We start from the raw sequence: 72089 nt of genomic DNA, 5'->3' as shown, positions 1-72089 counted from the left end.
CATGTGCACATCTTGTGCACGTTTTCGTACTGTGATGTCACAGTAAGAGGGATTTCTTCCAGAAGCATTTCTGTACTTGATTACTATGCAGGATTGACTGTTTTTGGATTGATAATGACCCAAACCCGCCATAATAGTGTTGAAACATGGGAAATAATACGGGACCTTTAATGGAAGCTTGCGGCTCGTGTTTTTCACGACAGATTGATCACCTGAGATCACTGACTTCAGCAGCAATCAATGTCAATCAAAAATGCTCACCAGCTCCCCAGCGCAATGACAATTTTAGCGTGAACAGTTTCGAGGTATAGTCTGAAAATTAGGGAAGCAAATTAATTTACTATCTTGCCAGGATTGCGATGAAAACATTGATGTCAGTCTCATATCCCTTTGCTAAATGTAGCGTTTCATCTAGCGAGCATTAATTAACCGAGCATTAAGACTGAAAGGCTTGACAATAATGCCACTCTGAAGGTGCTAGTCAGTCAGCGGAGACTCCCAGAAGTGAATTCTCACAACAAACATTTCATTTTTAAACCTTATTTTTCTTTGTTGTTGTTGTCCAGAACAAGCAAATATTAGAATTTAATTAGCGCTGAAAAGACTAAAGTCTTTGACAGGACCACATTACCCATATCACACTGCTCCCTGCCTCTGTACTACGCTGAGCCAGCCGGTTCCTGGCTATAGCTTCATATTAACTCTACTAGTATCAGTCTTTTCATCTCATTCTTTAAGAAGGCGCATTTCCCAATTCATCAAAGAATTCCTAAAAGACATAAGAGCTCCAAAATAAATCCCAAGGAATAGTGATAAAAGTGATTAAAAAGTCAGAATCCCTTTTTTTGAATATGATGTGTAAGCCCAGGACTTTGTCTTCCCCTGTCCCTGCGCAGCTGAGGAGGAGCTGGAGTGCGTGGACATGGAGGGGCCTGTGGTTTGCTGGGAGAGCCTCGGCCTGCCGGACTTGGACTGCGATGAGAAGCCTGGGTGGATCTCCAGCAGCAGCCTTGCAGGAGAACTGATCCAGCCGAGCCCACAGGAGGTCTGAAGGCATCATGAACGCAAAGAAGCCGCACCGCAGCGTGGAGCGTTCAGGAGAACCCGGAAAAGTGACTGAATGACAGACAGCAAGAGAGAAATATCACTGAGGAAGGTGGAGGAACAGCGATGGAGTAGTCAGAGACACTGCATGTTACGGTGAAGAGGACACCAACGTTCGGATGGAATGAGGCGAGAAGAAAAGACTGAGAGAAACGGAAAGAGCTAAAAACTCTAAAGGAAGCGCCGCTCAAAGACAGAAACTGCGTCCCACTGGAGCGAAGACTCTAATGAAAGAACAAAAACTCTTTAGATGGCTTATTTATTTTTGTTGTAGTAGTAAACTATCATTTCATATGAATGTATCTGTTTTAAAGGAAAAGTTTGTCTTTTATATTATTTATGCCTTTTGGATGATAAATACTTTTTTATTTTTCGCGGTTTTGTCCCTCTGTGTTGCACCGAAATGTGCAGATTAGCAATTGTCTGTGTAAAGTTTTGTAATAATATAAAGAGAAGATATGGAAGAGTAAACAACAACAACCTACTTTCATCTGATCTGCTGGAGGAGTGCAGTAGTTACACTGAAGCAACATTTTCAAGGGTGAGCAGCCCCTTCCCAGATGATGCTTATTTGACCAGATTATATTTATTTAAATCCGTGACCACAAACCTAATTTCTGCTATTTCTGGGGAAATAAGGGATGAATTACCTGACAGAGTTGCTAACATGTGATCCGGTACAGTTTCAGTGTCTTTTCGTAAAGAACAAAAGGTTATTGTTTGTTGCAGCCCCCCCGATGTGAGAGTATGCCGGCGATAGCTCATTCATGAAATAGTTGTAAAAGTCTCCTCTCAGATTTCATCCAAACCCATTTCTGATGGCTTAAACCCTCCTTCGGTTTCAAAATAATCTCCACGATGTTCTGGCTGATTGGAGTTGATGGGATTGCAGAGGCCGGATGACAGAGCTGATTGTGCTTCACTGAGGATGACTGTGGTGCCGGCTTTACATTGCCTGGTGCCTGACTTCCTGCGTTTGTGCCAGAGACAGCTGCCAGCCTTCAGGCTCCGGCTCGCCTGGCATCTCTCCTCCCACTGATTATATATGGGTTATTCCTGGCACTCAGATTTACTTGCCTGCTGCCGAGTTGTGGCATAATCTCATCCGGCTGCTATTTATAGTCCCGATGCAGACCAGCGGCATTCGTTCAGTCAGCTTTAACTCGGTGCTTTTCCAGGGATAGCCTGTCTGAGTTTCCCAGAGTAAAAAAAAACCTTGGATGTTTTAGATGTGGCCTGGCTTGGTTTTGGTTTCTGAAGTTCAAAGAAGTATCCATGAAGTCTCATGGAAGTTTCCCTTCATTTTAAGAATCAGTTTCTATACGTAGTAGCCCCTTTTATTGTCCATGATTATTGCCCTGCTGCCATGAGGAGGAGAAAGGCACAGAACAATGTGTAGGACATGAAGCTGGAAACGAAAGAGAAGAAGTGAGAGAGAGAGAGAGGGGGGGGGGGGGGGGGGTGTGCTGACAGATGAAGGCTGGGCTGATGAGGAGCAGATAAGGGCAGGGCTGTCACTAAATGAGCTGCTTCTCCATCGCCCACGTCCATCAGTCGACGCTCTCCCTCCTCCCCGCCCGGCCGCGCCCCGCCCTGCCCTGCACCCTCCACCCACGCGGCTACACCCCTTCATTAAGAAGCCCATGGGAACAAGAAATCTCATTGTCTGCCCTGGAATTTCTGCCTCTTGCTGCAGAGCCGACCTGTTAACGCTAGCCCCTGTCCCCTCGGCCCACCATTCTTCCTCGCTCCACTTTCTGGCACTCCCTGGCTGAATATGTTGAATCGGGCAGTGTGTCGTCAACTCGCCTTGACTCGGGCCCCCGGACGGTTTCAACCTTGAGATGTCCCAAACTACAAGTGAAGTGCGTTGTGGTCAGATGCATTCCGTCAGGTCCCTGCACATGATGAGCTCGTGTGACTGGATCATTTATTCGCTCCCTCAGGCGTACCGGCTGTTTTTCGTTATCAGGCTCATGTCCTGTTGCAGGAAAATGGTGGCTGATGCAACCACAACACTTGTTGACGGCACCTGTTGGATATAATCAGGGAGAAAACAACACTATTTCGTCTCTACACACAGCTGCTTCCATTTAACTTGTTCTCGTTTCTCCTCCTCAACGCGACAGGATTACGCTTTCAGAATGAAATGTCTGAGCCAAGAGAAATTCTCAGAGGCACATTTCCTGAACCATAAAGCAGCTATGCGGTTATTTTTAATTCACCATCCTCTCTAGGGTATCAGTGCAAAGGCGTGAGTGCGGTAACGCTGTGTAGAGACGAATCATGTTGGAGAATCGTTGTTATGCGCAAGGATTTCAGTCGAGACATCTGAAATACAGAATCCTTCTCAAACATCAGGGATGGGAGGACGTGGCCTGTGGGGGGGGGGATGTGTTGCCAAATTCGACCTTACCAGGTCTTCATCAGGGCATTCATAGTATTCAAAACCTCAATACAAACAAGACTGGTAAAATATTTGAAGTGGAAACCACGAACGAAGGTCTGTATGTCAATATGTGTATGTTTAAAGGCTAAAAAGAGCACAGGAGACACCAATCAGTGCTTCATTGATCACAGTGTTTCAGCGGGTGCTTAAAGATCAAAACATCAACAGATAAAAAGTGCTTTTCTCATTGAACTTCCTTTGCATGTCGCCTGCTTGTTTTTGCATTTGTTTGACTGACCTGTGTTCAAGTTGAAAGAAATGTGTTTGAGAAATGTTTTTTTTTTTTTTATTCAGAAAATGTAAGATTACATCCAGAGAATGCTTTTATTTGTGGGATGAATCTGAAGGGATCAGGATAAAGGACATGGTAAAGATGGTCATCATCATCATCGTCATCATCATCTGTCCTCCTCCACATCCAGTCGGGTGTAGTAGAAAGTAGCTCCTTCATCTGTATCGTACAGAGCCTGGCAGGTGTACATCCCCTCTGCATCCTTGGTGATCTGCTCTATGAGCAAGGCAGAGGTGTTGGCCGGCACCTGCAGACGACCCAGGCTGCTGGACTGGGACTGGATCCTTGGGCCCTGTCCGTAATTGTAAGCCACGGCTACGTTGTTATCGGTTCCTGGTTTGGTGAAGCCCCAGATGAAGACAACAGGCATCGTGGAGCCGCAGCCCAAGGTGACTGCACCCCCCGCTGCCGCTTTGGCATGGGAACGAATGTATTCCACCTCCTCGGACTCATGTATCACCAGACCTGTAACACGAGTCAGCGAGTCCAGTTACTGTTGCCATGCCAGAAGAACGCGTTTGTGTTTTACGCTACGCATCAAAAAAAGAAGAGGTGATTTTTGACAAGATCAGCATTGAATGAGGTTTATGAGAAAGTGTCTTCAGAAAGGTTATACAAGACCTCACAGCTTGTTTGGAATTGACTGCATCAGCGCTTAAGGTTGGACAACGCATAATTTAACACTCAGTTTATCTGGCTCAGACCTGTTTGATCCAAATTCTACCGCCCTCCCTCTGGCTGGTCTTAACAATTTGACATAAGGACGGCAGTTTGTGATGAAGTGCCTGCACGCCCCAACTCGTCTCCTACTCAACATCATCGCTGATAAAGTTAGTTGTAGTGCAACGAGTCATTACCTTGGGGGGCAGGAACCAGCCAGCACCAAAGTGAGCAGAAATAAGGAATTATCATCTGTCTCTCTGCTGCAGAGCGTCAACTGGAAATCAAAAAGGCTATTTCAAATCCACAGCAGTGGCGAAAGTGTGTTTCCTCTCTGGCCCACAGTGCTGCTCACACTGAGACTGACTGAGTAAGGCTGGATTCACTTTCAATTATTCAGCAGTGCTCCATTTGACCCGTGAGTGGAAGGTGCCGGGTGCCAGGAGGAGGCCTCTGCCTCCTATATTTTCCCCTGAACCAGTGGAGATTGAATTTATAGTGATTCTATCAACTCCAATGTGGGGGAAAAAACCTGGGCCTAGCAGGGTTGGAAAACCGCCACACAGCCTCCCGAGCAAACACCTGCATGCATGTTGATATTTGCCCTATCAGAGGCATGCAGCCTAAATGAAATGACTGGTTTAGTTATGCATCAATGGACAGCATTGTGTTGTCTTCAAGCTTAGACAAGTTGAAAGTATGGAAGAAGTGCACATAATATAATACAAATAAAATCTGTGTGGGCTTTGGCTTAACTCTTGCCTGAGTGTGTCTAAAAGTTGAGGTGCAGATTTCATCATTACGCATCATTAACTGACTGATGTTTGGGCCTGATAGTGGCAGCAAGAGAAGCTGAAGACGAGCGCTGCTGCCCTGCAAGCAGCCCAAGGCTCTAATTGTGAATCATTTAGTGTTCAGCTCTTTGTGGGAAAGAGAAGGAGTATATTTAGAAGGCTGCTGGAATACAGACAAATGCAATAAAAACATAAAGCAATGCGGTTTCTGAGGGCAATTTGGACTGGCAGATGAAGTCCAAAGGTGCATCAGAGAAGCTCTGACAAGATAGGAAACAGATTGCGTCGCAATGTTTCTGATCAAATTAGAGTATTTTCTATTTACCACATCAGAAGTGTTAGTATGAATCAGGCCTAAATTAAATTGTCTTAAATAAGCAATGTAATTAACATTTGACTTAATATTCTATGTAAATCTAGTGCATCCACGTGCTGATGCAGCAAAGCAGCCGGTGTGCAGCTGCTGCACCAGGGCGTGTCCGAGCCGGAACAAAAGAGCGGTGTGTGATCGCTCATGAAGGGATCAGTAAGTCTTACGATGCCGGTGTCAGAACTGGCTGAATTCTTTGCTGGTTAACTACATCCTTTTTCTAAATACTGCAGCATGTACACAAGGCGCCGGCCACACATCCTGGCTGCCTGGCTGTTTGCAACTTTTAAAAAAGAAAAGAAAAAGAACTGGACAGAAGAATTCAGGCAACTGGAAAATGTGAGTCGTTGGAAAAACAAAATGTTTTGCATGGTGGTCGATACGGGGTCGATTCAATGACAGAAATAAAAGCTTTCAGGTGCAGCGCCCCATCGAGCAGATCCGGTACAGATGAGAGAGCAGAATCCGACCCAGCTATCTGGGACTGTATGGGAGTCTGGGTAAAACGTTGCTGCCCACCCCAGCATGCGTCATATGCCCAGACTGAAAAGTTGGCAACGCTACATGTTATGTGAGCGTAAAGCCAGCAGAAAACAGGTGGGTTCCTGTAAACGCGACCCGTGATTAGATCAGTCATCACGACTGGCGTCATTGAAACTAAAACGAGCCCGCTCATTTCAGGACCACCTGTATCGGAATGTGCTGCTACTCAGTCGCTGGATGAGAGAACCAGTCCAGTGAGGATGTACGGCGCGCTTCCACTTACAAACTAAACAGATGCAGAACCTTTTTGATTTCCTTTTGCTCTCACAGGGCAGCCACTGCGTCTTATTTATTGTTTATTATTTGCAGGAATCATTGCCCTCTGCGCTTTGATGTTCTCAAACTTCAGTCCTTCCTATCTGGACTTTGCTGCAGTTTGGAGGTTTCTTCATCCTACTCCTCCTCCTCTTCCTCCATGCTTTTTCTTATGTTGACTGTCGAGTCAGGGACCACACATCGAGGAGGTGGAGCAAAGCTGTTCTAGTGTTCTTGCAGACAGGCTAACATATATTAGCCAGGCTACCATATATTTCTGCCCTATCATCATTTATCTGCCAAGCAGGCAGAACGGAGGTAAGCAAATCTGTGCAGCCGGTTAAACAGAGGCAGGCTGACCCCCCTTGACCTCTGTTTTCCTCCCACCTCACTCATCTCATCTCCTCAGAACTGGCCGTTCCCGGCCTCCTCTCCTGAGGAGTCCCTACTGAGCCTCCACTTGAGTCACAGAGCAGAGCGGCAGATGACTGGCCTTGGGACAAGGACGGCTGAAAGCCCCCCCCCCCCCCCCCTTTCTCAACCTAGACAGTAAATTGCAAAGAAAAATCCAGGAGAAGAAATGGAGAAAGACGAACAAATGAACTGACACTGGGCAGAAGGAACAACAGAGACTAAAGACAAGATAAGACACTAATAGACAAGGTTAAACAGGGTTTCAATGTTAAAATGAAATGTTGTGTTCCTGACTGACTGGATCCAATCTGGATAAAATGTGGTGGTGAAGTAGAGGCCCCCACCCTACATGACTGTGTCAAATTTCATAAATATTGGTCAATAATCAACTGAGATGTTGAGGAACAAATCTTGAAGCTCCATTGACTGTAATGTTAATAAAAGTTTCAAAGTGATACAGAATCCAGGATCAATACTGGACCGTCACCAAAATGTAATCTTCTCTTCCTGGTAACATTCCTAACATTTTCTGAAAATGTAATCCCCATCCGTCCAGAACTTTTTGAGTTATCTTGCTAACAGACGGACGGATGGACAGACAGACAAACAAACGCCTGTGATTCCATATTCTCCACTTGGCCTCGGCGGAGCTAAAAAATATTGTGATTTCTACGTGTTTTCTGACTGGATTACACCTTTACCAAAATTTAAGATGTTCAGATTTAGATGTGTAATCAGGAAAGTCTTAATCTCAATATCTTTCCTTTAAATTATTTCTCAAAGCTTTTTTTGTTCCGATGGACAATCTATGATAAAAAGAAAAAAACCTGAAATGTCAAACTATCTGAAGTGATATAAAGTACTACACAAACAAAAAAAGAGTCATGGAATGATGGGTATCCCCACGGCATGAAAATATTACCAGTATAATATTTGTTTCTAAATGATAAGATAGATTTTAGTTGGTAAAAACAGAGACGCTGTTCTTTGTAATACTTGTCATGAGCCTTTGTAATAAAGGAGACGACTGCTTTCTTCCATAGATACGGATATTGCCAATATATTTCATGATCACTTGCACAAACGTTAGATGGTAACAAGTACGTATGTTTCCTGTTCCTGTCCATGGCATCTTTTTTTCCTCCATTGTACTCACGCCGGCCCGGGTGTGTTCATCCTGAGACCGGTGGAGGGATCCAGCCTTATTTCAACGTGTTTACCACACACACTCCTGTGAAGAGATGATTTTTATTTGCTGTGTTAGGAGTGTGATGCTGAAAACAGATTGAGACTCAGGGATGAACTTTCCATCAGTGAGGTTGGTTATGTAGCCCGTTGAATGACAGATGGCTCGCTTCACCGCTCATGAAGCAGAAAGCAGGTCCTGCTGATCTGGAAAGAGCCAGATGGGGGGATTTATCTAGAAGCACCACAGAGGCCCTTTGCAAACAGCATATGAAAAGGCTTTGGTGTCAAATGTAGTGCAGAGTATTTATGTACTAAATGCATGTATTCAGGAAGTATTTATGCGACAGCCACAACCTCCGTAACCACTTCCACAAGTCCATCTCATCTGGACCAGCCTGCTCCTGCAACAGCCTTTATCCCCGCGGGACCCTCACACTGCTCCTGGTTCAGCTGTTTAGTGTACAGTAGCTCATACCCACAATCCTCTCTGAGCAGGTGGCCGTTCACAGACCTCTTTGTTTTACCGAGGCAGCTGAGAGCAGAGACCAAGAAGAGGAAGCATTAAGCTTCGGGGTTCCGTCACTTCCGTCTTTGCTTTAGAAGAGGAAGAAAGGAAGAACAACAACAACAACTTTATGAATCCCTTTGGGTTTATATATATAAACACATATAGGCCAGAGACAAGAGGAAGTCAAGTCTGTGGGGTCAGATTACATAACTTATTGTCATCGTTCTTTAAACTGTTTATACTGCAGCAGTTGGGGAACACTTTTGCATTATTATCTAATGTATCACCAGATGTGCAGCAATAAATCTTCAGAGTCTCTGAACAGAAGCGAAACACTGACACGCGTAAATGTTGAGATGTTTACCTAAAATTAGCTTCAAAAATGCTCCACACATGACAGTGAAATTACTATTTTGTTTCCACTGGTGTGATGGAGTTGTCAAACATGGTTTAATTCCTTAGTCTGTAAAATAAAAAAAAAGCCTGCGTGTAATTTATGAGTGCACAGAGCAAACGGAGCTGTGGGCACTCGCTGATTCCAGCCTGGGAGAAATCACAGCAGAGTTTCTGAGCATCATCGAAAACTTCTCAAATACCCTGCGTTCTAAACGCTCAAATTCACGGGATGACGTCGCACTAATGCTCGTTTGAAGCGTGAATCAGCTTATAGCTTTGAAAAAAGTATTTGTCAGAAGAGCCGCTGGTGGTTTCTGTATCATCAAGCTGTATCATTTCAACAGATTGTCAGGATGCAAATGTTATCTTCCTTAATTTGATCTGTCAATGGTGTAATTTGTTTTAGATTAATTGTTAGTTTGCATCGGCGGTGTAAAATCTTTTTTTTTTTTTTTTTTTTCTAATGTTACGTTGCATCAATTGAGTTATTGAATATTTGTTTTATTTTTATTTGTATTGTTAAATTTGTATTGTTAATTGTGGATGATTTATGTACGAAAGACTTTCAACGGAAACAAGACCGCAATGGCTTTTTTGAAATGCTCCTCTTAGACAGGATATTTGACTTTATTTGTACTGTAATACATGCTACTGTGTGACTGTACTTGTACTCTAACATTCCATCTAATAAATATATTCATTCATTCATGTAAGAATAATAAATGAACACTGGGCTGTAGAAAAACACACTGATTTTCACCAAACCCATCTGACAGAACTGTGAAAGTGACAACTTGCGTTTATTGTCTTATTTGCCATTGGCGTGATCGTTGGATCGTTGAATAGCTTAACACGCTCTGAAGTTGTCGCGGCTCAGAGGCAAGTCTGGCTAAACTGGAAAAGATGCGTCGTTCATTCTATAACGGTAATACGTGAAAGAGATTATATATGAGATCATGGCTCATTGTTCAATCAGATCTAAAATCTTTAACCTCCCCCACACACCTGGCTCAAACTTGACAACGACCCTTTTTGTGGAGCATTTTCAGTTTTCATGTGCATTAATGGACTTTTCACCATTTGATTTGTTAATTCACTCACAGTCCTGCACAAAGAGACTTGTTATGTGTGTCTCATGTCTGTGCATGTTGGTCTAATATGAAACTACCGGTGAGTGTGAAATAAACTCTGATTAACTTTAGCGTGGTTAGACGTGACTGATAAAGAAGAGTAAAAACAGAATACTATTGTATTATTATTATTATTATTATTATTATTAATTATTTTATTTTATATTTAGCAGCAATGATTAATGCTATTCCAAGACAGATATCACAAGTTTTTGTATTTTATTATATTATGCTTCTATTTGATAACTAGATATAATAAAAAATAGGTTATTTTGTTTCACACAAGAGTTTACTGCATAAAGAACTGACGTCATCTTACTTTTATTTTGAAAATAACCCAAAAATGAAGAATAAAAGGAAATCTCATGAGATGTGGATTATGTTTGGGTAAATTTCATCAATCCAGAATTGTGGACAACACGTGAACTCAGGAAATCATTTCCACAAGTCCGTATTCATTGCATAATGTCAAATCACTCATGTTGAAAGCAGCAACCAATATGGATAATTCTCCATTCACTCATACAGTAACCAAGTAAACAAAGAAACAATGTTGAACACAGACTGTCCACAGTGCATGTCCACTGGATTGGTTGTGACAGGCTGTATGGCATATCTGGCAGGTTGCCTCATTTGCTGCACGGTTTTTGTACGGTAAAGACATTAAAGCATTATAATTTCCTTTTTTTTAAAAGTAAAACTTGAACCCCACAGTCCCTTCTCCATCTGGAAATACTAGAGAGCTTGTCTGAAAGATAAAAACGATATGAATCGCTGCTGGCAACTCAGATGTCCAGTCTGGGATCAATTACAGAGACAGGATTCAGAGGAGGGGAGCACAGATTTCAATTTGTGGGCATGTAGAACACACACCCACCCACACACACACACACACTAAACAAACTAGCGACCTGTCGCTTGTGCGCACAGCTCCCAGTGCCTGCTTATGGTGGATTGGCTGAGACCGCATACTGAAATGTTGCTGCCCCACTCACACACTGCATTTAACAAGCGCCCGATGGCGGACCCAGGTGACGCTGCTCTCAGCCAGCTGCTCTGTCATGTGGGTTGGGGAAATATTTTTTAGTTGTTGCCAGAATCGATAGAACATTCTGGTTGTCTCTTTTACCTCTCTGTCTGGATTTAAAGCCCAAGAAAATCCATTAAAAACCTGTTAATTGTTACATTTTGAAAATAATGATTTTCTTGGCTGATTTTTACTGTCTAAGTTTGTCAAGCTTTAGAACTTGCATGGGCCGGTGTCATGAAAACATCTGCTTGGCAGTTTCACTGAATTGCATTGTGGGATGGGGGGGGGGGGGGGGGGGTTGTAATGAAATGAATATGAATGACACAGAGTAAAAACAGACCAGGAGGGGAGGAACGTGGGAGAAAGACAAAAGGATTTAATAGCATCCAGACGGTTACTAGCTCTCGCTGTTTCAAAGGGAGACTCTCCATATGTCTGGCAGTGACTACACTCACTGTGTTTGGTGGAGACCTGAGCAGAGCTTTATAACAGGTCAAAGCAACACCTCCAAATCACCATAACCTTTTAAGGGTCAAGCTTCGACTTGCACATAGTGCAGGACTTCACCTCATGTGGTCCCAATAAACCAAATAGACACGGCCTGCTCTACGTCTCCTGTTACTGTCACAAAAGTAAATACTCGCCGATGCAAACGGACGGATGTTACACATTATTGTACAATTTAGATCAGCAGGCCTCTTAAATGTGCTCCGGTGTGACATTAGTCTGACTAGTCTGAGTGAAGAAGAAGTGAAAGACAATTTATTTTTGTAATTACTTCATAAGAAGCCAAATCACTGGTATGAATCACCCATCTGTTTGTGTTAATGGTTCAGGGAATATTGGAATTTTTGCTTTGACTTTTTAGTTTAAATGACCTAAGACTACCGGTAAATCAGATACTTTATATTTTTACCGAGCAGTGATTTAGCAGTGAGATTTATTCACAAAAGAAAACCAGCTCGGATCCAAGGCTAAACTATTTTGATGCCAACCTGCCACCGAAATTGAAGTCTATACAGAAAATAAACAATTTAGAATTTTCCATCTGTTGACAGACATCTGGAGTCAGATGTGAATCTCCTTCCCCAGTGTTTCCCCAGTTTTTCTTCCCCTCTGTGAGTCAGAACTATGTTGTATGTATCTGACAGTGAACCGTGGCCGTAATAGTATTCTTTAAAGTCTACTGCCATCTACTGTCTGTTGTGGTTTTCTACAATGCTGCAGGTTTTTTGATGGGCTGTAGAAAAAGGTTTTGTGGTTGTTGTTTTTTAAAGATACCTTATTCTATTATTTTTACACTCTATATACGTTGCACACACATACAGGCCGAAGCACACAAGGATGTGCAACATATGGAGAGATATCACCCTAAGCAGTTTTTTGGGGTTTGGTGCCTTGTTCAACGGAACCTTGGCAGTAATCAGGAGGTGAATTGACACCTTTCCAGCTGCCAGTTCACACTCCATACTGTGATCAGATTCTGGGTTTGAACCAGCCACCCTCTGGTTCCCATGCAGAGTCCCCGTGGACTGAGCTGCTGCAACGAAAGAAAGAAACAAAGAAAGAAACAAAGAAATAACTCTTTTTTGTCATACTGTATGTTGCACACAAGTCCAAACAATATGAAATGAAATGAAATACTTTTTTATATCTACACGAGCACCAGAAGATGAGCCTGTGTGAAAAACATGTGATCAACGTGGACTTCTGCTGAGTCAGAGTCAGTTGTTGCTATGCTGTTCCTGCGGTTTATGGCTTTACCTGTTTTTCTGGATCGTGGAGACAATCATTTTATTTTATGGTCACCTGTCAAGCTTTGTTATTGTTTCCAGCTCAACATTGCCTTAATTCCCCTCCTACATGGACCTAAGCCAAAAAACAAGTTGTCTATTTACCAAGGAGAACTGGTTTGTTCACTGCAGAAAACTGGTCTGGCCATATGGGTATTGCGGTGTGTCAATATCCTGGCTGGATCATAGCACAAACAAGACTACAGCGTTCCGAAAGGAATCAGAGGCTGGCCTCTCCCTGGTACTCCGCAGTAACACCATGTGAGCAGTTTCTAATTCGACAGAACGACGCTCCTGATGCTACACTGGTGGTTCAAGCTTGCGGTCCGATTTCTTATTGATCACAATCCAGTTGCCCTGGCTCTACTTCCTCCTCTCCTGAGTCCTCTGTCCTCTGTATGCTGGCTGCCCTCCATCCATAACCTGCATGGAGTTTAAACTGAGGGCAGAAGGAAAACATGATTGTTGCTGACTTTGCCCATCTGGGAAACCACCTGTTGGAGATACCGTGTGTCCCCCCCCCCTCCCCCCCACACGCGCACACACACACACACACACACACACACACACACATTCTGTCAGACTGACTGAACAAACACGCAAATCTGAACATGGCTGCTGCTTATTAAATTATTCAAGTTATTTATCAATGTCAGACACACAAGTGCTGTCGGTTTGTTCAGGTTTCACTACTTTCAGTCTTTATATTAATATTTAGTATTATGACTGCTGTGGATTCATTTTGTCTTCAATCATGTTAAATTTTCTCTGTCAAATTTTTTATTTATTTTTTGTCATACAATTAGCTTATTTTCTTTTTGCTATTTTACATGCATGATGTCATTATTGAAAAGCCTTTTTAGTTCATTATGTGATTAATTAAACATTAAAATACATGATACAGTTTCAACATGTACCTTGTGTAATGTGCATTTAAAAGGCAAACCCAACCTGAAGATGCATGTCACGTCTGTACAAAAGAACACAAACCAGGCGCATCATTTTGTCTTGTGAGAGCACTGAATTTTCAGATGTATTCTGTCAGGGGGGGGGGTTCCAGGTGAGGGACTTCACCGCAACACTTGATGGCAAGGGTAATATTTGTCACCACGGAAACCGTTTGCTTCTTAGCAACAGTCTTTATAAGCTCAAGCTGACTCTAAACTCAAATCTAATGATGAGATCCCGGTCGCCGGTAGAATGAAGCCAGCAACGGTTTTGACAGAGTGAGGGAGCATGCAGGCGAGGGAGAGAAATAATGAGGAGGTATGGCAAACTTTTGCGTCCCTATGCAATAAGTCTTCCTCTAGTTTTTTTTTTTCCTCGGTTGCTGACAGGTGGCTAAAGACAAAAATAATACACTCTGGCTTGAATGACAGGCGTGAAGGTGGCTGACATGCCTCGCCATCACTGAATGTCAACCTGCAGCAGGATGCAGCTGGCGTAGGGCCACAAATTGTAGTAATTCCTGCACTCAGATTGACATCTGCATCACCTCAATCCACTGCCTTTTAGTAATTAACTATAACTCTTCAGTTTAAAGAGATCTATCTACTATCTAATAGATTACTACAATCAAGACATCAAGCATATTTACTATTATAAATATGTTATTTTGTTTTTATTTGCATATAATGTCACAGAAGGTCCTTCTTTAAATACGTATCTGCTTATATCTTTCCATCACATTCCCTGAGGGTAATCCAATTTACATTCTTGTTTTGCTCTTCAGATCCATGCCAGTTTCCATGACAACATAGTTTCACTTTCTCATTTTCTCTGTCTCACTCTCTCTGTCTCCTGTTCTCTTATTCTCCACAGCTCCTTTTTTTTTATGTTCTCTTGACCTTCCACCAAATGTGTCATTTACTTTCTCTCCAAATTTCTCATCTCCTCTCATTTCCTCGCTTAATTGAGCTCATTCCTCTGCTTGTCATATTCCAGCAGAGAATAATGAACTCATAAACATTCCTCAGGGGGGATGGTGGAATAGAATTTACATCATCTTTTTTGCATTTCCAACAAAAAAAAACCACGCACACACAAATGCAGTATACACTAGAAGCTGTTTTATTCCCTCTAAAATATGCCTGAGCTGGTCTATTTGGCAGGAGCAAAGTCTATAACTAAATATATGTTTTCTTGCAATTAAAATATATCAGTTGGAAATTATTACGTCTGCATAATAGCAGTGGAACAAATATGCATATGTTTCTGTACAAAAACAATATGCTTCCTCATCCTTGAATTTAGCTATTCAGTAACGACAACAACATTTTACATCGTAAATCCAGTCTCAGCTTGACATATAAAGGCAAAAATAAAAATCCATACAAAACATCATAATTCAAACCTCTCAGGGTGTTTTTAGGGTGTATCCATCCTTACTACAAATGATGATGATGATAATAATAATAATATTAACTATTATTTTTATTAATGTGTGTTCTGGAAACCTACACAGAAGAAACTAGAGCAGGTGTGGAAAAATTGCGGCAGTGGACATCTGGACAAGCAGAGCAAACAAGATGCGCTCTCCCAGTGAACAATGTCTAATGTGTCCTTAATTATGGCAATTACTTTAAAAGGGCAAAGCAATACCCTGCACCAAAAGGGGCACGCTCCTACATGCAGCCTCCGGCAAGGGATCTCCACTGAATGAATTGCTACGCTAAAACAAATATGCTCTGCCAGTTTATTTTTTTCCAAAGTAACACATTCTGCTGAACCCACATCTACTTCAGCATCACTGTTCGTATCATTCCTCCCTATGCAGGACTTGTCTTCAGCCACTCTCTTAGCCATTTCCACCAGAGGGAGTATTCAATTGAGAAAGGGAGCAGGGCTGACGTTGGAACAACTGGGTACATTCAACATCACAATAGTGTCTGAAATAAGTTATCAGTATTTGTTTTTATACACTTCTTAGAACATGAAATCACACCCTTGGGTGGTGGTGACCATTAGAAATGTCAACCCGAGATGGAAAGGTAAAAAAAAAAAAAATTAAGGGCAAAACAGGCCTTTAATCAGATGATAATAAAAACTCCTATCTGTTATTTGAGAGGTTCAACGACAAATGTAATTTTGAGTGTCCGCATCACTATAATCGGGAAGTATTATTAACAATATCAATATATTGGTAATTTTAAAGCGACACTCTCCGACTGCGTCCGGTCTGAACGACCAGCAGTGTCGTACGGGTGCCCGTGTGGACACACTAATTATCGTCAGCGGGGCGGCTGGGAGCGACGCGGACTCGTCCTGCCCTTCCACATCCAGGCTGGTGCGAGTCGTGAACTGCTGCAACTTCGAGCGAGACGCGTCGTTCTTATTAATGACAACCACCGCCGCCGTCAAGGCGCACTAGCGGCGGCTTCCTTATCCAGCATCGGGCTCGGTAACACCTGGCGCAGCGGCACGGCGAGCGGAGCAAGCGGTGGAGTCGGGCGGCCACTCTGGGGAGGAACGTCGGCTGGCCCGTCGGTCCCGACATCGGCCTCGGCTGCTCTCACGCGCACCAGGTACGGGCACGCAGCGTTTCACAACGCTGTCACAACAAAAGCAAGCTAGGCTGCTCCGCACATGCATAGACTCGTGTAACTTTCTCCTCTTTTTTTTAATTTCTTTATTTTAAATAAGTGTGCTGGTTCCTAACGAGGCAGTAACAAAGTTTAAATCCCGCTAGCTAGCATCGGCTCGCCTGCAGATGTGCGCTACGTCAACGTCAGTTTACGAGCAAGTAGCCTCGCGAAGACGTGAATTAGCATGCTAAGTTAGCCCGCGGAGCTGTCTGGCGCAGCAAGTCTCCGCTCCTGAGTTCTGGGGGGGGGTTCACACCCGGGGGGGGAAGCGTCCTTAAATTCTCCCCAACTAAAACGCGCTGCTTGCTTTTCACTTTACGCTTTCGCCTTGCGGGAGGATTCTTTTGAGAATTTAAATCCGGACGATTAAATTACCAATTTTAGCATGCCAAGCGGGCTAATGTGTCCCACGCAGCCCCGGCTGCATTTTGAATGGGTTTCGTGCTGCGTGCTAAACAGATAGCTGGCTGTCACCTGAACGCAGGCTGCGTGAGCATGTTGGCATCAACACGCAGCCGCTGCACTGTTGCTATGGCTAACGACACCGCCATTCATTAAATGGGTTCTTATATAAGCGTGCAGCGCACCTGCCGTGCAAGATGACAAGTCGGGTTTGCACCTGATGGCTGTAGCAGTTTGCATCCTTAAATAGTGATCATTTTATAGTCATGTGTTGCCATATGGCCAGCAAAGTGCTTACATCCCACAGTAACCCCCCCCCCCCCCCCCCCATGCATGTGTGTGTGGACTCAAGTAAAGTTACAGCCTGTAGGCCGGATCGCTCAGCCTGTTGAACATGTTCTGATCATTTCCGCGCTTGGACCTGCTCACAGCTGGAGATGCTGCAGCTTGTTTCTCTCATGGATGTGCAGACGGGCTTCATGCTGTTTGTGTATCTACAGTATCCTGGCGAGCTATATATAGCCCGTAACAGAGTTATGGCAACTTGATCCAAATTGTCTTTCACGGCCAAAGTACACTGTGTTTTGCTTCTGCTGGAAGTGAAATATCTCCTAGTTCAGTGCAGCTTTTTCTTTCTAGCCGTAGGTCATCATGCAAGATTTTTTTTCAATTATTTTTATTTTTAAATTGAGTTTTGTTTTTGTATCCTCAGGAAACAATGCAAAAGACATTGTCTCGGATGATGATGGAAACGAAACATTGCGTGAAACGGTTTGATCTTGTCTCAGGCTCATAATAGACCAAACAGCTTCGTTGATAATTTCATACAATACTCGGCCTGTTAACAAACTGTGTAATGTTGTAAGCGTTTGTGTATTCATCGACACACATTGCTCGCGTAAAAGAAGCGACACAGCAGGTTTTTAAGGACGCTTTTTTCCCCCTGATGTGATTTATTATTGTACAATAAATTACTGCCTCACTTGTTTTCTCCAGACCTGATTTGAATGAGGATGCACAGAGAAGCCGTCCTCATCCACATTCTGTTCCAATGCAAATAGAGACAGATTTTGGAGAGCTGCTGACAAAGTGTTTGCTATCTGGTTAGGTGATCTGAGAACTTTGGGGTGAGTTACATGGCGAGCTATGAAAGAATAATGTGATACTGAGAACGTTTCCACATCATGATAGAATATTCTAAGACAAGACTGATAGTGAATAACCGTAAGGCACCAGTCAGTCCCCAATAAAAAGCTCGTAGGCTATGACATTGTTCATATTCATAAATGTTTGTCGTACATCTGAACCTTTGTGTGGTTTGCATACATTTTTTGTAGACGAACATGAATACGTTGATTTTACAGCAGGCTGAACCAGAGCAGGGTATTTAGACATTTACTTCAGTTTGCTAGGTCGATTGCGCACAATGCCGTCTGAACTTGGGTGCGCCAGAAAAGGCCTTGTGAGCATCCAGGTCTGGACTCCCGAACAATCTTCATTATTGTTTTTTTTAGAAGTGAGAAGGAAGTGAGAAGGAACAAACAATTATTCCCTCTAAGCAGCACATTTTGTAAACTCTATTATACACAAATGCACAAACAGGCTGTCACTGGGATTCTGCACATCAACAAACATTATCTTCTTTCTCGTCCTATACTTTTGTAAGTACTGTTGATATGTAGTTGTACAATTTGGATAACATTCAATGTAAACCTTGTCAATTGTATTTGGAACTTGGCTGGTAAAGACCAAATATGTAAACACACAAACTGTGGAAGTAATTTCCCGGCTCATATCTTCTGCAGTGAGTAAAAATCTACTTCTGTTGTATTTTGCTGTCATACAAGGATCATATTTCGGTCCTGATGCTCTCTCAGGGAACAACAGTCAGAACTTGGGCAAACCCACATATGAGCATTTTTTTTGGCATTAATTTGAATAATAATGATTTAAAGCAACACGTCTGATTGGACCGACCTGCCGCCCTCTCTTAACCAGGCTGTGTGTTCAGCTCCTGGCTCTTCCTTCTTTTCCTTACTCACTTCTTTTGCACTTCTTTCATGTAAAAAGACTGGAACATCTCATGTCATGCCTGTTCAGTGAGACCCGTTGCATTAAAAGCCTGTGGTCCGTCGAGATCTGCACAAATATCTGCTTTCCTTTTTTCAGAGGCCTCTCCTGTTGCAGGCCCTTCTTTCTGCTCATCGCCTACTGGTTAGCCTATATTTACTCAGCGCCCGTGACAAGTTTTGTTGCCACAGCAACCTACCACAGCCCCCCCCTCCCCCAAGTTTGCTGATTTCTTTCTTGTGCTTGTGGATTAAATCCCAAACCTGACAACTTTTTTATTTTATTTTATTATAAGTTAAGCATTTGACTAATAAAAGACTGCATTTTTAGATACTCCATCAGCGATCCCTGTGCTCTGAAGTGGATAAGCATTTACAACTATGTTGTGTAAAATGAATCTTTTGCATTACAGTGCATAGATTCTGTCACTTTCTAAATTCTAAAGCATATCCCGTCTTATTTTCCAATACATTCACTCCTGCTAAGGCTGCATAGCCCTTCTACAAGAGAAGTTACCATCTTGTTTATGTGCAACACCTGAATTTAGAGGAAAATGGCTGCATTCTGTCGGTTGATATATAATGGACATCAGATGGCCTGGTCTCCCAATATCTGCCACTGAATAATCCATATCTCTCAGCCACTTGCATCAGACCAGCGGAATCTTTATCAAATAGATGATGACCGTCAGTAACCCTGTTATGTTTGCAGACTGACGCATTCCTACAATGCGAGATTCCTGAAAACAGTGCATGTTTGGTAGAGGAGGACAAGTACTGAAGGAACAGGGAAAGGAAAGAAGATCGTTGTGGCAGAACTACAAAAAAAATCAAGACATATTTCAGACTACTGGGTTGATTGTGGTCAATAATCCATGAAAAGGGTTTTCCAGCCTATTACGTTCTTAGCCGTCACACTTGAGTGGTCGGAATAAAAATGGCAAATATGCAGTACATTTTGTTTTATTACTTCTGACTTGGAATCGGTTCCAGCTTCGTCCGGCTGGATTCGGCATCTGACGCCGTACAAGTAGTCTATACACAGAGCTTTGGAGTGAGTCTGCCACATCTATGCAAGAAACATTTTCACGCCATCACTGCCATTAACAAAGGCAACCAACAGGGATTGTACCGTGTTTTTCTTTTATCCTTAGATCTTTATGATTCTGACAAAAGTAGGGCTAGGTGGTATGGGTCAAATGTGTTATCACGATAATAGCGTCTTCATTTATCACTTTCCTGCCTATTTGAAAGAGTATCTAGATAATGAGCGTAGCCTGAGGAAATAAGAAGGATCCTTAGTTAAACAAAAGAATACGTTTTAACATAAAAAATGACAAACAGGTTGGCTTAGAATATATTTGGTCATAAACGACAGTTGAACATCATCTAGGTTATGTAAGAATTTTATTTGATGTACAGGTGAGTGAAATCGAGTCTTAAAGTATGATCTTTAAATTTCTTGCTAAACTAACCAAGTAGAGAATGAAAGGAACAAGTAGAAGTACATGTAGAATTGCTATTCTTTTGTAGCCATATAACTACTAAAGCTGGAAATCGTCCAAATCCTGTGATTTGTGTTGCTCTTAGGTTAGCTGTCCATGGATCTACCCATGTCACACCTACAGCACAGAGCTTGAATGCTTTCTGGCCCATCTCAGGATCAGCAGATGCAATCCTCCAGCCAAAAGGAAGCCTTCCCAACCAGCTCGGCACATTCCCGTGGAGCCAGGTTTTCAATCAACAGGGAGTATCGCTGCCAGATTTAAATTACCGGTAAATTAAAATGCATGCACTCACAAAGGAAGAGGGTTGGTCTGGCAAGAGAGTGACAGTTATTTGACACATTGTTAATTAGCAAACCTTAGTGTGCCTAGAATTTGTACCAGAAACCCTTCCAGTTAATCTTTTCTGGCACAAGCTCCATTCTTCTACCAAGTGAAATCCAAAAGATAGAGTAGTATTTGCTCAGTACCCAACCAACTGGTTAAAATATAAATGATCTGAAAAGATATTTGTTTTGAACATATGTAAAGTATAGATTGTGGGTCAGTTTTAATCATGATTATATTGAGTGGAAACAGCCCCCCTCTCTGCCATTGATTATCTTTGTAATGCATTTTTAATGGTTTTGTATCAAGATTCTGGGTAGACCTACCTGTAGATGATTAACACAAACTGGTCATCCATGCTAATCCATCAAAGGTTTACTGGTAAACCTGACATCACTGTTTGTGGCAGTCCTGTTATGTTAAGAGATACATGGAGTATTCACAAATACTTAATAACAAAGTTGATTTCTAAAAGTTTTCTTCATGGTTTATTTACTTTCTGACTCCATGATAAAGTAAGTTGTGTCGCAGTTTAGAATTCAACGGTGCTTTTCTTAACAGGTATGGCTACCACATTAACTTGCCGCTTCAGCAACACTTCTCTGATCCACGCAATCATTTTCTAATCACTATTTACACTAAAATAATTCCACGCTGCTGAAATTGCACCTGTAACTGAACTTAATGCTACTTAGTGTTAAAGTTGGTATCAAGTGCCATGGCATAAAATTAGTTTTAAGAGTAGGAGAACACAAGCCCAGTATCAGACTGATACTAGTATTAACACTTGTCTATCCCTGCGTGTGTGCTTGTTTGTGTCCTCTACAAAGAGCCGTTCATCTGATCTACTTAAAACTTGCTGGCACCAACAGGAAGTGCGATGTCCAGCTATGTTCAGTTAGGATTCTCAACATTTGGAGTAAATGGGCTAACAGAACTCTGAGCAACAGTGGGGGCTTCAGGGTTCTGTGTCGTCCCGCATATCCGCACCTGCATCTGCAACCAGCAGTACCACAATGGCAGGTAAAAGGTCCAGTGGTGTTTTGTAAGCACGGCAGCCTGGACATTCTTATCGCAGCTGGACAGCTGCTTTGAGGGAGCACTTGACGTTCAAACACCAGAGGACCTGAGGGCAATGATTTTGCCAATGCACCTCAACTGTTATTTACTTTAAAAAAAACGGAACATATTTCTATTAGTCTCTTCTCTAATTATAAGGTGAGAAATCTCCTTTTCATGTATACATTTCCGCTCTTAAGAACGGTTTATCTGAATAATTTGCTGGAGTCACACAAAATACAGCGTGGAATTTGGTTCCATTTGGATATGCGTCATGCTCAATGAATAAAATTAGATGGTGACAGCGTTCTGTGCGGTTTCACAGACATGGCTTCAGGCTTCTGTGATCGGCGCTTGTTTGTCCTCATCCTGGTCTGCTATTGTTTTTTCCAAGAACGCTGCAACCAGCAATGAGACCAAGCAAACAGCCCATTCCTCCGGCACATCTAGTAAGGGCTAATAATTGATCAAACTGAGTAAGAGCGCGGCACACCTTGCAAGGCAAGTTTTGAAATAATCCTTTGCCGAGGTATGATTTTCTTTTTTTTGTCAGTCATACATTTTGTGTTAGCCATGGTCTTGTCTTAAGTTAGAGTACAACGCACATTTAATTTATCTGCCTTCTCTCTGGTAGCATTATGACTGGCGCCGTGTGCAAATCCAGTTTATTAAACAGCTGATGGGGGGGGGGGAGAAAATGGGCTAATCTCTGTGTGCTTTTATGCTCCTGCGTCACACACATTATTCATTTGCCCGTTAACTGTTAACCACTTTGGTCTCAGTGTTTGCTGATGTCGGCCCACAGAGCAGCACTGTGGCATCTGTGTTGTGGACTTGGCTTCGATGTTGTTCTCTTGTTGGCCCTGTTGCTTCTCTGGGTCTATTAATATTAGCTTGTTCTAAAAATACAGGGTGGTGTGTGACCTATTAGGACTAAATAGGAGCACAACTTGTACCGGAGACACCCTGTCATGCCATGGATCCTGACTTTGTCCCTGAATGAGCAAATACCTTTTTAATCAAATGTTTTCCAACCCGTCAGGTTTAACTCAGAACATGGAGCTTTGTTCTCCATTTAGTGTTGACGGAATGTAAGGCTGTGTGCTTGTTTGTGTTGTACTTTGTGTGTATGCGCATATCATTATGACCCGGCCTAGACAAATGAACAATAAAGAGAAACATCACATGTTTTCCATTTTATCGCTCATTTTACTTGGAATAGTATTTCGTAACATCTGGACAAGGTCCAACGGTTAAATTGAATTTGTTTCCCCAAATACCTTGTGACAATTGTTGTTAGGATAGCAGCTGAACATTCTCCTGTTGATCTGTGCTGGGAGCAACAGCATGTTGAGTATCTCGCCTAATTCTAATCGAGCTCTGACATGGTATATGTGCTGCAGGGCATCAAAGGAACAATGGCTGCCTTCGTGCAGTTTCTGTTCTATTTCTTGTGTACGTACTGGTCTGTATCAAAAACACAAATCGAGCAACAGACAACCGATTAGCTTTTGTTTTTGTGTTGGTGAGAGAGTGAGTAAATAGGACCCCGGGCGAGTTTACGAGTTACTAAGACGTTCATTGAAGATGGAGACCGAGGACAACATATCTGCAACATATGCTGCTAAACCGTAGTCGAAGGTAGCAGCACCACACATTTGTTTTACCTCCTGAAATGCCATCCACTTCAAAACGAAGAATGCATCAAACTCCGCACGTCCACGTCTCCTCCTGCACCACATAACACGTCAAAGATACCAGAAAATACACCGACGCAAATGACGACCATGCCATCATTTCTTTTTATTTTCTAAAAGCTTGAGTGCAGCAGCCTTGTTTCACATAAAAGGTTCACTGAACTTAACTTCGTTGTGATCCCCCCCCCCATTTTGTTTTGCATGCACGTTTCAAATCCAACAGAATGGTCTGCTTCAATCATTATACTTGTGTCATTTTATGCTTCAAAGTGTTGAATTTAACTTTTATATAGTGATTTTAGAGGAGAAATCAGAATATCGAGATGTATATCGTGTATAAAGCCTACAAATATTGCAATATTGGTTTTAGGCCATATCGTGCAGCTCGTATGCCCAGGGTTTGCAAGTTAGAGACTCCTGCTGTCATGTTATTCAATGTTAAAACTGATCAACTTTCTCGTTGATTTGAAACCCTCGCATCCAAAAATTTGGAGTATGCGTTTTAAGAGTCTGTTAGCCACTGCATTGCATCAACTTTTCCTCTAACAATGGCGGCATACAGCATTCCAGAAATCGTTCATATAGTTGCATGATGTGATTGGACAACTGTCATTAGCTTTGCCTCAGTCGACTGGTTTAGTGTTATCAGTCTGCGGACCCTTCTCTTCTATTTCATAATTTGACTCTGAAACAGTAACCATAACAATAGCAATTCAACAGCACAATAATTTGTCAAAGCATAACTTCTTTACTGTCTCGCTTTACTTCATTTTAGGTCTTCTTAATTGGGTTTTATGTAGTCATCCATCAGTTATTTTTGTTGCTTAAAGTTAAAGTTGATACAAAATTCACTTCGTATTTTGTACCTGCAGGATAAGAATGAGGAAAATACTGTAACTCATTGTCATTGATAATTTCTCATCTTAATACAACAGATACTGTTCAGTTGATTGTATACACACAATTCTTATTTGATTCAGCAAAGGCCATGACATGATCCTCATCAGTCAGCCAAATGTCATATTGTAAGGCTTTGAGTTGACAACAGGCAGCCAGTGAATCTGGATGAGGTGTTATACTGTATTTGTTGGGAAAAGAGGCGTCAGTGATTTAAGGAAATAAATTTAATCTAAGATCATATGAAAAAAAAATGCTATAGGGCTTATGATAAAACAGTCCCAAATCAAAAGTACTTCTCTCAAACAGAGTTCCTTGAAATGTATTTTAGAAATCGATGGCCAAGACACAAAACCTCCTTTCTGCAAAATCCTCTTTTTTGAGAAAACAATATGTTGTTTTCTTGCAGAATGCTATTATTTAAGGATACTTAATGCACAATCCACTGATCTTAGACTTTATTACTGTATCATGTGTAAACAATACCGACTCAGTATTGGTGCCTTGCAAAGTGCACAGAGAAGTTTTTCCGGATCATTTTGCAGATAGGAGGTTTTGCGTTTCGGCCATCGAAATGCACTTGGTGAGATTCTGTAGAGTGGCCCGATGACTGGCATGGAGAATATGGCACGCATACCTCAGTGCAATCTGTCCAAGAAATGAATCTCAAATGTGCTGGGGGGGGCAGAGCACCTCTCCAGTCTACAAGAGAATCAAGGAGACGGGTATCTGCAGGAGGAACCCCTCTATATGGACTCATTCCCTTAGTCTTGGAACAATCCGGCAAAATGTTCTCCTTGATGAGCGCTACAACCACAACAATGCAGTGGGAATTCGGTGCTGCTTGTCTTTCTGTCCTGTCAACGAGATCCTCGTTAATTTATCCCTTAAACTAGAAAAATATTTCCTGGAGAGAAACATAAAAAAATGAGCCAGCTCTGACTGTATTGATTCAAAGGTTATCCCATAAAAAGCAACCAGCATTTACATATGAATGTTCCATTTCTGCGCTTTGTTAGTGCTAAATAGGCTTAATAGGCTAAAACCTACTTTCTGTTAGTGACTCAATGTGACCCAAAAAGAAATCATGAATAATATTTCAATAATTTTGATATTACTGTAGTTTTTGCATAAAGCCCATTATTTCTTGAGAATAATGTATTTCTTCATGTACAAGCAATATTTTCAAAAGAGGCTTATTTTTCGGGTGTAATTAAGGCATGACACAAAAACATGTGGATCAATAGGCCATCAAACTGCTGTCATGGCGAAGTAATATTTTCTTGGACCCTGTCGTATCCCAGGAAACTGTGATGAAGGTAATTCTTACAGTAAATCCATTTTCCACGACTGCTATGATGACATAATAGTAGCATAATAACTTCCTACTCATTCAAAGTGAGAATTAGTTTATCCACCCAGATCCATTTTCGTGGCCTTTCTTTGCCTTTATTTAGTCAGTTTTTCTGTATTTTTTTTCTCAGCACATATGATCCAGTTCTTGTAGAGATATATATAAATATATATTGCTTTTTACAATTTTAATCCAATCCTTCCATATTATGGGGATAATCTGCAAAACATTCTAATGAAACAATTACTTGTAGTCTCCTGTTTGCAATGCACTGAAGCAGTTTTTTTTTTTTTTTTCAAGTGTTGGGGAAACAACTTCAGACTTCAGGTCGAAGACTAACAGACAACAATCCATACTAAACAATCTTAATGAACCATTTCTGTGAACTGCTGCAATTATTTTCAGATTGGTGTATTTTAGCCACAAAGATCACTCCAAAGCCTTTGAAATAAATCTTTTAAAGTTGCTGTAATGCTCCTTGTGGCCTAATTATAGGCTCCTTACCCATGGCAAGGCTTGGGTCTACTGGTAATGCGAGGCCTGACTCCAAGTTTACAAAATGCTTCAGTAAGACACAATATTTACATTTACTATAATCACCTGTAGCTGTGCTACAGTACAAACTGACCTTAATAAAACTTCCTCAGGCTTTTCTTTGGTGTCTAGAGCAGGAATGACTGGGAGGCCCTGGGATATCTACCATGTTGGTGCTCTATCTTTCCTTAACTGTCCACTTGAAGGTTGGCGTCTCACCATGATTAGTCTGCCTCCACTTGGTATTGCACAAAGCAAGCGAGTCACACTTTGTCAACAGGAGTGACGACTGACTGTCTCTGTTTTAGTTAATGAGTGATTGAGTCCTCGGCCGGTGAACAAAGGCTTCGCTCTGTCCTGAACTCAGGCTGTTAGTTAATGACTACTTACAGCATTGTGTTTATCGTTACCTGTCAAGGTGAGTGAGCGATATGTACAGAAGTTTCTGTTGGCGCGGAACAGCTGACCTGACTGACGTCGTCGCTCTCGCCGGTACGATGGCGTCATAGGCCCAAAGTGGAAACATGGAAGTGTTGTCGGCGTTATGTGTGTCAGATCTCTTGTCTAGATGCTTTTGAACGAGCTTCGATGGCTCCTTTGACCAGCTATTGTTCGCCAGTAACCGGTGTGGAAGGGTCTTGTTGAGACTTGCAAATACTAAAGAACCGTTTGCTGCTCTGCTCTCGCCATAGTTTTGGGCGGGTAAATACTGTCTCTTTCAAAGACTGTAGATAATATAGACTTCGACACACGCACACCTTGCTTGCAAAGTTTATACAGTAATCAAATGCTTGGGTTTATGGACACAGGCAGGTGGCCGTGTCAAGAGGGCATCAGCTTGCAGCTATGGACTTAAGTGATGGAATGAAGGCTCAAGAACTGGAAAGTGTCCGTCATTCTTAATGTTGAGCTTGAATCCGATTCAGTCGCGAGTCTCACTTGTAAAGATGCAAACCCAACCGAAGTGATGCTGCCAAACTGTTGAGGTTTGGTGCTGCGACTAAGTAGACTTTGTCCAAACTGCACAAAATAATTTAATGAGTTTTTGTTAATCCCTAAAGTCAAAGTGTGAAAATGATTCTCTGAGTGAAGAGGGAAGCAGGTATTGCTACAGACAGTGTTGTGGAATGTGTGGTGGGGCTTTTGCGGTTTGCACAGTGTTTGGTGGGGGAGGGACTAAAACATTGTTGAGCTGCCTCTAATCCCTCCCTGAACTGAGTCAGTGTTTGCTCTCTCTTTCCCTTAAAGGAACACTTACCTCACTTTCTATTTGCCCTGGGTTTCTCAATTGTTACTATACTACTACTATACCCACTCTATTTTTTGGGGGGGGCTTTCATCTACAAATGAAGTTGTTGACCCAAAACTAGCACTAACAGTTTTCACTGTAGAGGTTGCTATCTGACTCCACTGACAGAATTGTTCTCTTGGTGTTCCCCAGGTCTCAGTGACGTGTCCTGAAGGGCAGATGACAGATTATCACTTGAGCATTTGGTTGAGATGAGGTGAGTCGACTACACACTACAAAAACTAGCTTTAAATATCTGACCTGAATGTATTACTAATCATCTCCACTGCACAAGCTCAGTGTGAGTATTTCTTATTTATTTTTTTACTATTGAATAAGCTAAGATGTTTTTTGTGAAATTTTAAACATGCTTCTAATTAGCCCGCATCTCCAAATTGGTGTTTAGGCAATGTTAGGATTGTATCGCTCCGAAATCAAGAGGAATTCTCTGAATTTGTTTTTCAACTCTTGGCCCTTCAACATTTTATCTGAATCACTAATGAGCAGTATTTTTCTCTTCTCCCCTCAGTGTCGCTTGCCAGCAATGTGAGCTCTACTGACGAACAGTCACAGCTATTTTTCCTGCCAGACCTCCAGCAATCAATCAAATGCTCCAGGACAAGAAACTGGCCAATCATGGCAAGCAGGTTACCAGTGACAGCCGATCCCTAATACCCAGCATAAACCAGCAGCAGCAGGGAGCTGCTGGTCACCTTGGTTCAAAGGCTGCGGGTGCCAGGAACTATGGAGTCAAAACCAACCAGATATCCCCTGGCAACTCCGGGATGAAGGCTGTCAACCAATCAGCGAGCAGTGTTGGCGGGATGCTGAAAAACATATCCAAGCGGGAGCGAAGCCTTTCCACTGACTCTGCTGAATCAAGAAATGCCATTCCTGCAGCTCTGGAGACCGATACCAAAGGAGGTAAGGCCAGCATTCACATAGGACATTGTGCCAGCGTATGGGACATGGATGGCATGTCTCTGTTCGAAGTTGCAGAAGTTCACTTCCTTTAACTTCCTATCAGCAAAATCTTAACCCGAAATACAAGATTACCGTACATGCATTCGCCTCCTCCACAGCAGGAAATGAATGTAAGGACACGGGACAGAAAAATGTGCAATGCCCTGACCTTTCACTGATGCATTAGAATTTCCCACTGACTTCTGATAATGTGCTTCATGCCTGTTCTGCGTCGACATGAGTCACACAAAAACATGTCACAACATTATTCAAAAGGAGTAGATGTGGGGGGGGGGAAGAAAGAGACTGAAAGACCCTTTTAGTGTTGCCTTTTAACATGTCCGTTTATATATTTCAAAGCATGTGATGCGCGTTTAATTTCTGTTGAATGTTTTAGAAGGTCACATAAGCATTTCACTGCAGACGGCATAATCTGATTTTTGCGAGGCATCAGAGCTTGCAGTACATGATTTAAACCTCTCCTTAAAACAGACACACACACACACACACTCTCTCCATTGGCCTCTTTTTCTCATTTCCTCTGTTTGTATTTATGTAGAAAACCCAACGTGCATTCAAATGTAACACAATTCTCCCATCTCACCTTTTCAAATCTCTCCAATACCAGACAAACAAAACCTTGACAGTGACAATTAGGTTCAAGACGGTGTCAGATTTGGCGCAGTTGTTGACGTCACGCTAAGATAAACCAGCTACTAACAAAATATTCTCCGAAGAGGAGGAAGGAAATCTTGTACCACGGAGTCAATAAGATGTTGGGCAATGAACCTGGAAACACTTCACTGATTTGCTTGTAGAGCTTCGGTATGGGCCTGTAATCGGGTATATTCTGGGAACGCTTTTGCTTCTTGTCCATTTGGAGATTAAGTCTATGCATTTTCCATCAGAAGAGGTTTCTGCCTCTTCCACTGCAGGTGGAACTTGTGCATTCAACAATCCCAAATTGCACGATGTATGCCTGCCAAGCGCTTCTCCAAACAGTCCTTATGCAGACATGACTTACACGAATGATTTGAAAATGGTTCAATATTTCATTTTTACTTGTAGATCTTTTTAATAATCAAATCAGCTGATAGCTAAGAATGTTCATTTTTGCATTGATTATCATGCTGATAATTTACTGGTTTGTTACAGAGGTGGGGAACTCCAGTCACCTGCTTTGTCTCGATTATGACTCCACTAGCCACTTTGAGAACTTCAGACTTGCTTAATAGAATAAGATTTGACCTGACGTCTACATTGCATTCATGATTTGAGACTTGACTTGGATTTTAGACAAATGACTTGACAAGTTGATTTCATGCACAGAGCTAGAACACCAGTACATTCACGTCTGACCCGAGAAAATAGTGGTGAGTCTTGTTTAGCGCATTATTTACAATTGTATCTGGGAATGGACAGAAGTAAATATCATTGGCCTTTGAAGGGGCAAGTCAAAGGAGAGTTCTCATCAAAGTATTGTGTGTGTATTATTCTGTAGAGGGCGTCATGCGCAGTAAACGACGCTGTGTTCTGGAAAAGAAACAGCCGTACAGTGGAGATGAGTGGTGCTCGGGACCTGATACAGAGGAAGATGAAGACAAGTTGCACACTGCAGCCCACCGTGAGTCTGCCACCTCCAGAGAGGGGCAAACACATCGACAGTTGCTGTTGTCTGAATGAGGCCATTTGATGTGAAGGCCACATATCAATTGCATTTTTTCTGAAAACAACAGGTTAAAGCTATAAATTATTGATTGGTGTTTTCAGATCCTTCACACAGCAGTCCTACACAATTCCTTCCCCTGATGTGATTAAACATGGCTTTGGCTTTTAGCTCCATCTAGTGTCTGATATTGTATCATTAAAGGTGTGCTGATGGTAAAACGTTAGTCCAGCATACCACCAAAATTAAAACCTGTGCTCTATCGATAGGTCCTGTCGGGGTTCTTACGGAATGCCTGTCTGCAGCCCCCATGTCTCAGTCTGGGGGTCCTGCAATAGGATGTGGAATGGGACCAGGTCTAAAAACAGAAGCACCTCAGCCATCACAGCAAGTATATTATGTCTTCACAACCAACCTTGCCAACAGGTGAGAACAAATTGTAGACCTCACAGATGTGTGATTATATACATGAGAATCATCTTGAGTTTATTTACAAAATCATCAAAACGTACAGTTCACCACTAAATTATGTTGACGAGATTTTGATATTATTGTTTGGCAGTGCTGCAGAGGCAGTAATGAAAGGACAGACTGATTCCATCCTTCTGTTTCACCAGCAAAACATCCCGTGCTCCAAGCTGGGCCAGGTAAGGAATCTAGAGCTCACCTGTAAATTGAACAAAATGTCCAAGTTTGCATGAATGAACAAATACATTTTATTTTCTAACATGTATAAAAATATGTAACTATTTGTACATACAAAAGAAAAATACTGATAAAATAATAAAAGACAAAAACACCGCACATAGTTTGAAAAAGGAGTAGAAAGAAGTGGAACACTTTTTAATTCCTACCCCTTTCTAACTATTGGTCAGTTTGTAGCAAAATATTCAACATAAATACTCATATTAATAAACCATATATACTCCTCATCATGCACAGTTAACACACTTCCTCTTCCATATACTTGTTTAGAAATATCCTTTGTACCTTTTTTTTTTAAACCGATATATGTTTGTACTTTTTCTTTCTGTCTTCAGACTATTCCACAAAGTCACCCCACAGCTAAACATGCACAAGCTTCTCATATTTGTTTGAACCTTTGGTATTTTTAAGTTTAGGTTTTGTTAAACATGTAAAATATAATTATGAAGAACCTGTTTCCAGCACATTAAATTGACTCAATGATTCTCAGATAGTAGCATTTTTTTTTTGTTTTGACAGATAACGCATATATAAATATACTATAGAATATAATAAAAATAAATTTGAAACCAATAGTTCCTATTGGTATTTCAAATTACAATAATCTGTTGTTGAATTTAAATACCATTTTAATGGCTAGAAAATATTTCTGTATCTCCTGTTTCTGCCACAGAACCACCCATCAAGGAAACTTCCAAATTTATCTGAAAAGGTAAATCTAAGTGGTTCTCCACCTGCAGCCACGCCCAAATCCCAAAGTGGAACTCCACGGCCAGCCTCGGTAGGAGTTGGAGGCTCGTTGCATCCTGTAGGGACACCTTCATCAGTTGGACACTCTGATAATGAATCCTCTCAGACAAGACCTGGCGTAGCCACCAGCAATAACGGCACCATTGCCCATAGGTCGGAGGAAGGGAATGCAGCCACGTGTGCAGACTTAGTTGCAGGAACTGGAGATTCAGAGGGCGCGGGAGCTCTGATTCATCCGGCTTCAGCGCCATCTCCCACAGGGAGTCCCTCGATCCTATCGGCACACCTCCAAAGTGAAACTGGTCAAATAAATGGCCCAGAGTGTCCTGACGGTCTTTCCAAAGAGCAGCTGGAGCACAGAGAGCGCTCTTTGCAGACATTGAGAGATATAGAGCGGCTGCTTCTGCGAAGTGGCCCAAATGGAGGCCTCGGAAACACAAGAGGTTCCAATAGCACTGCTGGTAATAACTCATCCAACCTCAATAGCAACACAGATAGAAGTGCTATTCTAGAGGACAGTGATGATGGTCCTAATAATTCTAGAAACTGCAGTAGTGGTAATATGCTGTCATCAGCCTTACCTGGGATAGCAGGGATGAAGAGATATGAGGAACCCCTCCAGTCAGTTATTACTCATGCTCAGTCTCTTCATCCTCCATCTCTTGGTGGACCTACCCTTGACAGCCCACAAAGGGATTCCCACCAGTACTTACCACAACACCCCCATCACCAAATATCTTCCCCTGGGGTTGACATGGGTCAATTACTGGGACCGGAAGGTTTGACGGCAGATCAAATAGCATGGAGAAAACTTCAAGAGGAATACTACCTAGAGAAAAGACGGCAACAGGAAATTCAACCGCACACAAATCCCCAGCACCTGAGAATGATGAGCGAGATGGGAATGCATGGAAGTCCTATGATTATGCGAGGACCACCTCCTCCCTACCACAGCAAGCCTGGTGATCAGCAGTGGGGTCCTGGCAATATGATGGGAGGTGGAATGGGTGGAAATGCACGGATGATAGACATGCACCTTGAAGGCCCTCGTGGCCCAAGGTTTCTGGGACAGATGCAGAGAGGTGCTTTTCCTGGTATGTCGGGGGGTGTTTTAACAGTAGATGGTCTAGGACCCCAAAGGCCCAACAGGCCAGGGATGATATGGCTAGATGATATGCCAAATCAAATTGGTGGTGGAGGTCCCTTTCATGGCTGCTATCCTGGTGGACCTCTACAAAACCTGCAAGAAGACCCAGAGTTTCATATAATGGAGAAATTGCAAATGCAGCGCCTTTCCGCGTTTGAACTTGACAGGTTAGCTAAACAGCAGCAACAAGAAAGGATTATGGATAGTCCTGGGGCCCCAGATTTAACCAGTTTAGGAATGGGTCATGGTCCACCTCCCTCTCGAGCTTTTCCTATGGATTTTCGTGGCTCACGCGAGATGATTGAGTCTCCTGGACGGGGTCCTCAGATGAGAGACTTGGTAAATTCTCCTTTGGGGATTCTCGCTATGAAAATGAACCCACAGATGAATGTTCAGCAGCAACAGCAGATGATGTTATCTCAAAAGCTTAGAGGAGGTCCTGCAGGAGGGGGCCCTTTGTGTGATATGTTTAGTCCTGGAGCGATATCACGAATCAAGGCCGCAGAGAATGTAAGGGGAGGAAATAAGGGAATGATCCCAGGACCCGATGTCCTCTTCCAGTTTTCCAGTCAAGGTCCCTTCTCTGGAGGACAGGTGGAAGGGCCCTATTATCAACAACCTGACCATGAGATGTTTGGGCCTGACCAGCAAGATCTTAGTCAAGTGAGAGCTTTATCTCGGCTAAGTCACATGCCTATGACTGGAGGCTTCAGGGACGCAGACCTCAGTCCTAGGCACCCCTCTGACCTATCAATTAATGTCAACCCACTGACCTCTCCAGTGCCACCTCCTCTTCGGCTCAAATCTCCATGCCTCAACCAAGAGCCATCTCCTCTTCTACCATCCCCCTCTGCTCCAGGACTGAAGTCACCGTCACAAATCTCCTCTGCTGGGCATCACCCCCCTCTTCCCCCTGGTGCTGGGACGCCTTCCTCTTCTTCCATGAAGTCTCCCCAGGTACTGGGATCTGCCAACCTTGTTTTGCACTCTCCATCTGCTTCTCCAGGACACCTCAAGTCCCCAGGCATGGGTGCACGCTCTCCAGGGTGGGCTTCTCCCAAAACAGCCCTTCAAAGTCCTGGTGGTCCACCCAATGGAAAGCTGATGGGCAATGGAAGAAGTAGTTCCACTGAGACGGGTACATTCATATCATACAATTATGGCTCATCTTTAATGTTCCTTGAAATGACTTGGCATTAATAATATTTATGTTCTTTTCAGGCCAATCTCTTCCTCCCAGGAGTTCCAACTCTACTCCTATTAGCCAACCTGGATCTATGAATCCTAGTATGCCCTTTGCATCTTCGCCTAGTGCCCTTCCACCCCAGAATCCTTTATCCCTTATTATGTCTCAGATGTCCAAGTATGCCATGCCCAGTTCTACGCCCCTCTACCACGATGCAATCAAAACAATTGCCACTTCTGATGATGAGATGATGCCAGATCGACCTCTTCTAGCTGGTGTCAGCATTGGAGGTAGGAAAACAGAAACGCATTGTTAGACAGAAAAAAGAGCTTTTACAATTTGGTAGTATGTCGACAGGAAGCAGCAGAGTCATCCTGGTCCAGTATATCAATTGTAGATTTTTCTCAACCTTAACTCTATGACTTCAATGATATATATTTTTTTAAATACCTCCAGTTCATATTTGCGTTTTCACATGTTGGTCATGCTTTGTCACCAGGAAACATGGGAAACCCCCACACCCCCAATGGGCCCCACAGTGATCCTCAAAGTCCCATGGGTATTCTAAGCCAAGGCCAGCAGCACTTGCCTCACGAGGCCCCCGGACCTTTGCTTTCTTCTCCAAACAACATTTGCATGTCTGCCATGAATGCTGCCATGATGGGAGGATGCCCGCCTGAGGGAATAGGGCAATGCAATGTTTCCCCAGTATCTCAGAACCAGATGGCAGGATTTCCTCGCATCCAGCACCCACCACATGGGCCCATGCACTCTCCTGTTGGTGAAATGTTGCAGAATTTCTCTCAGCCTAATGAGAATATTCTTTCACCACAGCAGTTGCTTCGGTTTAGTAAAGGTCCTCCCCACCAACGCCCTTCCCATCCCTCAAACTCATTTGCCTCTTTGCCTATTGGGGATGGCCCAGATCTTCGCGATGTCATACGACACACTCACACAGGGATCCCTGAGTTTGATTTGTCCCGTATCATTCCCTCTGATAAGCCCAGCAGCACTCTTCAGTATTTTCCAAAGAGTGAGCCGCATCAAAATCCACATCAGGGTCCATCCCAGCAACCAACTCCACAGCAGCTCCTCAAACAACTGCCTTTGTCTGGCCCTCCACAGAGTAGTGGGACTTCAGCCAACACCCACTTGGCATATTTACAGAATATGATGGCTGAACAGCAGCTGTCACCTCACCCCACCCACGGTGTAATACGCCAAAGTGTGGGCATTCCTCCTGGGGGCTCGAGGGCTATGGTTTCTGGTGGAGGTATGGGTTCCATGTGCCCTCCAGGACATGTGATGACAAGGACAGGCATGATGCCTCAGCAGCAATTCCAGCAACAGCAAGCAATGATGGCCAACAGCCTTCTTCACCATCCTACTAATCAGTATCCTGGCATGATGCCCTCACAGCAGCACCCACACAATTTGATGGCACAACAGAACATGATGATGATGCAGGCAAAGCAGCGAAGTATGTCTGGGGATCCTTTTGGCCCCCAGGGTCCTCTCATCTCCCCTCAGGGTCCCATGATGACCCCTTCTCACCCAGAGTCTGGTATGATGGGACGCCAGTCTCTCAGACAAGGTGGAATGTCTCTGGACAGCCCCATTGGATATGGGTCTGGCGGTATGGCCAATATGCCATTCTGATCCAGCCTCCATAAACTGTAAAATGAAACCCATTTTCAGTAGGTTACATTGTGTTCAACGTTCTTTCTTTAATGTTCTTCAGACGGTTATTTGAAAAGAGCAACTGTAAAAATAAATCGGCAACAATTTTAGATTACAAATGATGCAAAGTATTGATTATTTAAAAGCACTGTAATATGGTTCAATATCTGAAGCCATTTTCTGAAATTCTGTATAAAATGTATATTTGAAAGATGTTTTGATATTTTGTTTGAATGTTTTAATATAATTTTTTCCACATCAAATATTTGTTCATATACAGTATATAAACGTATAATGTTAAAAATATATATATAAAAATAATACTGCATATACCATGCAGTAGTGTTTGTTTGCAGTCGTCCTGCTTAAATGTGCTTTAATATAAGTCTGAAAATATAACATTGATCTCTAATAATGTAATGTGTTTTTGGCTGTTGTGTCATCAATTATTGTTTAAGAACATTAGTACCAGTGTTGCTTTGTCCGTCCATCTGTTAGCAAGATGACTCCAAAAGTGCTTGATGAATCTTGATTACATTTTCCAGAAATGTTGGAAATGTTACCAGAAACTGATGATTCACTGATCACATTTTGGTGATGATTCAGAAAAGATCCTGGATTATGGATCACTTTGAAATCTTCGGTAACATTGCAGTCAATGGAGCTTCAAAATTTGTTTCTCAATATCTCAGTTGATTATTGACTGATGTTTATGGAATTTGACAGTCATGTAGGGAGGGGGGGGGGGGGGATCTCTGTCACCACCGGGTCGGATCCAGAATAGTCAGTAAAAATATTTAATTTTAACATTGAAAACTCCATTTACAGATTCACAAATCGGTTAAAAATACACATCAATGCCGATTCACTTTCACTTTTCATGGTTGGTGTATAAAGATACCAAGAACAATTTAGAACCTTTTGGTGATGATCCAGTCAGATCAGCATGCAAGTCTAATTGAGGGGAATGAGCTGCCCGGGGTGTGTTTTTAGTTCACCATATAATCAGGATTGGGTAACCTTCTGAGTCCCTTAAACCCCACCTTCTCCGGTTGTGTTGAGCTATGATCAAAAGAACAAAATGCAGTTGGACAGGGCAGCTTCCAGTTAGGAATATGCATGCAAGTTGCATTTCCGAGGTGGGGCGCCTTGCTGTCATGGATATGGCCCTGGGTGAACAATGAATGATTCACAGATCTGGTTAATTACATTTAGATCTGCTAAGACACTTTATCCAGAACAAGTGTGTGTAAAAGTAATTTGAATTGATGTTCTGGTGCTTAACATAAATCTAAGCATAAAAATGTAAAACTAAAGGAGAAATATCCTAAAGCACACAGAGTAATTGTGCAAATATTTTGTTGTACAGTATAGCAATGCGCATTTATGTGAGGATGTGCAAATAGATGATTAATGGAATCTGAGAGACTCGGAGATGTTTGGGGGGGCTTTGAGGGACGGCTGAATGGACGATGCCTGCACGGAGCGGTCTGCCTTTGTCCCTGGCAGCGGCAGTGGCATCCAAGAAGGCGAGGATGGAGGCGGAGACGCGCGTCGTCGCTGACCGTGGAAGGTTTAATATGTTGTGACGGAAGAATTTCGTGCTTTTCTTAGGCAGTTATGTTAAAAATGATTAAGCGTTGTTAGGGTGAAAGAAGCAATTTCAAGATGCCACTATAATTGTAATAAAATAAAAATCACCGTTCGTTTCTAGGAGCTAAATAGTCAATCGATTGTGAAAATAATCGGCACATTCGTTGATAATTAGAATGTTGATATAACACGCCACTATAGCTATTCGGAATCACTTTTTTTTAAATTAAGTGATACATTCATCATTTAATTTTAATAATAATAATTTGGACCGAACACTGAAAGTAAACCCTTGATTTGAGCTGAAAACAGCTGATTCGACGGGGAGGCGGGTTTAAATACGAGCGGACGCCATCTTGATCGGCTGGTTGACGAGACTTTTTCGTAGTCAGCTCAGGTTGAGTAACGCTATACTTTACACTGCACAGAGAATCGGTTTTAACTACTCAAAGGTAAATTTCTACGCATCTAATTTGTTTCTATTTAGCGCTAGCCTCTATTGGTAACCAGAGGCGTCATTGTTTTGTGGTGACTTCTTTAATAGCGAGAACTCTTATCTCGCCACCGCTAGCCATTTTATGTTAGCTTGCTAGTAGCCCAGTCTCGGTAACCCCTTCGACTGAGGAAATGCTAGCTAGTGAACGTTTTTTTTTTATGTGTAGGTTTGTTTGGGGGTAAACTAACAGTGAGTTGGGTTAATTACTTTAATAATGGGTGTTGATCAGGGTAAATGATACAGAATCCCGTAGTACAACGGTGATTACTGAAGCAGCACAACAGAAGCATAAGGCTAAACGCGTATGTGCTAGTGAGGCAGATGTCAGTGGCTAACAGTGGGTAAGCTATCTTCGTTCCCTTTGGGATGTTCGATCAAAGTGTTAAGAAATGCCAACACGCTATCTTGTATTTGTTTCTGGTTTTTTACGCAAGACGTCTGAACGTGTAAAATCTGGAAATTCGACGAGTTGGGCACATATTGACGTTTTCCGCTGTTAGCAAGGGCCAAGCAACTAACTTGTCACCCGCTGCTATGTCTGCTAACTTTTGACGCGAGGCCAGTTGTCTGTCGTCAACGCATTAAATATCGATTCCGTGGGACTCGCTGCCTCTACAAGTCAACATTTTTGGTTTTTTTTGCTGTGCATTGCCATTAAATTGTTAGTTTTTGTGCGGGACGCTGCTTCTAACCTTGTGTTTGGTATTTTTCAGGGTTGGATACACGGAGAAAAGGACGCGGCGCGCAGGTTATGCTGCACAAGGTGGCAGCGTAGACGGTCGGCCAATACTGGAAAACGGCTTCCTTGTGTGTGGGTTTCCAAATAACAATGGTAGCTTGTATCTACAAGCACTAAATTACTAAAGAATTCAATGCTCCCAAGTCTCCTGGAAAAAAATATAGGAGCTTGTTCCTCTTTGTTTTCTTCTTTCGATATTTTACTCTGATGAGTTTTGCTTATGCAAGAGATTTGGATAATTATTTAGTCTCAAGAGGAAAGGACAATCTTGGGTTTTGAGTGGTCCCAAAGGGTTGGGCTCTCTCCTATTAGAGGCTTTATTGCTCCTAGAGCAGAAAGCTCAAGCGAACTAAACATGAGTACAGCCAGGACGGAGAACCCAGTTATTTTGGGCTTGTCCAACCAGAATGGACAACTGAGAGGTTCCGTGAAGCCCGCCGGACCCCCGGGTGGCGGCGGCGGAGGTTCCCAACATCAGCTTAACCAGATGAAGAGCGCAATCAACAATGGCAGTTCCCAGTCGGCTCCAACAACCAACGCTGTCGTCAAGTAATTAATGATTCTAGGAATGCATGAATTGGGACTTGATGTCTTTTGTGTAATGGCACAATTATTTGTGATGATTTTTGCTCTCGTGGTATTTCCTGACATTATTTCACAGGCCTGGAGATGACTGGAAGAAAAATTTGAAATTGCCACCAAAAGACATGAGGATGAAAACTTCGGTTGGTACAATATATTTTGAGCTGAAACTTCCCGAGTTTTGAAATGGAAAAATGAAGTTTAATATTTCTTTTCATCAATCTTTAGATATATTTGCTCATGCTCCAGTAGCTGCGCTAACAGTATAATTGAATTGATGCCATACTTGCTCGTGATTATATGTGTATTGACATGTCATAAAAATGCTCTTTTAAAAACATAACACAATATTAACCTTCACTGAAGCCTTCAGGGATACAGTTGCGTGACCTGGAGCCAATCATTCTCAATTAGATTGTAGAAAAACATTATTTTCCGTATCTCATACAAATTTAGCTTTATTTGCGAACGCTACCTTTTGATCAACCCTGACCCATTCCAGTCGGATGTAATCCATACATTCAACCAGATCTTTAAGTCATTGTGTTTTCTTACAGGATGTGACTGCAACAAAGGGCAATGAGTTTGAAGATTACTGCCTAAAGAGGGAGCTGCTCATGGGAATATTTGAGATGGGCTGGGAAAAGCCATCTCCAATCCAGGTACATTCTGACATAACTTTATTTCAGCTGAAATGTATACCAGCGATATTCTATGAATTTGCATACTGTAACCGTATGTAAAATACAGAAATGTCACTAATATTACTTATAAACCGAAATACAAGTCGACGCCTTCCACAATTTGTTTTATCTTAACTTAAAGAACTTAATTGCATTATTTGATAATGAACACATTTCATATAAGAATGAGACTCTTTATTGTCGTGATACAACAGAATTGTGAGGTTAGAAAGGCGTGTGAGTCCTGAGCTGCTGCAAGTGGAGCCACAATAAACAAATGTAATGTTCCTAACAAGTATGATAAAAATGTTTTCTGTCTGAACTCAGCAACCCTTGATTCTTTTAAAGCACCCAGTGTAGACCCCCAAAAAGAATAATTGCACGGTGGGGTAGTGGTTTGCACGGTAGCCTCACAGCAGGAAGATACCGGGTTTGAATCCTATCTGAGGAGTTTGTATGCTCTCCATGTGTCCGTGTGGGTTTTCTCCAGGTTCTACGGTTTCCTCCAAAAACATGCAATTTGTCTGCGATTTGCCAAATATAGTGAATGTCCAACTTTTGTTGTCTACCATGAGGGAGTACATTTTCTTTGTCCTTGGTTTACTTGATGTCTCCTTTCCTCCCCAAGCACATCAATGGGTACCCACTACCTGGTTGCTGATTCACCAGTTGTCTCGCCATCGGCCAGTTGGTTTGATATACAAACCAGGAACGCTTAACAAGATAAATAAATACATTTTATTTGTAATGCACTTTACATTTGAAACAAATCTTGAAGTGCTACATTAAAGGAGAAAATACTAAAATAATTGTTGGAAAACAGGGCAGAGAAATTATTACATTCCAATCAGCAGTCACCTACACAAAGCTAAAAAAATAAAAAATAAAAGTTTTAAAGTCCCATTAGGCAATTCCTTGTTAAAAAGAAATGTCTTTAGTCCACTTTGCATCCATTGACTGTGGTGCGTTCAGGGAGGGCATTCCACAGCCGTCTCCCATAGTGCAGGTTTTGCCTTTGAGTGAGTTGGGAGTTTCCAGAGTGGGAGGAAGACGGCGGTTCAATGAGCTTTAGATAGGAGTTGCCGTTGCCGTGGGTGCACTGATGGGTGAGGAGGCAGACCTTGTACTCGATCCTGCAGGAGACGGGAAGCCAGTGTGATACGCTCATATTTCCGCACTCATCAGCAGCACTGTTCTGGATGTATTGGAGCTTCTGGATGCTCTTGCTAGGGATCCCAATAAGAAGTGCATTGCTGTCGTCGAGCCCAGAGGAGACAGAAATAATTATTTTGAGAAGCCTGTGACCAGGTTTAGTGTTTAGACGTGAGTTTCAGTTTCACTCTTTTTTTTTTGTTCAGGAGGAAAGCATTCCCATTGCCCTGTCAGGAAGGGATATCTTGGCCAGAGCCAAGAATGGCACGGGAAAGAGTGGAGCTTACCTCATTCCCTTACTTGAACGCATTGACCTGAAGAGGGACCACGTACAAGGTAAGCATTTTCTGCCGTTTACTGGGAGTCAAGTAAAAGTGGAGGTGACACGTTTCTCACCTTATCAGTCGTTCTTCCGGAGGATTGGAATGTTGTGGCACTATAGACATTACAAAATGTGAATAAAATCAAAGTTGAATGGGAACGAGGGGCAGCAAGAGTTATTAATGCTAAGTCTCTGCTACATTTGTTGTATTTGAGTCATACTATTTAGCCACCGGAGCTGGGAAATTCACATTCATGTGGTGGTGGGGGCAATAAATTGATCTTTCAGTTTGTATAAATTTGATTTTCAATTTATATTTTTCAAGTAAAAATGTCAGCATTCCAGTGTAAACTGCAAACAAACCATGTGAATGTGCTCAAACCATTGAAACACCATATTTAAAATGGCATAAAGACTTTAGATTTCAAATGAGAAATCAAATTGCTTTTTGAAAAGGATATTTCCATTTTGAAGTTTCTAGCAAAACATTTCCAAAACGTTGAGTGGCAACCAAAAGACTGGGAAAAGTGAGAATGCTCAGATTAAGCAGCTGGTGGGACATCTCCGAATGGCTGGAGTTCACTAGCAGCTGGTTAGTGACATGGGTGGGCTTCATCCCTTTAAAGAAGACTACTCTGGCAAATAATGCAGCTATGTAAGAATGTTTCATAATGTAAAACTGCATAAGTTTATTTTTTACCACAAAATATTGAACTATTTGGAGAATATCAATAAATCTTAGTATGCGAGGACGGAAACCAGTGCTGGATGGGATCCTCGCGTTGCACAAATGGCACTGCATTAAAACCAGAAGCAAGTCTCGTATTTTCATGCAGTGAAAATGTTTGGTACGCTATGAATTTGTCTCCTCCATTTCGCAAATGTTTAGTGTTGAGAGGAAAGATTATGCAATACAGTTTTAAATAGGATCCCGTTCCGAATTAAAATATGTTTATGGCTTCAGATTTTAAATTAAAATCATTTTCAAAAACTTCACCTTATCCATAAACATTTGAAATGTTGTTTGTGGCGTTATCAATAAAATATGGGCGTTCAATGGGTTGTAAATCATTGCACACTATTGCATAGCATTCCAACATCTTTGAAAACTGCCTTGTTTAATGCTGTATCGATTTTGCTTATTTTAATCGGACGTTTGGATTTGACAGAGAATAATATAACAGTAACTGAATTGGCTACTCCGTAGCATACAGTTAGCACTGTGTGCTATACCCCATTAAATTTACGCGTACCAACTTACTTTCAACATTGTGCGTTTTCTTCCACACCGTTTCAACCTTTCTCCATATTGATTTAATAGTTTAGAAAGATTTGGGTTTTTTGGGTCCAACAAAAGCTGGTTCGGGTTTCATAATTTGTTTCTGTTTTACAGCTGTGGTTATAGTGCCCACCCGAGAACTGGCTCTGCAAGTAAGCCAAATATGTATCCAGGTCAGCAAACACATGGGTGGCGTGAAAGTAATGGCAACCACAGGTGGAACCAACCTGCGTGATGACATCATGAGACTCGATGAAACTGGTAAGAGTCAGTTCATACAAATCATGTCCACCTGATGTTCTACGATATCTGAATGAAGGTTCCCATGTGAGCTATAGATGCACATGTCCTTTCACATTGGGGGTAGTAGTAGTAGTGCAGAGCAATTATTGATGCCCATCTATCAAATATTTAGCCAGAACTATCCTATTTCCATTTATGACAATTGATATAGCAACAAGGCTGAGCTGGACCAGTGCTAAAATCTCTAACTCTTTCAAAGCCATTGACGGCTTTCTAGATTCTAAACCTAAACATTGAATTGGGTTCTTTGAACTCCCCTCCATGGCCAATAACTCCAGAATGGAGGATGGTAGGTGTTTGCAGAGTACAAAATATTCTGTCAGGCTTAAAAAATGGGGAAAAATGAGCAAAAACTGGGGCACTCGGCATATAGCTGAGCTGGAAATGGCTGACACTGAAAGAGTTAACACAAGCTGAATGATTTAAAAAAGCCTAATTGTAAACAAAACTATGGATAAATGTCTAGATGCATTTCTCCATTAGTTCATGTCACCATCATACAGGTGTGAAATGGAAGGAAACCTGTTCCTGGCTTGCAATGGCCTGTTAGTTTTTGCATTTTAAATCATCAGCCAAGTATAGCACTGCTGCTCTGAAGTGCAAATCTCACAACCAAATCTTTACCAATGCTTCATTTGACAGTACACGTGATCATCGCTACACCTGGGAGGATTTTAGACCTCATCAAGAAAGGAGTTGCCAAAGTCAATCAAGTGCAGATGATCGTGTTGGATGAAGTAAGTCGTTTATATTTTAACCTCCCAAAGATTAAAAATGGACTGAATTTAACCTTGAGCCATTTAAGAGGCTAAACTACTGGTGGAGAAGCTGCTCAATGTCTTTCCTTGCGTGACCCTCTGCTCAACAGGCTGACAAACTCCTGTCCCAGGACTTTGTGCTCATGATGGAAGAGATTCTGGGCTTCCTGGCTAAACAGAGGCAGATTCTGCTTTATTCTGCCACCTTCCCGCTCAGCGTGCAGAAGTTTATGGTAAGTGGCTCACTTGATCAGATCACGTCTGACTGATGACAAATCTTCATCTGTTGCACAACCTGAAACCGTTTCCTGTTTTCTTACTGTGCTTTTTAGTCGGCACACCTGCAGAAACCATATGAAATCAATCTGATGGAGGAGCTTACACTGAAGGGTGTGACTCAGTATTATGCATACGTCACTGAAAGGCAAAAAGTCCATTGCCTTAACACTTTGTTCTCCAGGGTAAGTGTTTCAGTTCCATGTTTACAATAGTATGAGATTAACCATCTCATCTCGGTAGTTATTAATAGCACAATAGTGCATTACTGGTTAATGTTACAATGACTTATAGACAAAGGAAACGCGCACCTTAATTATGCTGCAGGGAATTATAATAAGAGAAAATTCTGGATGTATTCAATGTTTGAAATTTAGACTTAAGCTCTGCATTTATGGTCCAAACACGGTCCCAATCGAATTTGAAATGATGCAACCAAATTTTAAGAGATGTGCTGTTTTTGAATGGCGCCAAAATGTGCTAGAAACTAAAACGTGACTATTTTCTCACCGTCTCTCTCTCTCTCCAGCTCCAGATCAACCAGTCAATAATCTTCTGCAACTCCTCTCAGAGAGTGGAACTCCTTGCCAAGAAGATCTCCCAACTTGGTTATTCGTGTTTCTACATTCATGCCAAGATGAGACAGGTCAGGCATCCCGCAAAGTGGCGTGTATTTCTGTCGCGTAGACGCCTGTATGTGAATGAATGTGGCGCCTGAGAGCACTTTCCTTTTTCTTGCTGTTCAGGAGCATCGTAACCGCGTGTTTCACGACTTCAGAAACGGCCTCTGCAGGAATCTTGTCTGTACTGGTGAGTGGCGGCGCCTCTGGCATGCGCGTCTGTGAGAAAAATGATTTCTAGAGCAATTGTGTTGCAAGCAGAGACCGTGTTTACTGAATGCTACCAGACTTGCTCTGCCACACTCGAGCCGTTGTGGCAATATGTCTGCTGGGATTTCAGACTCGCAATTGAGCCTGTAGTCACAATTTGAAAGACAACCTAATTTTTGACCAATTTTCATAAAGGTATCCAAGCAAAGTTGACCATGATCCTTTGCTTGGACCAAGCAATCTTTCATGTGTCTGCTTGGTTCTCACCGTTAAGTTTGGTATTTAAAAACAACTCTTAATATTTTTGTCTTCAACATCCAGTTTCTAGTGGCTGGATTAACAAAAAAATGACTTGAATGTCTTTTGTTTTTTTCTTTTGCGTGTGCCTTAGACCTTTTCACAAGAGGAATTGACATTCAAGCTGTCAATGTCGTAATCAACTTTGACTTTCCCAGGCTGGGAGAGACGTACCTTCATCGCATTGGTAGATCTGGTAAGACCCTGTTCAATTTGGAGGGTCATCGGCAGCTTCTTGTGCAAAAAGTCATCTCAATGTCATCAGTGATGAAACAAATCAAGACTTACTTTCGTCATTATTCAGGCCGCTTCGGGCACTTGGGTCTCGCCATCAACCTCATCACTTATGATGATCGGTTCAACCTGAAAGGTATCGAGGAGCAGCTTGGAACGGAGATCAAGCCGATCCCGGGCATCATTGACAAGAGCCTATATGTGGCAGAGTACCACAGCGAGAGCGGTGAAGAAGTCAAGCCATGAGCCGGTAAGTCCTTCCGAGCTACGCTTCCCATGTGGGGCGGTGGCGCCGCTCTACTCGGTGTGACCCTCAGCCACCTCCGAGGAGGGTCTGGACCTCCTCGATGCAGCAGCGACCGAGGCGACCTGAAGCTGTGCATCTCTCAGTTTTTGCAGTTTGCTAATTTTAGTGATAGAATTTTCACCTTTACTGACGTCAACCTGTGATGGGAAGGATGGTCGATACACATCGGCGCAACTTGGATCTTTGGGATTGACCGGACTTTCTACGTGACCCAGCACGGTTTTGTGTACCTGTTTAACCTGAGTCTCGTCTCGCTGCTTTTATTTTGACTGCTGGAACACATTAAAACATGTCCAGACCATCGTACATGTCAAATTCACGGCTCAGACAAACCGCTTGTTAGCGGATCTGGTCTAATTTTACTTCACTCTTCTTTCTCTACAGATCGGTCCATCCTCCATTCCCCTTTGAACCTTTTTTTTTCCACCCCCACCCCCACCCCCCGTTTTGGATTTCGTTTTTGTACAGTTTGTCTTTATTTTTTGACGCCACCATACGGAACGTGTATTTTGATGGACGAGTTTTGGAACTCATTCGCCCTTCTGCGGGGCTCTGCGCTGCGATGCCACACACTGAAGACGTCGGAACTGGGGAGGACGGTATGGGACCAAGTTGAGAATATATCAATGCACATGGTGACGAGACATATCCAGCAGTGACACGAAGCCAGCGCCGACAGACGGATGCACGACAGCCTCCACTCGCTAGTCTTTGTTTTGGAAGTTTGACCCAGTTTATATCAAGTGCCTTAACAAGCAGTTCAACTCATTTCTAAAGTAATAACCCTCCATTATCCACCGTTAAGCTCACTTCATACCACACACACACACACTCATTGTTACCTAGCTGATGATTTGTCACCGAGTTAATGTTGAACCACAAAGTAGAATCCATGACTGTTTTTGGTTGGCTCATCCGTTTAGCGGCGATGGAGATAATTGGGAAGGAGGACGGTCTGCATTTTGGGAGGGAGGACGGTCTGCATTTTCTTGCTGGTTCCACTTGTGTCTAGCGGATTGAGGACAAACTTGGATTTTCCACGGACAGAGATGCTGGATTTATCTTCCGAAGAGACTGCTGTTTCTCGCTGACGCTTATGAGAAACCTTTTGCTTCTAAAAGACCCAGACGCGTCCCTCCTGTCTTCAGCAGCAGAACACTAAAACGTACACGCAGCCTCTCAACACCACGAGCCGTGAGGATTCCTGTTTCGGTGGAGTTGATTTGTAGGGAACGCTTCTTTCTTTCTTTCTTCTTTGCCCTGTGTTTCACTTTCCTATGGGTGGCCATATTTAATTCTGCGAGACGTGCAGCCGACGTGTGGGCTGCCCCTTACATTTTGTGTATATACCTTCATTTTAAAACTGTTTTAAACAAGTTCAAAAAGGCTGGCTGACAAACTGAAAAGCTGTTTATCCCATTCTCTCTTCCTAGCACTGGAGACGATTCCCTTATTTGTCAGTATGTTTCATCTGTAGTATTGGCCTGTGAATTTATTTATAATTTTAGAAATTGCTGCATTTATTAGAATCTAAAACATTTAAATGACGATGTGCATGAAATGCTTTTGGAGGAAGACTTCAGCAGTGATAAGATTTTAGCCCCTCCAAATTTCGAAAGCGCGTGCAATTCTAGAAAGCTGCACTTCAACTGAGATGGTTTAAATATGGCCCCTATTCTTTTGCTACCAGTGTCGACAAGTGTTCGGTCTAGACAGATTTCTTGGGTAAACTTGCGCATTGGAAAAGTGAATTATTTGTTGTCACCAGCCTTAACTTGTGAGACATTCTCTAGGACTTCTGCTTACAGAGAATGTTGTTGGAAAAGAATATAATATTCCATCATGTAGTACTACTTGCTGCAGTGCAGCTGAATTGGCAGATAATTTGTTTTCTGGGGGGTGGGAGGGGGGCTAAGATGTTGCGTCAATCTACGAGCTCTGAAAATGCAGCTACATTGTTTTGCGACCCTTTGGGAGGGGGTTGGGGGGGGGGGGGGGGGCACTAGATAAATTTTGTCCTTTGTAAGACTGGGGCTGTATCAAAATTAACCATCTGACCTAAAGGTTCAGCGGGGATTTCTCGATTTGGAGTCTCCTGACTTTAATACATCCGGCTAAGAAAAGGTGCCTCATGAAGAGAAAAAAAATCACCTAAATGAGTTGGGCTACACTGAAATACAGAGATGGGTTCACGCGGTAAAACGTGTAGCACTGCGCTTTGTTCGCCTATTAGAGAAAATATATGGCAGTGTGGAACTTGGACAGAAATGTCTTGGGGGGGGGGGGGGGGGTTACAAAATGACGCTTTGTTGGACTGTTTAAGAAGTGACTCGGGGTGCAGAGTTAATGATTCAACTCTCTACCCTTTATTGTGTTTATTTTGGGGCTGTGGGTTACAGTTTGACCTCGTTTAGCTTAAAGGTGGTCGGGCCTCTCTCGGACACCTTTATGCAAATGAGGTCCCCCTTTGTCCTGGTGAGATGCTCTCTTGACCGTCCTTATCGATGAGGATTATTGCTCATTTAATTCTTCTTAAAAGATGTTGATGGCTCAGTTTAATACTACCATTGGATTTCTCATTGATTTGGACTGTGATCCCTGTTTGCTCAATTCTAGTGTCCCCTAAGTACTCACACATATAATTAGGCTGTTTTGATGGGGGAGGGGGGGGGGGGGGGCTACTTGTTAAACAGTAAAATTGAGTGTACTTTAGATGAGCCAACAGGGATCGACCGTTGCAGGCATTTGGCAGCTGCCTGTGTTTTGGCAGCCCACTGGCAGTTCTCAGCACGTCCTCTGTGTTCCGTCCTTGTCCTCTGTGTTCCGTCCTTGTCCTCTGTGTTCCGTCATTGTCCTCTGTGTTCCGTCCTCGTCCTCTGTGTTCCGTCCTTGTCCTCTGTGTTCCGTCCTTGTCCTCTGTGTCCCATCGTCGGCGCTTCTTGTGTTGTGACGTTGCTTTACCTGCTAGTGGCTGCCATCAGAGCCTTGAAGACTGAGACAAGAGCATCTTGCCCTCAAGTGGACGACTAATTAGATAATTTCTTGAACTAAATTGTCTCATTCTTGAAGGTCTTCATTTAAATTGGGGATGGGGGGGTTGAATTGGCGTTCTTGCTGCCCTGATGCACCTGATGCTCATCCTCCCTTGATGGTTTGACAATGAAGGATGTGAGGGGAGCCCTTGGAGGATTGCATTCAAAGACGGTGCGTCAGCATATTCATTCGGCCAGCGGGGTGGGGGCCTTTAGGCATTACAAAAACAGCAATTGATCCAAAGTTATGGAAATGGTTATACAATTTTCTGAAAAGTTGCCCTTAAATTTGGAAGTTTTTCCCCTCAAGTCTTCATGTGGACTCTACCTAAGTTAAAAAATGTCCACGTTTAAGCGAGTTGAAGTTTTGTTTTTTATTTCACATAAATTTGGTCAATTTAATTGGCAAGATTTTCAGTGACTCTAATTTTACAGTGGACTTGAGTTCAAAGGTTGATTATTTGGTTCAAAATAAAGGTCACTGAAATTTAATGTGTCTGAAGCCTTTGTCCTCCTTGACCGCTGCCGTGTCCAGTTCTGTCCTTACCACGTGTGATGTACTATGACTTGGTGACAGTTGTCTAATACCTTGGAAAAAAAAAAAAAAAACTTAAATCATGAGCCTTTTCACATCAATCCCAAAATCCTGGCCGCTGCAGTCATCAGCAATTTGCGAAGGGTTAAAAGATTTGGAAGATCATGCTGCCTACAAATTTGACCAGTTTGGTGGTGGGTCAGTCTGGGGGGGCACGTCCTTGGAGCGCCGACTGCCGTTAGATGCCGCGATGACATCTCAGAGCCACTGTGGGCCTCGTGTCGCTGGACCGTGTCGGTATTTCCTGAATGATGAAGGCAGTGATACGATTGGCTGGCCCACCCGTTCCCCGGATCTGAATCCAGAGTACCACGGCAACACCGTGTATCGTAGCAACCGCTGCCGCCACAGACGGTCCTTGAGCTGGCTGATGCTCTGATTCAGATCTGGGAGGAGATCCGTCACCTCATGAAGAGCATGCCCAGACATGGGGAATGCAGGCGGGCATGAGGAGGCCGCACAGCCACACACTACTGAGCTGTTGCATTAAGAGTGGTCTGGAGCAGGGGGGGGTCGCTCATTTCAGTTCAGGGGCCACGTGCAGCCTGATGTGATGCCAATAAATGAATGCTCCTTTTGTTTCAGTGGAAGGAATCACGATTGCATGAGGATATGTTTTTATTTAATAAACTATCCATTTACAAAACAACTTCAGATTTCTCAAGAAGAACATGCAATTTGCTTCAGTTTATTTACGTTACAGTCACAGGTATTCAGACCTGAAAAACGTGACAGCCTATTGCACTTGAAGCTTAAATCAACCTCTCAAGATATAGGAATCATTTTTACTCATTTTATTTTCCACATGCGTAATAATTCTCAAAACTTAAACTGACTGCACATATCTGACAAACTAAACTGGTGGCCATTTTAAATGTGCAAGAAAGAAAGTAATAACCTGGCTTGAAAATAAAACTTATGACCAAACTCCTTCGTAGTGAAGCAGGTGACCAACATTAAATTGCACAGTGAACTGTATTTTTTTTTAATTCAAAACGTTTCTGATGCAGCATATTACAAGAACGAGTCCGGTTTAGACGACTTTGTTTTCCTCGTCAGGCTGATGTTGGCAAAAGCTTCTCGGGACATGCGAGTTCTGCAGCCTTCAGCGTGCGTGTTTTCATTAGCTCCGTAATACGACTTTGATGCTAATGCTATTTCGCTAGCAATTATGTAGCTGGCTTTTACAGCTGCATCACTGACCTCTCGGCTCCGAGTGAAAACACACTTTGGCTAATGAGGGTGTGAAGTTGAGTGCAAAAGTAAGTAGCTGTGTCTATCTCAGCGTTGTTTTGTTTTTGTTTCCCCTCCTCTTCATTTCCGGCAACATGGACGCCGCCCGGCGCATTACTGCCCTCCACTGGTCTCTGAACGAGAGCTTCATGTGGACTCCAGTATAATTGTTGTTTTTGTCTTTTTCTTCTTTATTTTTCTTCTGGAATATTTAATTCATTGAGATCTGGGATGCGTGATTCAACCCTTTGAAGCCTGACCCATGAATAATTGCCATTAAAATGTTATTTTTGTAAAATGAGGTGTTAAGGAACCTTTTTGTAAAAAGAAAACACATCTGCATACGGTATATGTTTGTCTTCAATTTGCTTTTAGTTTTTGTCTCATGGAGAAACGTGTTTCATTGTATACATCAGGTTTTTCAAGTGGGACATTTTTAATTTATGAAGTAGATGGCTCATCAAATATGATACACTCAACTTTAACAGGTTAAGTGTCAGTGTAATAGAACTTAACACTTTCAGCCACGCAAACTTAAAAAACCCACACGATGACCCACTTAAAGCATCACTACTACATGTTAAATCCTTTGGTCTTGAATGTTAGCCCAATGACTCTTTGCACTTGTCAACTGTCACCTAACAGTCACCAGTTGCACTTCAAAGCAAGTGTCGCACTTCAAAGCAAGTGGTGTGGGTATATATATAACTCGCCAAAGAAAAAAGTTTTAAGAGAGCATATTTCTTCTGCACTCGATAAAGTGATTATGACTTCGATCAAGTAAGTATTAAGTGTTATTGCTTTTGTTCATGCTTTTCTTGGTATTGATTGACACTGGATGATTTTTTTTCAACACAAAAATTGGAGCATCCAGTCAACATATCAGGTTTCAAGGTAATCTTGTTAATTTTCAGAGCAACTAAGATTCAGGCTCCAGCTGTCCAACAGCCCCCCAAGGTTTACGGACTCACCCTTCCGATCAGCGAGGATCTGCCGAAGGAGGCCGAGTTGACCCGGACCGGCTTGCTGTTTGAAATGCTGAAGGGCTTTGACGTTTTTGAGAGCAAATCAGTGCTGAAGCACAGGTAGGATTTACCGGTTGACTTTTTCCTTGATTTAGTCCATCAGATGTTTAGTTGGTCAAAATGTCAGAAGGGACAGTTAAAAATACAGACGTCCCCCCGCTATATCGCGGTTCACTCTCCGCAGATTCACTTTATTGTGGATTTTTATATATCATGGATTTTATTGCGGGATTCTGCGGTATGTACAAATGTTTATATTTACATAAAATAAGCATTTTCTGGCCCAAGTTAAATAAAATAGTATTTTTTCAAAATTAAAATACATATTACAACACATAAAATACAGTACCGGTACGGTACATACTGGACGAGATCTGCGTTCAGAAAACACAAAGAGCTGCACCTACATCCAGTTGGCGTCAGCGTGATTCGTTGGCGTGTCGACTTTGTGCTGTGCTCGTGTTTTTTGTTGAAGATTTGAAATATACACTACTTGTTAGTCGTTTAGAAAAATGACTAATTTGGTGGTTTTGGGTGATTATCAACCCCAAAACCGCTAAATAAACCAAATACTGCGTTGGTTGTGTAGTTCTGTAATCAAGTACAGAAACGCTTCTGGAAGAAATCTCTCTTACTGTGACATCACAGTATGAAAACGTGCACATGCATGCACATTCATTGTGTGCACGCAATGAACTTGCTTTCGTTTTCATTTTCAGAGGCGTTTCTGACAGAGTTGTTTGAGACAGAAAACAGATCAGATCAGAAAACATCTGTTTGCTATTTTGAACAAAGACTGTCACAGATATTTTATATTTGTTTGGGAACTGGATGTTCCATTTGTGCTACCGTCTGTCTCAAAGTTAATCTCATAATAAAACCACATTTTATATTACAATAATACTGTTTATCATTTATTATATTATTGTGTGTGTGTCTGTCTGGATCTATATAGCAATTAACTAATTCAGTACCTAAACGAGTATTCTCGTCAAATTACATTTGAATGAGAGTGAGCTTTTCCATTTCAAGAATAATTTAATAACTAGTTTTAATACAATTATATTTAAGGTATTTCCACCTTTTTGTGGCGCCCCTTGGAGGCCACGGCGCCCTTAGCATTTGCCTATATTGCCGGCTCTAGAATAATAGAGGATCTGTGATTGTTGTGGTTAGTGGCAGTAAATCGGTTAGCTCTAAATGTCCTTTAGAGCTAACCGATTTACTGCCATCAAGAACTTAATGTCATCAAGAACTTAATGAGTGAAGTTAATAAAAGCGCTAAAGCACAAGTGGAGGGACCATTGTATGCTTGTTAAGGTGCAGACAAATGTGAAGATGCCCTGTGTTTCATTTTCAGAGAGGATATCACCAAAAAGCTAGAGAAGCTGTTTAAGGAGTGGCTGACGGAGATGTGCATCGAAATGGTAGGACATCTTTTTATATACGCCATGTTGTTTCAAAGCTAACCAGCTGTGGTGCTTAAAACATGTTATTCCAAAGATAACATTTTATTTGTTTACTTTTTAATTTTAGAATGTACCAGAAATAGTGACGGACAACGTTGGAGGAAAGGTCCTTCCGTTTGGCTCCTCTGTTCTGGGGGTCGATTCAAAAGGTGAGTTTTCCTATTCTTGACCGTGAGTGTCTGGACTGCCGGAACTTTGCATGCTCATAAGGAAAAAGATGGAGAAGCTCCTCTAATATGAACCTGTGCTGTTTTGACAGGCGCTGATATCGATGCTGTTTGCGTGGGACCCTCATTTCTGGAGAGGGGTGATTTCTTCACCTCTTTCTTTGAAAAGCTTAAAGCCCAGAAGGAGGTCACCGACGCACGGGTTAGCCATATGCACAGTCCCATGTACGTGTACGTCATACAAGATAGTAACGATTATCTAACTAACTAACCATCTTTGTGTCTTCAGGCCATCACAAAGGCATTTGTCCCAGTCATCAAACTGAAATTTGAAGGGGTTGAGGTAATAATATGACTTGCAAAACCAGGGAAACACTCTACTCTGCAGAAAGCTATATGTGTCTTAATGGTTTCTGTGCTTCTTTCTAGATTGACTTGGTATTTGCAAAGTTGGGACGAAGGAGTGTTCCTGACAAACTCAACTTCCTCAACGATCAGCTGTTGAAGGACATGGGTACAGAGTGTGTGAGGAGTCTCAACGGTAAGAACCAAACAGCAGGAACCTTTTTGTGCTGTGTGGCCATTTAGTGTACGGTAATGTGGCTGAAGCTTTGACATGACTGTCTTCAATCACATTTGTCTCTGTATTTTAGGCTACAGAACATCAGCCGAGATCCTCAAGCTTGTCCCAAATGTTGAGAACTTCCAGCTGGCCTTGAGAACCATCAAGCTGTGGGCTAAACGTGGGTAGAACTCAACTCGCTACGTTTTGCCAGACCGTCCAGAGACCGGTTCAGAATATGTTGAGAATTTCCGTAACTAACGGTGACACACGACTGACTTCACCTTTGATACAAACTGGGTTTAAGTGTTGCTCACTGCATCTGAAAACATTGACGTTTCTTTGTGCGTGTGGTGGCAAACACACTGTTAATTCGGCTCAATATGAAAAAGCAAAAACAGACCGACAAACTGAGGACACGTGGACATAGTAACATGCTGTATTGAGCTGCTCTGGTAGCGCAGATTAAAGTGGTTCACTGTAAATTAGGCCGTCTTGAGAACTAGAGGTCTGACTTCTGTCTCATCTTCATCTTTCCCTTCAGGACGGAACATTTATTCCAACATGCTGGGCTTCTTGGGCGGGATATCTTGGACTACGCTTGTGGCAAGAATCTGCCAGGTGTACCCAAATGCGACCGCATCCACCCTGGTGATTAAATTCTTCAAGGTGTACTCCATGTGGTGAGTATTCTGATTCTGGTGTTCCTGTGGGAAGACTAAATATTGAATTACATTTGATAAGAGTTCCCCGAGACTGATCATCATCTCGTCAGTGTCTTGTTTCCATTAAAGCCAGTCTGTGTTTCTCCATGTACAAACTGATTGTGTTTCACAGAACGCACTTTCAGGTATTGCGTGTTTGCGTGCAGGTACGTGCCTGTGAGCGTTTTGTAAAAAAGATCATCAGATGTGAAAATCTTGTGTTTTCAGGGAGTGGCCTTACACTGTTCGGCTGCAGCGAGTAGATGACCTCGGGTACGGCCACCCATTTTGGGAACCCAGGGTAAGGAACCAGCCAGCAGCGTTTTATCAGGATTTAAGCTACAAATATACAGCTACTATACTACTACTACTACTACTACTACTAACTCCTATAAAATCTACATTTTCAGTTTGTGATTGGGGATCTCTGTAGCACAGTTAAGCCAAGTATGTTTTCTTGTGATCTTTCAGCTTCATCGACCTGACAGCCTCCACCTCATGCCCATCATCACCCCAGTCTACCCACAGCAGAACAGCAGCACCAACGTGTCTCTCTCCACTTTCCACATCATCACAGAGGAGATCATTCGGGGTGTGTAGTGTCTCAGATGACATAATAATAATAATAATAATAATGCGTTGGTCTTATGTAGCGCTTTTCTGGACACTCAAAGACGCTTTACATTGTGCATTCTTCATTCACTCCATACTTGGTGCTGGTGAAGCTACTACTGGAGCCACAGCTGCCCTGGGGCAGACTGACAGGGTTGCCAATTTGCGCCATCGGCCCTCCTGACCACCATCGACATTCACTCGCTCACTACATCCAACATATACTCACAGTGCTGCGTTCATAGGGGATCAGTGGATGTGTGTCTAGTAGTTTCTAGTTTGGAAACAAAGCTGGGAGTTGCTTGAATCAGATTTTGAGCTTTCCTGTCTCTCGTTCACAGGCCATGAAATCTGCCAGGAGATCGAACAGAATAAGGCAGATTGGTCCAAGCTGTTTGAAGAGCCAGACTTCCTTGGAAAGTATAAGTATGTATTAAACTAGAATTGTCACATCCAGAAAGAAGTCGAAAATGTATCGATTTGTAAAATGCAATAATTATCTTTGACATTGTGAATTGTTTGCTCCTCGTCAAAGCTTTTCCAAAGATTGACTGCTGTAAAGAAAGTGGAGCTGTAGATGTGATGCTTTATTTCCTTATTGAGATGATATAAGAGCAACATGCTCAGACATTGTTCTGTCTTTTTGTGTGAAGGCATTGCATTCTGCTAACAGCATCGTCGGCGACAGAGAGGCAGCATCTTGACTGGTGAGTAGAACCAGCCAGACGTCTCAGGTGAACTGGAACACGTGTCTGTTTTCCTCTTACTGAAAACGGTTTTGCTCCCTTTGTCAGGGTTAGCCTGGTGGAATCCCAGATCAGACTGCTGGTGAAGGATCTGGAGATCCATGCGTTCGTTTCCCGGGCGCATGTGAGCACCAAGTCCACCACTGAAGCCGCTGCTCAGTAAGGACACCATTACATTTTTGTGTTTTAATTTTCACTGCAATTTCTCTTAACAATAATGCTTATAAGATCCATATTTAACTGTGCAGTAGAAAAGTAATGAAACTTGTCTTGGTGGTTGATTGTTTGTTGTTGTTTCTTCTGTGTCAGAGGTGGACGGAGCACAACATGGGTGATTGGGCTGCTCTTTGACCTGCGCAATTTTAAATCGGTCTCCGTCAGTGTGAAAGACAACGTTCAGAACTTCACTGACAATGGTGCGTTTGCCTTTTCTCTCTCCTTCAATTAAGATCAATTCAAACATGGCTGACTTTATGAATCGCTCTGTTATTTTGTGCCGTTCCAGTCTACAGCAAGGCCAAAACAACTGGCGTGTTGGAAGAGGGAATGCATGTCTCTGCCACATGCATTTCCAAGATGCCAGATCTGACCTGGAGGGAAGGCAAAGGTGGCAAGAACCATGTGTACACCGTTTTCGCCGAGCGCAGCGTCAGCCAGGCAGTGGCATATTGTGGCGCAGTCCCCTCCAGTCAGCCGGCCAAGAGGAAACAAACAGCAGCCTCTGAGAGCCCAGCTAAAAGAATCAAAGCTGAGGCGGTGAGAACATTTTTGGATGAGAAAATAGATTTTAAATCATTTCTCATGTGAACCAAATGTCTTAATTATTTGTGCTGCCATATTAAAGTTAATGTTTCATATTTTGGGAATACACCCAATAACTTCCTTCCCAGAATTAGAATGTTCTCATTCATCTCTGGGTACAGTTAGCTGAGCTTATCGCCAAATGTCTTGTCATTTTATTTAATCTGTAATCACATGTGAAACGATGTGAAAGTGGCATGGTGGACTTGGATGTGCATTGTAGACGTTACAGACACAAATACACAAGCGTGATATCGGTCCTCTAACTCTGCAAGAAAAGGAAGTCGTACATTTCCTACTTGTTAACTTATCCCATAATTATTGTAGGATTAAAAAATGTAGCTTGCAAGCTATTTATTTTTAGTTGTTAAAAGATCAAATTAAATAATAAAGACAAATTTCCTTTTTTATGAACAGAAGAGCGTTGTGGCTAACGACTGGTGCCAGCCAGCTCCCCCTGCCAGTGGAGACCGCACAACAACCGGGATTCCACGGGCCGGAAAGAGACACCTTCCTTCCGAATCTGTTCCGTCATCAAAGAAGAGGAAGGTCAGTGAGGAAGCGGGGGTGTCTCCCGTGTCTGTGAGGTCAACAAATAAAGAGACAGAAAAAGCCGTCTGCTGCGATGAGGTATGCTATACACATTTAAACTGATGGAAAGAGCTTCCTGTTCTGGGACTCACATCTCTTCCTTCCCTTTCAGAAGCCTGTTCCGGAGCTCTGTAAGGCAGAGGCCCCGCCCATCACGCTTTTCAGAAGACCAGTGATGAGGCTCTTTTTGAAAAAATAGCACACTGGGTGAGGAGGCAGGCAGTAAAGGCGGATGGAAGCTACCAAAGGCTGGAGGGAGATTTTGGAGAGCTGTAAATATCACCAAAGGGATGACCCTCTTTGTCAACACCCCAGCTGAATGCAGGGCAGTAGGAGGGCTTATGAACTGTGCTCATTTATCCAGCAGATGGCAGACACACACTGCATTTCATGTATCACATACCGTTTTTTGGAGGATGAGGGTTTCCATCCATTGCTCTCATGCACACCGATGATAGATGGCAATATAGATGGCAATATATTGCTCTTTCCCTGTAAGAACTTCCTGAAACTCATGCCCTTATTAGCCAGTTGTGTAACATGGGGCTTTGTTTTCTGCTCATGTTTTTTTTTATTGTGCCCTATATTTGCACTCGAGCTCCTTGATTTAAAATAACAAAAAATGTAATTAAGTTCAGGCTTAATTTAAGGGTGTGTACATCCACAACCTGTAAAGGCTCCCTGTGTGGTTTCCTTGAAATAGTCGCATATTTTTCATTGTGACATTGAACAGAAGACTTGCACGGGAGATTTTATTGTAAGTTACTATTTTATTGTAAATTTTATCGTAAATTTTATTGTAAGTTACTATTTTATTGTAAATTTTATTGTAAGTTACTATTTTATTGTAAATTGTATTGTAAATTTTATTGTAAGTTACTATTTTATTGTAAATTGTATTGTAAATTGTATTGTAAGTTACTATTTTATTGTAAATGTTATTGTAAGTTACTATTTTATTGTAAATGTTATTGTAAATTACTACTACTTGTATGATCCACAATTATTAAAAGTCTTCTTTCTTATCATATACAGCTCATTGCTTGGTTTCTTTGTTTTGGAAGAACAACGACCAGCTGAGCATCAGCATCACTGGAAATTCACCTCGTTTTCTGCTGTTGATTTATTGGCACATAAGCTGATATTCACCAGCTATCCAAATTTAGCCCATTGTAATGAAAATAAAAGTTCTTCCTTTCTTAATGTCCTCAAGTAAATTTCATAATAATAAGTAATATAAACAAACAAGAAAGAAAAGAATCAAGCTCCCAAAAAATAACAATAAAGGCATCTGCATCAGTTATTGGCCATCAGCTAGATATCCATTTGAAATGTCATTTGCTTGTGCTAGCCTTTGTGAATGTGCACAGCACAAAATATAGCAGCGGCATAAATTTAAAGGTTAAAGAGCAAGGAAAGCAATTTGAATAGTTGCGTAAAAGTCAGCTCATTTGTTCTTTGACTTCAAAAATAATCCTCCACAGAACTCAGCAGACTCTTGGCATCTCCCCTCAAACGCTCTGCCAGGGATAGACTGCTTATTTCTAAGAATTTCTGCCTTTGGTCTGGTCTTAACCAAGTATGACACATGATCAGAGAGCGACTGATTTCTTGCCCTAAAAACTCTGTGGTTGCTTCTCCCATATAATTAGACGACTACGTTGCTGGGATTTCATTAAACTGAGGGACGGTGTATTACAACCTAAAAAGGAAAAGCCTCATTCAATACACTTGAGGCCGAGAGTCAGCGGCACTTAAAATGTGTCATTGTTTAATTCCACATTCAATCTCCTCCTGTAGAATTAGATTTGACCCAGCGTTGAATCGAGACAGACTTGGTTGGTACACAGAGATCATGAAGCGCCGTTTGGGAGGGAACATCTCGTGAAGTCTCGGTATTTCAGAGTCGGTGTTGCGTAGCGATAACGTAGCTGGCTCGGTATGTGTCGTGTTCTTCCTCCTGTCAGCGTGACGTGACGGTGAACCTGGCGGTGGAGACGAATGGCACATTCAACAATTTCCTTTCATGTGTTGGATGAGTAACCTAATGTTCTTGCAGACACACAAGTCTTTAGAATTTCATGCCCAGCCTGTCACTTCACCCCTCCCCCCCTAACATATACTCTCGCTCTCCTCCCCATTTCTTTTCTTTATGTTTTTTTTTTTAAGTGTAGTTTTCGGGCCGTTTGGGTGTTGTAGTGAATTTTCGTATCATTTCTTTTTCTCTCTTTTTTCATTGGATTACATCACCTTTTTCTGCATTTGCCTGCCAAATGAAAATACAAGTTTCCTTTATGCTTGGCTGTTTTGATCATTCTGGGTTGGGGTTGGACCAATAGCATAGCTCTGCAGCTTGCAGGCCAGTACGGATCAACTCTCACCTCAGGCAGCAGACAGCTGTACTCTGCTTCCTTATGGCGCCGGTCATCTCAGCCGCTGCAGTGAATTAGAGCGCACAAAAGAGCCTGACTAGGTGAATTTATTATTCCAGGTCTCTTAGGTCCAAGTACAGACTTCAAACAAACACACGCTGATGGGAAAATGAGATTAAATTTGGCATATTTTATCAAGGCCTGATAACTGAAACTCGATTTACAGAATATTAATTATGAATTAACCATGAATTTCCTGTGTACATATTTTAGTGTTTTTCGTTAGATGCAAAAGAGGTCTGATACCAGACCATGCAGTTGCTCCTGGACACTCTTCAGTATGCTGCTGCTGCTGATGCTTGGTGCACAACAAATCGCTACAGATGACTGAACTGACAGTAAAAATAAATATTCGCCTAATTGAATTAAAAACTTTATTGCTGAACTGCAGCTAAACTCGACCCGAGGCCTTCTATTTGCATGCAAACTGAAGTAGAAATGCAAATGAGCTGGTGAGAGAGAGAGAGAGAGAGAAAAAATGAAGTGAGTGCATTAATGAAATATGGCAGTATGGCTCCTTAAGACATTTTAATTCTATTTTAACTGGGTAGCTAAAGAATTTTAGATGATAATGCTGGTGATATGTTCAAATGAAACTGTGAATTCACACCGTCAGACCTTGATCACAGCCACTCTGTGTCCAAATGATGAATCTTTAATTCTTGCATGATTTCATCTTCCAAAGTTCACAGTAGACATTGGGGAGCATTTATGGCAGTTCATATAGACATTATAACATGGAGTCCCCCACCCCGCTTTCAGCTGTGACAGTTCCACTCCACTGTGAAGCGTTTCCTCAAATCTCTGGAGTGTGTCTGTGAGAATTTCTGATCATTCATCCAGAAAAGCATTTGTGAAGCACCGATGTGAGCAAGAAGGCCTGGTAATCTTTGTTCCAGTTCATCTCAAAGGTGTTTGATGGGTTTGAGGTCAGGGCTCTGTGCAGGCCAGACTAGTTCTTCCAAATCAAACTCACCAAAGCATGTCTTTCAGGACGTTGGTCTGTTGGAATAGAAAAAAAGGCCTTCCCCAAGCTGACCCGACACAGTTGGAAGCATATACTTATCTTAAATGTCTTGGTATTCTGAAGCATTAGGATTTCCCTTCACTGGAACTATGGGACATGTAGGTCAACCCGTGAAAAACAATCCCATAGCATTATCCCTCCTCCACTAAACAGGTAATGTTCTCCTGGCATCAGCCAATCCCAGACGAATCCATCAGGCTGCCAGAGAGGCCCGATTCCTCACTCTGCAGAACATGATTCCACTGTTACAGAGTCTAGTGGCGGCGAGCTTTACTCCATCGCCCCCCCCCTCGAGTGTGTGCTTGGAGATGTCTTACATGCAGCTGCGTGACTGTGTAAACCCATTCCACGATGCCCCCAGCATTTCTTTTTCTTCATCCTGATTTTAATGTTAGAACATAATGTTTAGAGCAGTTTTTGAGTCAGCAGAGAGTTGGCCATTTTTTTATGCACTACACTCCTCAGCAATCAATGACCCTTTATGTGCTGCCACTTCATGGCTGAGTTGCTGTTGTTCCTAAAAGCTTCCACTTTTCAGCAATACAACTTGCAGTTGACAGTGGAATATTCAGAATGCCGTGGACTGACTTATTGCACATCCTTTAATGCAAAGCTGTAACATCGCCAGAGATGTTTTCCTAGGGATTCAGTGATCCCTAATTGTGGAATGTCGACTTCATATTATAGCAGCAGCCCAAGATGCTGCTGCACAGGGAGAGACCTCGTATAGTCTATATTAGTAAGCCATAAATAAATGTGCTTGCTTGGTGGAAGAGAAGTCTTTGTGTCCAGTTGCATAAAATGTAAATAAAAGTGCATAACCGGTTCAGAGTTTTTCAGTTCTAAATCTGCATGAATACCAAGTGCTAAATAAGACTGATGAGAAAATGCTGGGCACAGCAGGTTGTTAGATGCTACGTAACTCTGATACATTAAAGAGCTCTAAAAGGCTATGTACTGAGCTGTTTGAAAAAAATGTCTCCAGTTCATTCACACCCCTTGCAGAACGTTTCAGCCTTTTATCATCAAGATGATTCTTTTTCAAGGTTTTTGCCTTTATTGGAGGCGATGAAGTATCATAATATCACTATAGCAGGGAAAGATGGAGGTGACGACATGTGTTGCCAAGGCTAGAATCAAACCATGGCCGCTGTAGGAGGAACACTGTGTCCATGTCCTTCCAGGCCAAATCTGTTGCCACATAATAATTCAGCCTTGAGCTGAAGTGTATTTTTGATGATGTTGCAAAATAAATCCATAAAGACTAATTTGACAATAAATGTCTGTGTTGAATGTTAATTTTTCCCATGTCAAACAAGGATGGCTATTAACCATCAGCTAGACATGCATAATGCCTTGCTATACAAAGTTATATAAAGCCCATCACTTTATACACACACACACACACACACACACACACCCACACACACACACACACAAACACACACAAAGTCCAAAATGAATCATACCTACCAGATTTTGACTTTGTTACTTTTATTCAACCAGCAAGATTTTTCTTGGTTGGAAATGACGCAGACATTTCCCAGAAGATAAGATGATGTACAAGAAGCATCACTGCGGAAAACATATTCAGCATTTATTTATATTTATTTACATTTAAACAAAAAGTGTCATGTCCAAAATTATTCCAACTCTTCTCAATAATCAGTAGAAAAGCATTTATTGTTTATTACAGCAATGAAACACGTCCTATATTTGCTGACCAGCTTTTAGCACGTCTCCACTGATATTGTTGCCCATTCATATCCAACTCTTTCAGTTTAGAGGATGTTGTTGTTGAGAATGTTGATGGCTTTTTTTTCTTTTCATTGTGCCATTTGGTCCGTTGTCTGACCCCCCATCTTTGTTTCATCCAGCAGTGTCCGTCAGACAGTCTATCTTGAGACATTGCCACCAGGAGAGACCAGATTCACCAGGATGGCCTTGGTGGTGATCCAATGATTCTTATTCAGCTCTCGTTCCCACCTTTGGCTTCTGACCAAATCCTCTGAGATTTTCCACAGAATGTCTTTTTTAATAACACTTTGCATTGCAGCCTCCGGAACTTGAACACATTCAGCCTTATTGGCTTTTCCTGACTGGTGGACTGGTTTCCACTGGTCCTCAATGTGCTCCTTTGCTTTGGCCAAATCTCTAGCCGGTCAACTGAAACTGAAATCGCCATGCTATATACTCAGCTTTCATGATGTTTGATTGGACGGACACCCTCTAACTTGAAAAGGTTGGAGCTCATCTCCAAAGATGAATGAGCAAAAATACCAGTGGAGACATGCAAAAAAGTGTATAGTAAATATAAGAAGCGTTTGATTGCTGTAACAGCCAAAAATTATTAATTAATAACTATGGATTATTGAGAAGGGTATAAATAATTTTGGACAAGCCACTAGCTGAGACTATATTTATTTATCCTTTTTTTTTCCCAGTGTAAATTCAGCAGCTAGCCCATCCCTCTGGACTAAGATGCGAGAGGACATTTTGTCCACTTTTAGCTGCTGTGTTCTGGCTTTCTGTTGCAACTAGAATTGACTCCAAGATTCTCTGTTGAGCTGCTGTTCCTGCCTACAGAATAACCAAACTGATCCTTTACCCTCCTTGACAGAGGTAAGAAGAACAAAACGTGTGCTTCTAGTGATTGGTTGTCTTTGCAGCAGCTGTGCTGACAATAATACCTTTTGTCAAGGGTTGAGATGTTTTTCGTTTTTATTTCCAGGAAATGGTCGTTACTTCTTCACCCAAGGTCACAGTAGTGTGGCAGTTAAACCTTTAAGAGTCTACGAAGATTTAGGGTTACTGTGTTTCAAATATTGATTATCTTATTTTGCTCCAGAGTGAATGGAATAAAGTGCTTGAAAACATCATGAAGGTGCCACAAATGTGAGGATTGTAAAACTCACAAATGTCACAAGACAAGTAGACAATAGGGATTTATGATTGTCCCAAGCAAGCCACTCTGCCTTTGCCATTTCTGCTTAACGTCTATAGCGAAATACAGGTCAAGCATGAAATTAAGTCCATATAGATATTCAAATGGTTGTAAAAACAAAAACGAAAAAGTAATGACAATTTGGATTCTTAAGGGAGAAATGCCGTTCCCCTGGGCTGTGAAGCTGTGAGTCCAAAGCAGCAATTTCACTGCATCTCCCTCCTTAGCATCAGTGAACAAAACATATTGACTATGCAGTGTAAATAGGCAAAAGGCCAATAGCTGCAGCAGTCCTTGTGACCCTCCCTCTACATGTTAGATCACTGCCTCCCCCCCCTCCACCATCACACTCTAGCTGCAACACCATGAGTCCCAGCCTTGTGTATTATGCTGCGTTCAGAGAGATTTAAGCAGCAGGCAGCGGCCTTTATGTTTTCAATCTTAGCTGGCTGCAGAAGCTGGAGTAGAACTTACACACCAGAGTAGCAGAAATGCTCTGACCCTTTAATGTGTATAATTTACCTATATATATATATATATATATCACCAGCTGTAAAACAATACTGTGGGCATCACGCTCCCTGATACCCATAATGAAATGGAGACACAAGATGGGTGAAATCTTATCAAACTGCAGCAGAAGTGGAATGAAAGTAGGTGCAGAGGATGGCAGAGGTGGATTCACATCTCTGATTGTCTGTCTGGCTTCAGACTGTGTTTTATTGCAGCTCTCTGGCTCAGCCTTCGCCAGCCCCGGCAGAACACATCACAAAAACTGCTCATTATCCACTGAGTCCTCACGGTGCCACTAAGACCCACTCTGTGCTGCCAGAATAATCCCCACCCCGCCCACATCCCTACAGTTTGAAGAGTGATGATGAGGACATGCGGAGAAGCTGCCTGTCAGTCCTCTGATGGCGAATCAAAGAGTCAGGGCTGGTTCCTCTGCCTCCATGGACTCCCATTCAATCAGCCTTCATCAGTAGCTCATTGAGGGGCCATGCTTGTCTTCCTGTGGAATCTATTTCCCTAGTTGTGTGTGTGTGGTCAGTGGCCAACGCAAAAATGGGTTTGTCTCTGGCATAGTGGCTTAATTGTTGGTACATTAGGCCAATTTCTTGAACTGCCATTTGGAAGGATTGGCTAACTGGGGGCATTGTTTTTTTTTTCATTTTCTAACCGCTTATTCCGTTATCGGGTCACGGGCCAAGCTGGAGCCAATCCCAGCAGTCAATGGACGAGAGGCAGGGGACACCCTGGACAAGCCGCCAGTTCATCGCAGGGCAACACAGAGACATACAACCAGCCGCACACACACTCACACCTACGGGCAATTTAGTGTCACCAATCAGAATATTATTGTATTGTATTAAAAGATATTAGATAACTTAGTCATATCGATCTGGGGATATCCGACTTAAAATAATCAATCACTACAGGAGCAATCATTACTATGGAATTTCTCCTGCTCAAGAGGAGGCTTAAAAATCCAATCTCATGGACAGAAGAGCTGTCAGAGAGAGAAAATTTTATTGTTTCAGCTGATCTGCAACCTTGGTCTCGAAGCGGGGCGAGATCTCGATCGAAAACACGCTTTCAGTTCCTTGTTTTGCCATCAGTGATGTCTCCGGGTACAGTTATTGATGTATAATGAGGACACGGGACACGGTGGACTCTAGGTGGTAACTTGTTTATCAGATAACCCGGAAGTTCCCTGCGACCGGTAGGTGCAAAGCATTGTGGGACTTGTAGTCCACTATAGCTACTACTACAATTGATATTGTGTTTCAATGATTGAATCAACAACTCTCACACAACGTGTCTGATTTACAGACTCGCAGACTAAAATAAACTTGAATATATTTTGTGGTAAGATTGCAAAGAGCTTGCTTTGGTCAAATCTCTAGCCGATCAACTGAAACAGAAATCACCATGCCTTAACGTAGCTGAAAGCTAACATTACTTCTCTGTTACATCGAGGACCCGGGCAAATCGGTAATGGACCCATGCGCCAGGTCTTGATAAATTACTTCAATTGACATGATCAGAACAGACTCCATCCACAAAGCTGCAGTCCTAGCAATTTGCTCTATTTTCTTCAGACAATGATCAGATAAATCAGATGAAACGAGAGTGAAAGGATACTTTTCACAGCCTAGTATGAGACCAAAATAGTTTTAGTCAACAATAACCACACTTAATTTTTTCCCCCCTTTAATAAATAATCATAATGATTAATTAGGACATTTGATACAGGACTAAGATTAAACATTACTGCTCTGTCACATCAGCACACAAGTTATGTTTGTGTGATTTGAATAATGAAAATGTATGCTTTCATTCAGTGTTCATCTGGCTCCTTGTATCAGACATCACGTCTACTATTGTATCCGACACTCATCTGGTCCAAAACCGTGTGGATCGGTGCCCAGATTAGCCACTGTGAGGCGGTAGAGCTCTGCGCTGTGTTGGATGGCATGCCTCGCTTTCCTATTCATGACACTGGTAGGCGTGTAATAAATACTGACACCACAGGAACCCATCAGCGTTTGCCGTTTGTGTCTGCTGATCGAAGGCACGATGCAAGGTTAAAGGAAATCATCACATTGACACTCTCTAAATCTTGAGCTTGTTGTGTCGGAACCATAAATTGAGGAGATCACACAAAATATGCCACACAGATCCTTCCTTCAGCCAGCCAAGTGGAATCCCAGTGTGAATACTGACTCCAATTAATTGTGTGTTGTTGGTGAGGACTTGGATTGTTCGATCTAGGGCTGTAAACTCTTCACTATAAGAGAGGGAGATGGTTTCTGATGAAAGATGTTTACTGGCTGTTGCAGTGACAGAAGATCGCGTGTGACAGAAGCCTCAAAGCTAATTCTTTGCACAGAGGAAATTCTGGCTGCATGGTAGTTCCATCATGGGACATAAAAAAGTCAGTTTTACGCCATTGCTATGCCTGATTGGAGGGACGGCCTGGAATTAGGAGGGATGAGAAAGTGAGCAAGTGAAAGGAGCACATGAGGAGTCTTGCTTATTACAGCTGCACAGATGGTGTAGCAGATGAGATAGGAAGCGTAGATGGATAGATAAGGAGTGAATGTAAGACAGGGAAAGAGAGATGGCACAAGAGCACGTGTCTGACAGTGTACATAAGGAGCACTGGATGGGAGACCTTGCAAAGGAAACACTGTAATATTTTTTGTTCTGCGAACTTACTTTCCTCCTCCAATTGGTCAGAAAGAAAAATGGCAGAGGAACCGCCTGAAATATTTATTCCATTATGGAGAAGTGGGACACCGAAGGTAGGGAGGGTAGAATGACATATGGCAGGAGATCCTGAGGGGAAAAAACACTGGGAAGAAACACGAAAGGGCCGGAGTAGCGAGGAGGAGTGGATGAAAAGGAGGAGGGGAATTACATTTTTGGAGGGAGGACTCGGTGGAGCTCGGGATCCTGCATTTGCAAGGGAGCAATATTTGAATAGCCCAGACTTTGTGCCCTGTAAGCTATTCCAGGCATAGTCAATATTCATTCAGTCTGTGTCTCAGTGATAAATGCAGAGGTAATAATATATATATCTCATTCTATTAAAAAATGCAAAAGCAGCCAACTTCACGCTCCTTCTCTCTGGTTTTAAGCAATAGGCTTGATAATCAGTATTCAAATTCAAATCTTACAGATTTTGGATAAATGGTTTTAGATTTAGAAAGAAAGACAGAAAGAAAGAACAAACTGAAGAGATACTACCAGAATGTACACATGGCTGCAGCAGCAGTAACAACAACAACAACATTAACAGTATAATAATAACTAGAAAGACAATCAGAGATTGCAGACCCTCGCCTCCAATCGACTATTCGATCTTGTGAGACAGTAAACAGGGCTTCCGGATCAGAGGAGCCAAACCTGCTCTAGCTTGCTGCTCCGGAACGTACTACAAGACACCTTCTGGACTCTTTTTCCCATCATGCCATTCGTGTCCCTCCCTCTTAAAGTGGCAGTTTACAGCAGAGGCACAATTCCAGATGTAAAAATAATTCTAGAATCTGGATCCAGATCCGGATCAACGCCGAGGACCGAGCCACGGACAGAACCTTGCTTGTGTAAAATTTTCAAGTCGATTGGGTTCCTATGCGCTTGGACAGACAAACAGACAAGCAAACAGACAAACATACAAACAAACGGACCCAATTGCAATACCCTCGCCTCCCCTTCGGCGAGGGTAATAATAGTAGTTACTGTTGGCCCCGTGGCGACCACAGACACTCCTCCTAGTTCTGATCTTCATCTGAATGAACCTGGAACGGGACTTCCTGATGAGCATGTTGAACAGCAGCCGAAGCTCCGCCCCGCCCCGCCCCGCCGTGGCTCATGAAGACGACGGTAGGTGGTGAAGGTGAGTGAAATAACTGTAGCGCTGACATTTAAAGGCACCGCAGAAACAAGAACTGTTAAAAGTCTCACAATAACATTAACTGACAGTCTTAGGAAGAAAATAAACCCTCCCCAGCTGAGAAGGACTAACCAGCGAGGAGAGAGAAGGCAACTACCTGTGTTCATACAACTAAATTAAATCATCTGTATTTGCACGGGGGCTAAAAGTCAGCGTGACGTCTGGAAAATTATTTGTTTGAGCCTGAAGTTGATCAGAATTGATTTATTATGTAAATAACAATTTCAGGTATGCACTTTATCATCTCATAACCAACATGCACACAGTGTGTGAAAATGTGTGTATCATGAGCGAGCTCATTTATTCCCTCTCTTGAAAGAAAAGCATGAACATGCTGCGACGACTTCAGTCACTCCTCTCTGTTTTATGTTTCATTAGAAATGCAGAGAATCTGAATATTTACCAAGGTCAGGCCAAGGTCATCTTTGTCCAAAGGAGTCCTGTTGTTTCCCAACAGAATAATGAAGTAACCGATTTCTTTTTGTGATCGGCGATCTAACCAAAACACCCTTCAAATGGAGGGGAAATAAAGAGGATCGTTTCATTTTAAGGAAATATTGGAGCTTCACAACTTTTATTGCCTTCGAAGCTCATCTTTTGTCAATGAAACGATCTGGGGTTGTATGACCCGTAACTCTGAATGCTAATCATTGTTGTATCTACATACTGTTTGCATCAGTCTCAAGAAAATAGCTTGTTGTTCCTTTCATTCACTCAAACATCTAATGTAAAAAAAACACAACAAACAAACAAAAAAAGGTAATTTTGCATGAAAATGAATTTGAAGGATGAACAACTCATAGTTTCCTTCCTGGCGTGGGCCTGAGGATGAGAGAAAGCGCCCTCCCAGGTGTTGCTCTACCAGATGGGTTCGGGATGTGATGTTAATGCATTCCCCAGGCGTGCGCTCTGCCTTTGAAAAATGCTGGTGCTGGGAGAAGATGGCCTTGCACTGTTTGAAAGGCACGCTGCAGGGGGGACAGATGCTCTGATATTCCAGCAGGGGTTTAGCTGTGGGGCCTTATGACTGTTCTTTGCCCGGCGGGGGGGAGATATGGTGAGTCGCGCCTACACAGCTCAGCGGGAGAAGCTCTGAAATGGCGAGCAATGAGCGGCGGCACGCTCCTCCAGCTGCATTTACAGAGGACAAGAGGAAAGATGCGATCAGTCCAATTTATAAAGGAAATCTGTTTCATTCTGTTCTCGACCGCTGTTCAAGTCTTATCAGAAGGGAATGATAGCCAATTAGATATCACCATGAAAAAGGAGACGTGGGAGATGAAAATCCAAACGTGATTTATTATTTCCTGATCCCACAGGGGGACCTGGGGTTGTTTTATAGGACCGAGATTGTCATTGTCATAATCATTTGAATTATCGATATTATTGACAAAGCAAATAAGGACACTGTAGGAAAACAGGCCATGCGTAGTGAGTTTTTTTCATTACGCCAAGATAAAAGAGATTTCAAAGTGTATTTTCCTGTAATAGTTACATCATATTGGTCTCCTCCAAAGTATTGAGTCACATTTAAATTATGCTAGAATAGAGGAGCTAAATTTTGCAAAGCATTAAATCTGATCACTGAGCTCTACTTTGCTTACTTAAGGATGTTAAGAAACAGGAATCGAAGTGGCAGACCTGTTTACAGGCCACTAAAATATGAATGGTGCGGGGAAGCAGTCCTTGAGGGCCTACAATTGAACCTTTAATAACAATTGAAAGCTTTATTTTAAATGATAGATGGCTAATTAATATGATCACAATCCATTAAGCTAGATAGCTAGTTAAATTAGCCTTTATTCCAGCCTTTATTGAAATCTTTTGAATTTTTGAATTGTTGGAAAATGATTTCCATTGCATTGCTGATATTGTTGGATAGCCCTACTAGTTGCACAATGTTAAAGCAGCCATAATTAATATTTACAAGGAAACAAATGTGTGTAATGTTAGTCCATCATAATCATTCATCCTTAACTCCACTCAGATCCTACAATATTTAAAAATATTTTTTTGCTAATGCTCAGTCTAAGTCACTTGGCCCCAGCATGTAGCTGTTTTCAGTTAAAAATTTTACCTGGAGTGCATTTGGCAGGCAGATATATCTGCTGGGAGTTGGATACTCAAGTTAAATTTGTCAGGTGACCAGAAACAGCAATTTGCATGAGATGAGATGCTGCACAGGCTGCACACTAAGAGTTCCCATACAACTATAAAATATGTTCACACTTGAGTTATGTGTTTGCAGCTCATTTCCCCCTGTATCAGATATTAATGCCATTAAGCACGGGAAAACAAAGGAGGATGACGGATATGCATGCAGTACAGCTACAACAGTTGTAAACTGTGAACAGTGAGGAATGATGAATTGTCAAATGGCAATAAGACCCACAGTCCTGGCTTTTCAATGGCGACTTATCGGCATCAAGATCGGTGCTACAAGTAGTCGTTAGCCGATTTGGTCGTAAGCCGGCCCATGTTAAATTATCGTGAGTATATTATGCTGCGTCATGATTCTGTAAATGAGGAGTAGAAAGAGACAATGTCCTCTGGGTAGACATCGTGGGTGAGACCGCAGACACTGTCGTACACTCGATTCGCTCGATCGCTATCCGGCATGTCGTAAAAACACGTCGTAAACAGATTAACAGTCAGCAGACCAGTGCGGTCGTAAAGTCCAACTTTCGCAAGTCGGTGGGCTCGTAGGTCGACGACTACCGGTACATTATTGAGCATCTCTTTTGGAAATAACCAGCGGTGAAAAATGGCAAGTCATTGAAGTTGGGGAAAGCCGGTATTGTTTGATTCAACATGAAAGGCTGAAGATTATAGCGGCACTTTATTAATGCTTTGCAGGAGCAAAGAGCAACAGCTGTTGAGAAAACACAGGACCAGGCTGTGCTATTAGCCTCACTGCATCGTGGAGCGGCCTCGAACACAACGGCCGAGTTTATCACTCGTAATGAGAAAGTCTGCTGCAGACCACACTCCATTATGTGTGAGCCAGATGATGAATTACATCTCCCTCCGCGACACCCTGACCCCAAGGGATGTTTAATTAATCAGAGGCTGGACTTGGCCACCATTAGTTGAAGGAATGGCATCCAGGGCTGCCCTGGACACAGTCTCACCCCCCACACTTCATTATTTGGCAGCCAGGTGTGAATATATAGAGTCACAGTAGAGGGACAGACTTCCTCGTGACCTCATGGGAGCCGTTACCAACACTAACTGCTATTTGGATGTGAAACAATCCGCTCCCAATCAGGTTTAAATATGAATCATTGAGACTCGCAGTTTAGATGCGAGGCGAGGGGGTTTTAGATGAAGTAATTCTGCTGCACAGGTAGAGCAGCAGTTCCCAAAGTGGGGAACCCCCCCAGAAGGGATCTGGGAGGAGACAAAATTAATGATAGTTTTGAATCAAATTGAGTTTACTATATGAGAATAACAGGGGCATGCATATGCTCCCCATTCTTGGAAAGGCTTTCTCTGGGTGCTCCTGCTCCAGAGGGAGTTTGATTATATGCGACACAGAATCTTCTTCGGCTATCGGAATCAGTCATTCTCATTAAATGTTATTTTCCCAAGTATATTTCCTTCTTATGATGAAAGAACTAAATTAATAAACACAGCAGTACGTGCTGACGAGGATTATTGTTCTCTAAGGCTTTTTTAGGGTGAAAATCATAAAGTAGTTAAAAAAAGATTGACACATTTTTTTTCCCAGTCCAGCACTGGACAAAAACCTAATTCAGCCTTCAATCTCTTTCCACTTGCCCTGCAGTTCCTGTCTTCCAGTGCATTAAGATAGCGGGTCTAGGTTTGTCCTTGGCTAAGGTGCGGATTGTAACGACTGGAGCTTCATGGTTTTCTCGCAGATCAAGCTCTTGGCAGACACCGAATAAAGATGGCAAATTGGTGACAGAGAAAAATATTCCCTCAAATAATTGTCAAGATTTTTCTCCACAATTTTCCCTGTAGTAATCAAAACAGCACTTTGTCTTTGGGTACACTGTGGCCTGCCAAGAATCAACACAGCACTAAAAATCCTTCAGATTTATACAGCTTGAGTGACATGTTTTTCTCTGTCAGCCTGC

The 72089-nt window shown here is 42.4% G+C and overlaps 3 protein-coding genes across 3 annotated transcripts in view; all 3 read left to right on the top strand.

Moving 5' to 3' along the window:
* Positions 1-1051, top strand: part of LOC137912776 (cell adhesion molecule-related/down-regulated by oncogenes-like) — a 16315-nt gene extending 15264 nt beyond the window's left edge. The window contains exon 18 of the mRNA XM_068756914.1: positions 897-1051. Within this exon, the coding sequence (XP_068613015.1) occupies positions 897-1051 (155 nt within the window). The remainder of the gene's footprint in view (positions 1-896) is intronic.
* A 27199-nt stretch (positions 1052-28250) lies between these two features.
* LOC137912778 (B-cell CLL/lymphoma 9-like protein) lies at positions 28251-36110 on the top strand. The gene is made up of 7 exons (XM_068756916.1): positions 28251-28566; positions 30107-30229; positions 30541-30697; positions 30834-30918; positions 31650-34011; positions 34095-34349; positions 34559-36110. Exons 1-7 carry the CDS (start codon positions 28251-28253, stop codon positions 35716-35718), a joined length of 4458 nt encoding a protein of 1485 aa, XP_068613017.1. The 3' UTR covers positions 35719-36110.
* Positions 36111-38806: 2696 nt separating this feature from the next.
* On the top strand, positions 38807-47482 carry ddx6 (DEAD (Asp-Glu-Ala-Asp) box helicase 6). Its single transcript, XM_068756908.1, has 13 exons — positions 38807-39116; positions 39229-39292; positions 39707-39811; positions 41191-41320; positions 42700-42846; positions 43531-43625; positions 43757-43879; positions 43979-44107; positions 44452-44568; positions 44669-44732; positions 45144-45245; positions 45354-45533; positions 45975-47482. Exons 1-12 carry the CDS (start codon positions 38923-38925, stop codon positions 45527-45529), a joined length of 1446 nt encoding a protein of 481 aa, XP_068613009.1. The 5' UTR covers positions 38807-38922; the 3' UTR covers positions 45530-45533; positions 45975-47482.
* The last annotated feature ends 24607 nt before the right edge of the window (positions 47483-72089 follow it).

This window comes from Brachionichthys hirsutus, unplaced genomic scaffold (genome assembly GCF_040956055.1).
Source record: "Brachionichthys hirsutus isolate HB-005 unplaced genomic scaffold, CSIRO-AGI_Bhir_v1 contig_1025, whole genome shotgun sequence".
NCBI classification, from domain to species: domain Eukaryota; kingdom Metazoa; phylum Chordata; class Actinopteri; order Lophiiformes; family Brachionichthyidae; genus Brachionichthys; species Brachionichthys hirsutus.
This window is presented reverse-complemented; position numbering and strand designations above follow the sequence as displayed.

Bases quoted from the DNA above. Each gene is read 5' to 3' on its own strand.
- LOC137912778 (XM_068756916.1), top strand. From the start codon at position 28,251: ATGCTCCAGGACAAGAAACTGGCCAATCATGGCAAGCAGGTTACCAGT. The intron at 30,919-31,649 runs GTAAGGAATCTA...TTTCTGCCACAG, and splicing joins CGTGCTCCAAGCTGGGCCAG to AACCACCCATCAAGGAAACT. The intron at 34,012-34,094 runs GTACATTCATAT...TGTTCTTTTCAG, and splicing joins AAGTAGTTCCACTGAGACGG to GCCAATCTCTTCCTCCCAGG.
- ddx6 (XM_068756908.1), top strand. From the start codon at position 38,923: ATGAGTACAGCCAGGACGGAGAACCCAGTTATTTTGGGCTTGTCCAAC. The intron at 39,293-39,706 runs GTTGGTACAATA...GTTTTCTTACAG, and splicing joins ACATGAGGATGAAAACTTCG to GATGTGACTGCAACAAAGGG. The intron at 42,847-43,530 runs GTAAGAGTCAGT...TTCATTTGACAG, and splicing joins CATGAGACTCGATGAAACTG to TACACGTGATCATCGCTACA.